Below are 72,089 nucleotides of genomic sequence, written 5' to 3' on the forward strand. Positions count from 1 at the left end.
TGGGTAAGTTGGCGAGCCGCGACCATGCAGAAAATACCGCGAACGGGCGGGAAAAAAACTTCCGCATCTTCGCGATATTTCCGCGTGTTTGCAGAAATTTTTAACATTTTCGCGATAATTTGCGAAAGTGAATTTCGCTAATTCCGCCCACCCCTAGTCATTTTCACCTGCTCAAGAATGGTGTGAACATAAAAATTGTGGGTACTGTGAAACTGATGCGGCCGTGAAGCTTTGCTGCTCAAACCTGTATCCAGCCGGTCTCTTACTCTTTGGTCATAGTATAATGCAGAAGAATTTGAGAAAATAAGAAACAAGGATTGTATAAAGGCTTACAATCTCGCAGGGCTCAGAGTGGAGGCTGAGAACAGTGCCTGAGACACTGAGCAATGCCTTGGAAGACAACAGCAAGAATATCCCTCAGCACATATGTAATTCAAGCCTCTCTGCCTTGAAAGATGCAGGTCTGTGGCAGCAACATCCCTGATGTGATCAATAACTTAAGGCTAGGTCTGCTGGTATACATAGATCGATATTGTGGTATTCTCATAGATTGAAGTAATTGCTGTGCTTCCTCACAGCATGCCATGTAGCTATAATGTGGCAGTCTGCATGCACTGATTAAGAAGTCTCCTGGCAGCGTGCAAAGCATTGTGCAGATAGAAGATCATTCAGTCCTGGGTTTAATATTGTAGTGTGATCTGGAAATTGGAATAATTCATGCTTCACTTCAATTCAACTGCTCACACTTAATTCATTGATTGCGATTATTTCTAAAGGAAAGCCAAGAAGTGACAATATCAGTGGCATGAAAGTATCAGGGGAGCTTACTTGACAACCACCTAGATTGTCCGTTCATTACTGCCACTTCTGTGGACGTGGAGCGCCATTATTTCATCCAAGTAGGTATGCAGCAAGGAAGAACTGGAGATTTTGTGCAGCGACTGAGGGAGAGATGTGAAGTAAAGTTATACATGTGTGCAGGAGGGTGTAGGTGGAGCTTCATGTATGTGTTGCTATGTATTGTGTCCCAGATTTACTAAGCTTTTACATTGTCCTTACATCGCGCAATGTAATGAAAAGCAAAGCAAAGGCTTGATTTACAAAACCACATAAGGGGAGATTTACACCATTTTGTGTGACTTTGTAAAGAAATGAAACAAAACGCAGCTGCTTGAGCTGCGTTGTATTAGCAAAGCCTGGAACACCCTCCTGCATCGCCTCCGCCCCACCCCCTCGCTGACCCACTTCAAGAAGGGACTCAAAACCCGGCTCTGCAACTGATCTTCGACAGACACCCGCAGCAAGCACCTGGAGACACTCCCGGGTGATAAACTGCGCTATACAAGAGCCAGTTGATTGATTGATTGCATTACATTTCATACTGGTAGGCATTACATGGGGAGACATGGGGATTCCTGTGCATCCACCTATGGAATTTGATGCAATTCCAGATTCATTGAAACTAGTAAACCTGGGATTCCACCAAAACGTTACACAACCCTGACCATTGCCTAATGAGGAGAAATATATATTTGTTTGTTGTGACTTTCTCATTGTAACTGTGATGCAATTTGAGTCACACATAGAAGGAGAAAATTGCCTCTTAGAATCAAAGAAGATTTCCCTTCCTGAACAAAAAGAATCCTTCCCGTGCAAGTGTGCCTGCAGTGGGGCTAAGCAGCCTCAAGTTTATCAGCGCAAGTAGAGAGGTAAAGAGCATCATATCTTAGTAGAAATGGCACTGTTCAGCTCTCCCGTCCTCGCAACGCAGCACAGCAACTTCACTTGCTGCCTTGCGTTGTGTGAACCATTTGTAAATATGCCACTGTGTGAGTTAGCCAGATATGTGCCCGAGCATTGTGAGCAGTGAGTAGGTTTGTAGTAACCTTGTGGTTGTTCGGAGGTGTAATCTTTGAAGGTTCGTTCCCCAGAGGTCAGCTCAGGTGTTTGGGAACCGCCAGGTCTTGAAAGGCTTACAAAAGGGAAAATATTTGGGATATTTTTGATTCAATATTCATAAACCACCAACACTCATGCTGACAACCACTGCATTTACAACAGGTGCTGTGTTACGGTTTATAGGAATCTTGAGCATGCTCATATGGTCAACAAGCAAGTACAGGCTCCCAACCTGCTCTAAGATCTATTGGCACTCTTTCTCAATCCTGTCACCCACTGAACTCAGAGCAAGGTGGAAAAGGGGCACAATCCTGTAAAAACAGACCTATATGTACCACCAACACTCTGGCTTATGTAGCGGTAGATTCCATACAGTCCTTCCACACTTGCACATCCAAACCTACCACAGTTAGAAAGAGTGTCTTGCAATCTGTGTGAAGTTCGTTGTAAATGAAAAGTGAGCCACACCAGGAATATTAAGTAAAGATTTATTGACTGAAGGTTAACCATCTGGGCGGTATAATGACAAACCAGCAACTATCACAGAAACTTCCCACCCACCATCCTCTAATAGAGCATGTAAGATTTAGAGGAAAATGTTCTAAGGACTTCGAAATGAAGACAGTCACACCTTGCGCTGCAGATGCTCAGACAATCAAATGTGACAACTGCTTAGCTGTTCTTTTTAAATATTTCACTGGGGGGCATGTTTACCCCTATTGCCACAGGAATGTCACTTTTTACGACGTTCCTGTGGTAATAGTGTCTTCGCCTTACTTACAAGGCAGTGTTAAGCCACATAATGTGACTTAACGCCGCCTTGTAAATAGGGCACCCTTTCAGGCTATACTTGGCGTGAAAGGGGTAGGCAATGGTTGTTTCGGTGGGCGTACCGCTGCAACACCCATTGATTTTTTACGCTGCCTCATATTTATATTTATTGACATAATTATGGGGCAGCGCTAAAATTAAGGCAGGGTAAACCTGGTCTTAACATGTCGAAACGAGGAGAAATGCTTTTTATATCTCCTCATTTTTTCTGTTTCTGTGTGCTGCATTGAGCAGCACACATACAAACAGCATAACGCCATGAGTGATTGTTTATGTAAAGTAAAGGACACCTTCCTGCATATAAACAATCATTACAAAAATGACGATTTGCAACTTATATGTGTGCTGCACAATGCAGCACACATACAGTGCATCCCTGCGTTTTCAGAATGGCAGAGCATGGCGTTATCAAGTTTTGCTTGACGCCACACTCCGTCATTCTGAAGTACATATGCCCCTGGCAGGGTCGTAACACAAGCCCCCGCATCCTCCGCAGTGCGGGGGGCCCCCGAGCTCCAGGGGCCTCCCTCAGCATTGCACTTCAGCCGGGGAGCTCCTGATAGAGTCCGGATGGGGCCCCTCCACGTACCTTGCAGAGAGGCCCCCTCAATTATTCTTACGCCACTGGCCCCTGGTTTGTTGCTGCAACTAACCCAGGATCCAAGAGGAGACAGCAATCGCAAATCGTGCAATAGATTTCACAGTATGTATTCAGAAAGACACCAAAAATGATGGTCTCGAGCGCATCTCATGTATAAGTACAAGATTGGCCTGATCTGTAGAAGATGCGTATGTTTCTTGTCTCATCACCTAAAAGCAGTGGTCGAAGTGGGGGGAAAAAAGTAGGGGAACTGTGGACGGAGAATGAGAGGGCAGGAATAAACCGAAGATTGGAACAGTGGGCGGAGTCGGAGGTGTGGCTAGAAATAGCAAAACATCAATTTTTAGTACGTTTGGCATTTCACTGACCAGTTACAGCTTATAATGTTATTTAATTCAAACAATGGATAAACAAGTTTATTTGAGGTTTAATATATAAGTTGTTTACATTTAACACATTTACAATCTGGGACATGTTTCCAATCACAGAATGTTCCAAATACGCTTATAAGTGGAATCATAAGACATTTGTGTCCGAGCCATGCAGTTTCTTTCATCGGCACTTCTCCTACCTTTTTCTAACCATTTCTGAACATAAAATTCAGGTTTAAATTCTATGACAGGAGACCCCACGATTTTTCTGAACATTATAGAAGACAGATGATTGATTGATATTCTGTTCCGCAGTGGTGTGAGCACCTCATTCATTACACTAAAGCCTGTTCACATTCAGCAGTGGAGGTGCAAAAGGTGTCTATAATGTGCACTAATGGTTTCAGGCTTCCAGGGATGCAATTTTTATTTTGTTTGTACTCTCTGAAACCAAGGATGTACTGCCTAGTATCAAATACATGCAACCTGCTACAACGGTTTAGTAATTCTGCCTCACCGTATAAGATGTCTACTGGATCTGGCCAATAAACTGGTTGCAATTCTATGTACCAACTCTTTTTATTCCATTTCGTCATTGTTTGTGGTTGTGCATCTAGAAACATTTGATGCATTAGTCATTGTCATCATTTTTCGCAGGTTATTTGCTAAGCTCCTAAAGAACTGTGTGTAGAGATGAATCACGCTGTAATACTGGAAACTTGTGGTTTAATCATGAAGTACATCCATGCAAGAAGGGGCTCTGGAGCAACTGCCATATACAAGAACCTTCATACCAGAATGTAGAACACTTACTCCATGAGCTCACTACATTCCAAGTCAATGACTGAATAAACACACATTACCACACATCCCCCTTTTTTAAATAGAGACAACAAGCAAATTAAGATACAATAAAAGTATAGTACCTACACATTGCTAAAAACATATGTCTCCAAAATAACAGTGCATATACAACAATTAAAACATACTTTTTTAAAACACAAAGAATACATAAGTAAAAATAGAATAAATTCAAATTAAAAACAATTCAAGTAAGAATACATTAGAAACAATACAAGTAAGAATGCACCAACCATCATTCCTTCCCCTTTTTTTAAAAAAAAACAAAAATATTAGCGAGACACAAAATCATTAAATCTCGTGGGTCTTCGGTGAATACGATCACTCCTACGTGGAATAGAATTGCCTCTTGAAAAGTCTGCAACCACCTTCGGTGCCAAAACATTACGTGGAGTTAAAGCTACACAGGAGATACCCCACCAATTTCCATCAGACAGTCTCACAGCATTCTTCCTCACCTCACAAACTTGAACAGGATCCTTAAACTTAGAAAAACCTTTCCCAACCAAGATGGGATTCCTGACACGGACCCAATCCCCTACTCTTAATCTGCAAGGTTTCATCGAAGAATCCTTTTTATTTTCTAACTTCTTAAAGTTGAAATTATTAGAGTTATATTCTGTAGATTCACACCAATTACTAACATTCCCAGATTTGGGTAATGCCTTAAGAATCCAAGACGGACACAATTCAGTAGCAGCTTCTCTACCCCTCATGAGTTCGAAAGGAGACCTGCCAGTAACAGAGTGTGGAGTAGTGCGGTGAGACCAAACCAGTTCATGGATTGATTGAGCCACATCCATATTGCTCTTAATTGAAGCTTGAATGCACTCCACAAGTACCTTGTTAAAACGCTCAACTTTCCCGTTACTCTGAGGGTGATAAAGAGGTGTCCTTAAATGTTTAATTTTACAATTCTCTAAAAAGGAAGGCATCTCAGATGAAACAAATTGAACACCGTTATCAGTTAGGAGTTCTACCGGGAAACCCTCTCTAGAAAACACCTTCAAAAAGCACTCAATTACTTTTCTTGTGGTTGGTTCTGATACAGGTTCCACCTCAACCCACCTGGAAAGATGATCTACCATCACAATGAAGTATCTTAAATTGTGAGGTAAAACTTGATATGGTCCCAAGAAATCAACACCGATACGTTGCCACACTTTCTTTGGACATAAACTTACTGATTCAACTTGTCATTCAGTTATTAACACCTTATCACTGGAATTACACTTGGTACAATTCAACACAAAATCCTCAATCTGTGAATCCATACGAGGCCACCAAAACCTCTCCCTAATTTTTTTCTTTGTCAAGGTAGAGCCCAAATGCCCACTGTGAGCCAACTTTATCACCTGCTGACGAAGAGAAAAAGGTACTACTAATTTCTCTCCACGAACTAACAGATCACCTTCTAAAGACAATTCATCTGCAATCTTCCAAAAAGGTTGTAACCCATTTGTCAATTGTGATTCCTTTGGCCAAACAGACTGCAATAATGTAATAACTTCACTCAGAGTGCAATCTGAACTAACTGCAGAGGTCCATTCACTTTCTGAAAAACTTGCATCTCCTATATATGCAATAAAACATTCTTCAATCTCGGCTTCCCAATCATGGCTATCGTTTTCGTCAATGGGAAGTCGAGAAAGACAATCAGCCCGGGAATTCTTTCCCCCAGGAATGTACTCTACTGAAAATGAAAATTCTAACAATTTGGCAGCCAGTCTTGAAATTCTAGCAGTGGTACGTTTGATTTTTTTCCCTGAGAGAATATTGACTAAAGGACAATGGTCAGTTTTCAGTGTGAAATGTCTGCCCCAAACATATGCTTTAAATGTCTCTACACTCCACACACAGGCAAGCAACTCTTTTTCGATCACAGAATATTTATGTTCAGCATCTCTTAATGTGCGAGAAGCGAAACCAACAGTAAACTCACGTCCATCCTCCACTTGAGTCAGAACAGCTCCTAAGCCATATTCACACGCATCCACTGTAATAACAGTAGCCCTTTTTTCTGAGAAAGATTGAAGAGCTGGGGCATTGACAATTCTTTCTTTGATTACTTTAAAAGTTTGATCACAAGAATCAGACCAGTTGTACTCCGCATTTTTCTTAAGCAAAGGCCTAAATACTTCAGTTAAATTTGCAAAAAAATTTTTAAACTTAGCATAGAATTCGCAAAGACCTAAAAAAGAAAGTAATTGATCTCTGTTCTTTGGAGCAGGAGCGTCCAAAATACTTTTTACAAGGCAAGGTTTTGGTTTGATACCATCAGCTGAAAAAACATGACCCAGATATTCTATTTCCTTAGCTTTGAATATGCACTTGTCTTTCCTTAATGTAGCACCTCTGGATTCTAATATACTCAAAACATTTTCCACAACAGTGTAATGTTCATCTTCACCCTCTGTAAACACCAGGATATCATCTTGGAAAACTACCACTTGAGATAAGTGATTAAACATGCTAGACATTAGTCTCTGAAACACTGCTGCCGCAGAAGCAATACCAAATGGCATCCTGCAGAACTGAAAGGTTCCCTCTGGAGTAACAAAGGCAGTCAAATGGCGAGAGGATTTTTCTAGGACAACTTGGTGATAAGCTGACCTAAGGTCTAGCTTCGTAAACCAACAAGAGTGACCGATTTTGGTGATAAGGTCCTCAATCCTTGGTAAAGGAAAATTATCCACCCAAATCGCCTCATTGACACTCCTCAAGTCCACACACATCCTAAGTTCACCTTTTTTTTTCTTTGCGAGAACAATGGGAGACAACCAAAGGGTACCTTCCACTTTCTCAATGATGCCTTGTTCACATAGATTCAAAAGCATGACAGAAAGCTCTTTCCTTACACTTAGAGGTATATTACATAACTTATGTTTGACTGGAACAACCTGGTGTTTGACTTTGATTGCAAAGACAAAGTCTGAAATTCTTCCCAATTTGTCTTGAAAAACCTTCTTGAATTTATTCTCCCAGTCTAATTCTGACTTCAATTGTACCCTGTTGTCATCAGACAAATCCATAGAGCAACAAGAGCTGGAGATTAACCTTTCAATGGTGACAGGATTGCTAGAACCAGGTCTTATAACTAGTTTCAATTCAGCTTGGTGAATTAATCCTAAAACATTAATGGCTTTGCGAGCAACATAAACTTTGCCCTTGATATGTGAGTCTAGAAATTTGATACTGGCCAAAAAATACCCCAGCAAATCCACTTTGCTGCCTTCAAATGCCACAGTAGATACATCGGGAGGAAGCAACGGGAGTCTGCTCCAAAATAATGTAAATTTTTTACAATCAATGATGGTAATGCGAGCACCAGTGTCTACCAGAAGTTTGATAGACACACCTTCAATCCAAACCTCAACTTCAGGATCAGCAACTGAAGAAGAGTTAAGCTCTTTTACACATCTAACCCCCAGCATTAATTCAACATTAGTATTAGAATTTTCTCTTTCCGTCTCACTGTCCTCAGTTACTAAGGAGCGAATAGGATTATTGAATCTGCCACCCCTACACACTTTTAAAAAATGACCCATTCTATTGCACTTCTTACAATGTTGACCAAGTGCTGGACAATATCTAAAGGAAGAAACATGATTAGGTGAACCACACCTAAAACAAAATATTTTCCTTTGTGCAAAATTTTGAACACTGGGTTTAGCTGCAATTATAGGTCTTTTCTGGTCCACAGAAGTTGTTGGCTTATGAACAACAGCCCCTGAAATACAAGTTTTGTTGAGAGATTCTTCAAGAGACTTAACATCATGACCGGATCCCTCAATACTTTTTGCTATATCGATAGCCTTATCAAGAGATGGATTTTTGCAGGTGAGCAAACGTTCTTGTCTCTTTTTTGAACTGCATCTAGCCACAAGTTGATCTCTAATCAACTGAGAAGTGAACTCTTGAAATTCACATGTCGAAGCTAACACTTTCAGAGCAGTCACATAAGAATCAATACTCTCTGAAGGTTTTTGTACTCTGGTAAAGAACTTGAATCTGTGAACAACCAAGTTTTTTGACTTTGCAAAATATTTGTCGAGTTGAGCGATAGCTGCATCAAACTCATCAATATCTTCATCTAAACCATCATAATCTGGAAGATGGTCAAATACATTTTGCCCCTCAACGCCAAGATGATAATACATAAGACCTTTTTTCCTGTCAGGTTTGAACTTAGTCGCATCAATGGCTACCAAGTATGCTTTAAACGAACGAAGCCAAAGTTTCCACTCTAGGGGAGGATCACCAGGATCTTGCAGAAAAGGAGCTGGCGCAGCAATATTTTGCATGTCTTTCGTTAAAAGGAAAGAAGAGAGCAAAAAAAAAATAATAAAACAAATAAAAATAAAAAATACCTAATATAATATGAGTATGAAATTCGTGTAATGCACCAATATCACTTGCACCAAATACTGAGCGTGCAAATCGCTGAAGTAGCCAACAACAGTTCAACATGGAACAAGCATTGCTAAAGAAGAATGAAAACACAACAAAAAACAGTATTTAAAATTGTTTGCAGAAAGAAGATACAAGAGGTTGAGAATGACAACTCTCTTTTCACAAAATCAATGTGTGCAGGTCACAGACGTAACAGGCCTGCAGTTTTCAAATATACCACTGGGAGTGCTGTAACCAGGAAGTGCTGTTTGTAGTTGACGTGCTGCTTTAAACTCTATGACCCTTTTAATCTTGTCGAGAAAACAACAGGAAAGAAGCCAAGGTAAGAACCTTCTCATTCCCTTCTTTTCTTTTACTTAAAACGCTGTTGAGAATTGTAAGTATGATGCTGCTTGCCAAACGCTGCTTGTCTCGTCTTACACGCGAGCTGCTTGTCTGCGCGTGAGCTGCTGTTTGTGAGATACAGACGCGAGCATGTAGATATTCTACGCGTCGTCTCTAGCACAGCGCTCCTTTTCCACAATGCGAGTACTGTTGTCTTACACAGCGCTCCTTTTCCTCAATACGAGTACTGGTGGCTTTATACTTTAAAAAAAAAAAATCGACAATTGACGTAGTGCCACAATACATTAACTGCGCAGCCCTACGTTTCACGAAATCGCCACCGCTTGTCACCAAATCACATAAACAGTCTCGCCGCGCACCATGGCAACGGATTAACTCTTCTTGTTAAAAAAACACTTCACACACTGCCCAAAACGCCGAGTTGCTGCTCCACGAAGCGGGACAGTACAACTAAGGTTGAGCAAAGCCTCTCACCTCGCTCATCGTGTATGACAATAAAGGTTCCAAATACCCGTTTCAATACTTCACTGGCTCTGGGTATTTCGCCGCTTAATCCTCTGGCCCCTTCTTGCTCGTTTGAATAACAAACAATCCAATAATCCCGGTCATCGCCAATCTTGTAGAGATGAATCACGCTGTAATACTGGAAACTTGTGGTTTTATCATGAAGTACATCCATGCAAGAAGGGGCTCTGGAGCAACTGCCATATACAAGAACCTTCATACCAGAATGTAGAACACTTGCTCCATGAGCTCACTACATTCCAAGTCAATGACTGAATAAACACACATTACCACACTGTGCCCTTTTGATGCTAAGACAGTCTTTGTTCTGTTGCAGTCCTACACCAGAAAACTGCATCCGTTCAGCAGCATTTAATGCGGTTGTAGCAAAGGGCTCAGGTGAACCAGCCATTGATTCAAGCACTAAAATCTGCATCTGTATTGAACGATCCACCTCATACAATGGTCATATCACGCCGCAGCAACCTTCTGGATAGGTCAGCCAGCTGGAACTTTGCATTGTGCATGTACCATGTTGCAAAGCGCAAGCATGATGCAAGGCCCTTGTAAACATTCCTCTTAGTCTGGTGTGCATGCAAATCCTGCATTGCCAATCCCTGGTGAGTTGCATTAGTACTGCCGGAACAAGGCAAATGGAAGCACCAATGGGTGAGGCGGACTGGCCTCAAGGGTCCTGTGAGCCCAGTGGCAAAGTCACTGCTGCTCTAGGGTGTGCTGCTTTGTAGGCCTGCCCGCAAGACTGGAGGTGACCTTCAGTATGGATTGTGGTGGACAGGGCTTCAAGGTTAACCAACACTGGCCACCGGTAAGGTCCACCTGCTGGTGCTAAGAGACCAGGGCTTCTAAGTTCTTGTAGGGCCTTCTAAGGTCTAGTAGGGGAATGTGCTTCCTCAGGAGAGTGGTCTGATGGACTAGTCATGAAGGCTGAATCAGTTTTCCCAGTTCCAAATTCTGTAGCTCTGGCCATAGTGCCACATCCTATCCCCCCGAACACCCTTCTGCCCCACTGAGTGAAACTTGCACTGTCTTCAGCTGCAACCCAATTCTGACCCATTATAAACACCTGGATGTGACTCAGATGTGAAAATGCAAACACTCATAGGGAATGCAGGATTATGTGAAGCATGCGAAATATAATCAGATCGACATATTACCTTAACACTTTTACTCTCATTGTTCAGAAATCAATGAGTATTTTTTTTGTCTCAAACATTGAGGACATGAATACAGGGCTCCTCCTGTACACATGTGTCAAGCAGGGCTCAGAAGAGAAAGGGCCTCTTCAAGAGAATCTGATCTGACTCACGGAAATCCACAAGAGCTCCTTTATATTCATGTCAGCTAGCTAGCTGCTCAAACATAGTATAGTACATATGTATTCAAGTGTCCTGCAAAGGATACCTTTAGAATTGTCCTGCTTGGCCAACTCTTCTACTCACAAAAACAAGAGCGATATTGGCGTTGCAGTGCAAAGCGCTGTCGATGGGCGTGAGATTTTGTAGGGGGGACTTGAAGCCCCGCCCCTCATTTTAATTGGCTGGCGTCACCGTTTATGCTGAACTGTGGCCTGCCATTGGAAATTAGGGTTTTTTGTTGACGCCCTTTAGCCTCCGATTCGGACTGGGTCGCCTGCTTTGCTGCAGTCGCAAAGCACTTTCTTATCTTTATGGGGCCATGTGTTTCTAGATAGAAACACATGGCCCTATAAAGACAAGGGATCCATGCTTGTTTTCTTAACCATGGTGGTTTGGAGTAATCAGCCGGAAGGTGATGATAGGTCGTTACTTGGGAAGATGAGAGGCTGTGCGTTGTAACTAACTAGTAACACTGAACAAAACTGTTGAATATTAGAGAAATCACGAAGCAGGTTGTCGTTTTACAGCGTGTGCATTCCCACAGTTATGCAGGACGCCGACGTTGCTTTAGATGACTCGTATGCAGGGCCGGCTTTAGGGCAGTGCGACTGGTGCAGCTGCACTGGATGCTGACTGGTGGAGAGGGCGCAGACCTCTATGTTTAGCAATAGTTTAGGTGTCCCCTCACGTTTAGCAACACCCCCCTTATGACCTATGCAGACTAACACGAAACCCTAATGTATCTCTGCACAGAAACCTTCATGCACCCTGCGCATTTGTCACCCATGTACACAGCTGAACAGAGGCGCAGGCGCGTACAGTCCAACCCGAAGTGTCTCATATGAAGTGAATTCAAGTATACGTACAGTACCAGATAAAGCTCAAGGGGTATTCGAGAGATGATTTTAAGAAGGACAGAAGACTGTATGGATGAATAGATGTAGGTTTCATGTACACTTTATGCACAGGGAATAGAATTCGAAGTAGAGAACAGAGCAGAATGCTGGCACCCATACAGTCATTGGCCTCTCCTTGGTACGTCCATTCACATCTAGTAGTCAAAGGCCGTAAAGTGGAGGACATTTTTTTAGAACTGGGGGGGAAAAACAGTCACCATGAACAGCAGGTGCTAGCCTTGGGCTATCTTGTAGTTTGTGTTTCTATCACCTGGTCCTATTTGATTCTCACTCGATACTCTCTCTCATTCTTGAGGGCTTCCCACGTGATTACTGTCAAATTTGAACTTCCGTTTAAGATTACTTTGTTGGGTGTGGCGAATCAGAGTGTCCAAAGGATTACTGAGTGATGTGAACTTTAGAAAAAGAAAATAACTCAGTTGTTTTTTTAAATGTTGCCCGTGTCATCCTGTTTCAGTAATGACTCACTACCAAGCAATATGTAATCTGGGAAAGGTTGAAACTGGTCCTTGAGCAAGAGGGATGGAACCCAAAGATTGGGACAAGGAAGACTTGGAGTAATGCAGATTTTCATTCCTGCATTGGGGAGCTGGTACATTTAATACTCAACTGGGCCCATTTGCTGAGGAACTCGCATTCAAAGCGGAGAATGAGTAGAATATCAATGCCCATTCCATCCACGGCCTTCATCATCATGAAAGATAAAGTTGCAATTTTAAAGGTAGGGCTATTCCTGCAGTCCCGGGATGCTTTTTTAAAACAAAGAAGTAGGGGAACGGACTGAAATAATTTTTAAAGGTAGGGGCACGCCGTGCCCTTCCGTTCCCCCCCCCCCCCCCCACTTCTAACACTGCCTAAAAGGAGACTGTGCAAGAGTTAATTACTAAAGAAATGTCTCTCTTTACAAATGTTGAGGATACCAGGACGACCAAAGCAACCAAAATCCGAATTAACAGGCCTCCCTGTCACCACTTTTTTGAGAATGTTCTTGAAAAACTGATTTGTCAGTGAGAAAGAACATGTCCCACAACCGCTCACTGGAAAAAAATCTTCCTCCTAGCGTGGGCGGCGCACACTCCTCACAGCTCTTGACTATTAACACTGGCATTGAAACTAAGTGCTATCCAACTTTAATATACACATGCAAATAGAAGTGATTCTATACCAGCCTTTGTGTCTAGTGCCGCCAGACTGCGGAGACGCAGACCACCCCTTCAAACCCAATGTAAGCGGATGCGCTGCAGGTGAGACATTTTAGCCGCCTCGTGTCTTTTCCTTTGTCTTGACTGTAAATGGCGGCCGTGAGCTCTAAGAAAAACAGGTGACTGCAAATGGCCTCCGCCTGCACGGGAACACGGGGCCTATTGAGACGACGAAGACAATGGCAAGGCAGACAAAAGATCACTTCGCTGGGAGACCTTCCTCACCGCGCTAATGGTTACCGTGCGCTATCCATCGAACGTTACCTTTAGGTCTTTTGACTCCTTAAGTGCTATTGAACAAGAACTATCCCCTGCTCATTTGCGACACTCTTCCGGCTGTCACGCGCTCGTGTTCCCACCTGCATGGAACAATGCTGCCTCGCGCTTCGGCTTTTGTTTCCTTCCATTGAGGAGGTGCAATCAGCTCCAGCGAAAAGGTGTCGGCAAATGTTACACTTGACCTGCTATTAACTTCTAACGAGCCTTGAAAACAGAAAACAAGACAAGTTGGCCTTTTGATGTGTCGCCAGAGGCCTGTGCGCAACGAGCATCAATCATTGAAAGCAGGGATTTAAAAAAAAAATGAGATGCGGGATTCTGAATCTGGTTTTCGTCCTTCAACCCCCCTTTATGTATCTGCTCCCGAAATGCATTAAGGGACGCTGCTCTTTCTATGGCTGGCTTAATGAGAGATAGAGGCGCGCCTCGACAAGCTCTCCTCAAGTATCCTGCCTCAGAGATGCATCGCGATGAGCGCGGAGCTCATGTTTTCGGGAGCAAAGCCTGGGGAGATGTTTGTGCATTGTCCAGTGGCCTTTGCCCTTCCCTCCACTGGCCACTATGAAGGGCCTGCAAAGCCCTGAAGTTTATTTTATTCTCTGCAAAATCCTGTGGAAAAAGTTCGCAACTTCGACAAAGTTGTGAAATGCTTTGTTATATCACATGAAAATTGGGAGTTTGGTGATATTGTATGCCACATATATCTTTATAACACTAACAAAATGGTTCTCCATAAGATATGTTAGGCAGAAAACAATGGGCCTTATTTACACAAAATTGGCCCAGGGGAGTGCCGCACGTCTTTTTGCTCCGCTGCCCTACGCCAATTTGAAAGGGCAAGATAGAGTTTATTCCTGTCCTTTCGGTTAGCACTGGTGCACAATTTGGTGCCTATCACCAACGCAGGGACCCTTGCACCATGGTGGTGGTGTTGGCACAATTGTTTTTGTGCAAGAACCAGCACCTTCCTGTACATAAACAATCCTGAACAGCGTTTTCCTCGTTCTAAGCGTGCAGAAGAATGCAGCACACATGGAAAGAGGAAAAAATCTGGAGAAATGAAAACATTTCTCCTCGTTACGCCTGCTCTGGGGAAGCATAAGGTTTTGGTGCTGCCTCTGGTTTACATGATTTTGTAAATCTGGGGCAGCGTCAGAATCCATGGGTGTTGCGTTGGGACTCCGATCGCAGTGCCCATGGAACACCTCCTTGATGCAGGGTGGCTTTGTATCGTCTCATAGATATGATGGGGAGGCCTGATCCACCAGAACGTCAAAAAAGTGACGCTCCAGCAGAGCAGGCCACCTGTAAATAAGCCCCAATGTTCATTTTCTGTGACTTACCTTTGAGCATGGAAAAGAGCAGCAAAAAAAAACTTGTGAAGGAAAAGTTTGCATATGCTTCCTAGATTCGCAGGGTTTGATTGAAGTGAAAATTACCTCGTAATAAAACTTTTCCAACTAAGGAAAGGACCCCTGCACACAGGTGTGGGCAAAGGTAAACTTGGAAACGCTTCACCATCGCCAAAGGGTGAAAAAGTAATAGTAATAGTAAAGTAGGCGTGCTTATTCTTAGAGACCTCTATTCACAAAAACCAGAGACGTCTGGAGTGGGTGGGCACAAACTCCGCCACAGCTGAGTAGGCGAGATATCCTATTTATTGGCTGTTGGTTAATCAAGCTTGAAGGACATTTTTCCCCAAATTGTGCAAAACACCTAATCTTAATTTCCTTGGACAGTTATTCCATGTTTTTAACACAATGACTACCAAAAACGGAGAATTAGACCCCCTGACACAAGTACATCAGTCAGAGGAGGAAGATCCCAATGCAATACATATTGCAGCTGGTGTAAGACACACACTCACCCTTAAACTCATAAAACATGGGTTACGAGTCAGAGGAGATATAGTAATATTCATGATAGAGGCACACGAAGATTTCCAAACAGAGGTGTTCTATTCATGGGTTACATTCCCAGCAGCAAATGCTATAACAAAAACTTTTAATTATAATACACATGAAGAAGTCCCAGCGGTCTACACTCTGTTTGAGGAGATTGAAATTCCGCTTACCTACCAGGAACATATTTTCTGGTTTAATGGCACCCTGCCTCACTCAAGAAGAAGAGCAAGACTCGGTCCGTTAGGAAGACCAGGAGCAACATGGCCGATATTATCGACCTATGCACCACATCCTGACATTGACACACTGCCAAATAATGAATTGCTTTTTCAACACAAAGAGTTGATAAAACTTTACAGAAACATGACACAATTCTTCATGAGGACGCTTGCGGTCCAACCAACAGTAATTACACCAAATGCAGCTCCTACACAGAGCACAGCTACTACAATTACTCCACAAACATTACACACGGTAATGGGTAAATTGCCCACAAAACGTGAACAAATTCCTTTCTGGGTAGCTCAGAAAATAACCCAGTTAGAAGCAGTATTCCCAAATACCACACCATTTGAAATGTTGACAATCTGCTTGCCCATGGGGATTACACCACAGTTAGAGGGTACAGTCTTTGCTGCCATATATACCAGAACTCATGGTATTCCTTCATTAGCAGTGATATCAGATGTATTAAGACAAATACAAAATGAGTACGGAGCAGAACCTGCTCTGAACCTAGGGATGGATTTATTAAATAACTACAACCAGGTATCAGCCATAATACTAGCTAACATTCAAGGGGAAGCAGCATCAGTGGCAATCCGCCAATGCCTAAGGGAGTTCGATCCTTTAGATCAACCACACAAACTACCCAAAATAATTGAAACTTCATATGCAGATTTAGACAGGGATAGTTTGGGGGGGGGAAGCTTTAAAACCTCAACTAATGTGCAGTCTCGAAAAGGACACTTCTAAGCAGACACTACTTCTTCTAAACAGAAGTGGGACAATAAAAAAGAACAAAAGTTTAAAGACAACAGATCTCAGTCCCGAGGTAGGTCTCCTCTACAGGAGCCCTCTGAAAAGAGGTACAACCTTAGGAATAGGGATAATATTAGGAAGAGCTGACAGGTATCAGGATACTGATACACGTTTCTCTCGTTCCTTTCAGGGCTCGAATAAAAACTCAGAGAGAGAAGGACGGTCAGAACACAGAGAGGAGCGCACACAGTCCAGGGACAAGCAGCGCGCTCAAGACTTTACTTCCAAAAAAGAAGATAAGCCACAATCAAAACCTCAATTTAAGAAAAAGAAAGTTGCTGGTCTGAAAATCAGACATGCCCAGAATTCTGAGGACACAACTTCTGAACGGGGAATGGGCTCTGACGATGCTAGACAGTGCGGCAGAAGTAACAATAGCTCGCCAGAACCTAAAGGAATTTCTGGTGACAGCAGACTTGAATGATTACATCAAGGTGGAAACACCAGATAAACACCAGATAAAAGGGTGAGCGTCCCACATAAGTTACATAAAATAACACTCCGGATGGAGGGGGACAAGCCCAGGAAAGTAAAAGGTCTCTTTTGAAAGAACTCATCATCTGGTTATGACATCCTGTTAGCCGAACAAGATTGGCCACCAGCATTCGTAATGGAGTGCTACAAAAATCACGCTGGGTGGGATGAGGACTCAACCTACCACTTGATCCTGTTAAAAGTTTCACCGAATGCTCAGAGGCAATACCCAATAAAGCAATAAGCTAAAAAACTGGTCAGGGAGATCTTAGATCAACGTGAATCCTTGGGGGTCATTGAAAAATGTAGCTCTCCAATGAACAATCCTTTGTTTCCCGTCTCTAAACCTGACAATACATATCGTCTGGTTTTAGATTACAGACATTTAAACTCATGCACAAATACATTTGCTGTACAAAATGCACATAGTGCCGCATTAATGAATAACATTGTGCGGAAAAAATACAAAACAACACTTGATATCGCAAATGGATTTGTTTGCCAACATATAGCGCCTGAAAGCAGATATCTGACTGCATTCTCAGCGTTAGGGTCCCAGAGACAATTTTGTCGACTCCCCCAAGGGTATAAGAATAGCCCCGGGGTATTTTCAGGAAGGGTAACAGAGTTACTTACATTTTTTTATGAAGAAGCGTTGTCCCATGTGGATGATATTTATCTAATAGACGACGACTTAGAGAGGCAATTGACCAGGGTAAGCACCATTATTATGGGATTTGCCACTGAGGGCTACAAATTTAACTTTATAAAATCAAAAATAGCCCACCTCAAAGTCCTATTCTCGGGATATGAGCTGTCAAGTGAAGGGAAAAGTCTAGCAGCAAACTTTTTAGAAAAGTGTGCACTGCACCATCCTCCAAAATCATTAAAAATTGTACAATCAATACTGAGATTCCTAAATTTCATCAGAACATGCATTTTAGATTACGCACAAAGGGTAAAACCTTTCTACAACTTAAAGAAACCTGACTTTTCAGCCAGAAATTGGACACAAGAACATACTAATATTCTTCATTCACTCCAGGAAGACCTGATAGCTTCCAAACACTTGCAAAACGAGTAAGCGTACGCCACTTGGTGATCCGTATAATTGCGGGTCAATGCGGGTACACTTACTTAACCTTCAATGAAGGAGAAACAGTACCAATCGCATACAAATCACACCTGTACATAAATGCAGAAATGCGTTTCACCTCAACAGAAACAATCCTGTCAGCTGTTCAGATAACTGTAGCAAGAGAAAGAGCACTGGCACAGGGGAAACACATAATTGTCTTAACCCCGGTACCGGCTTTAGAGGCTGTTACAAAGGCTAGCATTCCAAATGCGAAAGCCCAACATCCAAGATGGATACAATGGGCTAATTCTCTTACTGCAACGAACGTTGAATACAGATTTGATCCAAGCTTAAAAACACAAGCATTCCTGCAATACGAACAAGAATAACCTCTACCTAACAAAATATTGCCTCTCGATCAGTATGAATACATAATTAACACTGACGGATCTGCGCAACCGGCCATAGGAAGTAAGCAGCAATACAGCTCGGCCTGTGCAATCGTTAAAGGTCGCATGCGGGATGGAAAATTCTATTCAAGTTGTACAAAAATGCAATCTCTAGGAGACTGCACGGCACAGTTGGCAGAGTTAAAAGCGCTGATATTGGCACTTGTAAATACGCATCACGAATTCCCCACACTAATTGTGTGCGATCCATTTTACTGTGTTCAGTCATATAATGAATACCTATACCATTGGGAGCAAAACGGGTTTAAAGATGCGAAAGGTGGCACAATTAAGCATAAAATGATATGGGAACAGGTAACAGAGTTGAAAAATTAGCTACCAAGGACTCACGTGATCCATACACTAAGTCATCAACGTGATGGCGTTCACATTGAAGGGAATTCACTGGCTGATGAAGCCGCAAAGGGAGCTGTTCGCACGGCTTCCGTAGCTGCATAGACGGTGATATTATGGTAGCTGTCATCACTTCACGCAAAGGCAGCACAGAAGTAACTAAAACGTTTCCACTCAAATACTCCTACAAGTTAGATGCAAGTAACATTCCATATGCTCAGATTCCTGGAGAGGGGGGATAGGGTAATACCAAATATGGATCTTAGGCAAGGTTTAATACTAGCAGCACATGAGGGTTTGGGCTCTGCGCACATAGGCGTTACAGCGACTATTTCTTTACTGAAACAGCGCTATTGGTGGCCAGGGTTAACTAAGCAAACTAAAGACTATAGTGCCGATTAGGATCCTGGAGAAACCGGGTACGAACCGTCGGTCGGAGCGTATTCTCCGTCCGACTCGTACCCGGTTGCAAAACTTTACAAACATGAAAGTACGATTCGCACGGAAACACTATTTCCGTACGAATCGTACAAAACACCAACCGAGGAAAATATACACACAAATGACATCCGGAAAAGCGCCGACGTGACGTCGGGACGCATGCAGCCTGCGTTCCACGAACCAGGAAGTACGATTCGCACCGACGTCATCCCGCGCGGAGAATATTTTCCGGCAGACAAAAACTGCCGGGAAATCAGGACAACGCGCACAAGGAGCACCTGTACGCGACGGACAGACATGGACCCGAACCTACGTGTCATCCCGGCCCTCATAGCAGTCGACCTCCTCTACAGGTACCGACGCAGACGCCGCAGAAGGTCAGAACAACACCCAGGGGCAAAGGGGGGGGCATGGGCAGGACACAAAACCCCCACCCAAGTCACACAGCACACATGCCCTGGACACACCTGACCTCCAGGCCCTGGTCACTTCAAGGGGGTGGGGGCGTGTCCAGCAACGCCAGCGTCCACCACAACAGAAGTGGGCGACGACGCGAACCGGCAACACAACAATACAGGTACGTACCGTACCCATGCCTTAAGAGCGTGGGTACGAGTCGTACCACGCCCACACCCACATCACCCCAACAATGGCGGTACGGCCCGTATCCATGTGCCAAAGGCCTGGGTACGGCCCGCACAAGCACTCCACAGTGTGGGCACGGGTACGTACGGACCGTACCCCCACCCGCGTATGTATGGAGCGTACCCCCACCCCAACAGTGTATGTACGGACCGTACCCCCACCCGTGTATGAATGGACCGTACCCCCACCCGCGTATGTATGGAGCATACCCCCACCCCAACAGTGTATGTACGGACCGTACCCACACCCGCGTATGAATGGACCATACCCCCACCCGCGTATTTATGGAGCGTACCCCCACCCCAACAGTGTATGTACGGACCGTACCCCCACCCATGTATGAATGGACCGTACCCACACCCGCGTATGTATGGAGCGTACCCCCACCCCAACAGTGTATGTACGGACCGTACCCCCACCCGTGTATGAATGGACCATACCCACACCCGCGTATGAATGGACCGTACCCCCACCCGCGTATGTATGGAGCGTACCCCCACCCCAACAGTGTATGTACGGACCGTACCCCCACCCGTGTATGAATGGACCGTACCCACACCCGCGTATGTATGGAGCATACCCCCACCCCAACAGTGTATGTACGGACCGTACCCCCACCCGTGTATGAATGGACCGTACCCACACCTGCGTATGTATGGAGCGTACCCTCACCCCAACAGTGTATGTACGGACCGTACCCACACCCGTGTATGAATGGACCGTACCCACACTCGTGTATGAATGGACCGTACCCACACCCGCGTATGTATGGAGCGTACCCCCACCCCAACAGTGTATGTACGGACCGTACCCACACCCGTGTATGAATGGACCGTACCCACACCCGCGTATGAATGGACCGTACCCCCACCCACGTATGTATGGAGCGTACCCCCACCCCAACAGTGTATGTACGGACCGTACCCCCACTATGAATGGACCGTACCCACACCCGTGTATGAATGGACCGTACCCACACGCGTGTATGAATGGACCGTACCCACACCCGCGTATGAATGGACCGTACCCACACCCATGTATGAATGGACCGTACCCACACCCGCATATGTATGGAGCGTACCCCCACCCCAACAGTGTATGTATGGAGCGCACATGGCCACACGCAGGAGGGGTGGGTGCAGAGTCCTCCCAGCAGTGCCCAGATGCAGGAGGGGTGGGTGCAGAGTCCTCCCAGCAGTGCCCAGACGCAGGAGGGGTGGGTGCAGAGTCCTCCCAGCAGTGCCCAGACACAGGAGGGGTGGGTGCAGAGTCCTCCCAGCAGTGCCCAGACACAGGAGGGGTGGGTGTAGAGTCCTCCCAGCAGTGCCCATGGAACGCAAAGGGTGGAGTACCCACAGATACAATGCCCACAAATGTCAGTCAGGTGCACAAAGACCCTGCAGTACATGTACCACATGTGTGCGAGGCTGGGAGTACACACATGCATAGCGCCTAAAAGAGAACATGTCCACATGAAGTCTTCTCAACAGTCTACACACACAAGTACAGTGACCACCAAGGATGCCACAAATGATGCAGGTGGATACATCGCACAGCATGCATGTGCAAAGTTGAAGGAGTCCGTCACACCCCCAGCTGATGTAGACACAGCTCAGCACCACATAGTGCATGGGTACTCACAAACTTTCTCTCAGGGGCCAAATTTACAGTGTGGTTTCTGGCCGAGGGCCGCACTGGTGGGGCGGGGTCATTGGGGGCGGGGTCAGTAGGGGCGGGGTCAGTGGGGCGGGGCTATGGGGGGGAAATATCACTGCCGTTTCAAAACATTACTAGACAATGCTGTATTTCCAAAGCAGATGTAACAATATGGAGCACATGTTTATAATGTTTTTTTATTAGCAGACAAAGCAATCTTAAGTGGGATTGCATGGCAATTTGCAGTAACCAGATATTCAGCACATGCCCAGTGCAGCACAGGCTTCAGAGTCCCAAAAATAGATATGTTAAAGGCAAACACTACAAACTTATTTTACATTTCATGTCACCGATTAGTTTTCTTCCACCCATCCACCCTTTCAGTCATCCATCCATCCTCCCTTTCTCTCTCTATCTACCCTTTCACTTAGCCATCCTTCCTTCCACCCACCCATCTACTCATCCACTCATGAATCCATCCATTGACCCTATCACTCATCCATCCTTTCTCTCATCCATTTATCTTTTCACTCCTTCACTCATCTATTCATCCTTTTGTCCACCTACCCTTTCACTCACTCATCCATCCTTACATCCACCCTTTCACTCATCCGTCCATCCATTCACCCTTGCACTTATCAATTCATCAATCCATCCATCATTTCACTCATCCACCCACTCACTCATCCACCTTTTCACTCATCCATCCTTTCACTCATCCATCCACCCTTTTACCCATCCAGCTACCCTTCCACCCATTCATCCAGCTATTTACCTTTCCTCTCATCCATCCTTCCACTCACTCATCAATCCATCCATCCTCTCATTATCCATCTAGTCAATCGTTCATTCATCCATTCACCCGTTCACTAATTCATCCAGCCATCCACCCATCCCTTCACTTACTCACTCGCTCAACTTTTCATATTAATTTTGAGCTGAGCCTTTTGAGAAGAGGCCCATCAAGAACTTCACCCTCGATGCAGGAGCCATTCCAGGACTGGGACAGAAGCCACCCAGGGCGGAGACAGGATCCACAAAAGGGGGGACAGGAGCCATCACAGGCGGGGGTGGGGTTACAGGAGCCACCACATGGGGGGCGGGGCAGGAGCCATCACTGGGGGGGCGGAAGGGCAGGAGCCATCACAGGAGGGGGAACAGGATCCACCAGGGTGGGCATGCAGTATTCTAGTATCTTGGTCTCTTCCAGGGTGGGGTAGGGCTCCTCACCCACTCCTGGACAAAACAACGAGAAGACAGGCTCTCTTTCTAAAATGTTAGTTTTGCCATCCCCCACTGTGATGTACAGTACTTAAAGGAGATACTTCAAGAGAACTGATTTAACTGATTGTCCACCATACTTTGTTAATCAGTGTGGGTGTGATTGTGCCATTTGTTTTTTTAAATTGCATTATAGACTGCATGTTTGAAGAACCGAGGTTTGCTTACAATTTATTGACAGTAATTAAGCTCTGTGAAGATAAACATGTGCTGCCTCGGGGTAATCCGGGCCTGCTCACGGATGTTTGGGGCCCTGGGCAGAAAAGGAATGCGTGAGGCCCCTCTAAATTGCAGACACATTACGCATTCAGGGCTGAATAGATGTCCTTGCTCCTGAAGCGTCAGCCCCTCCCGCTCAGTCACCTTCAAGCACCTCTTAACAGCTCATCAAGGGCGGAAGGTGTGAGGGCTGCCATCCCGCTGTGCCTCTCCAATGCTGCTGGGGATCTGAGCTTTGGCACTGCATGGAGTCTGTTACACCCGACCTCAACAGCATCGGAGTCAAGCAGGGAGGTGGGTGGAAGCTGTGCCGGCGCGATCGGTGCCCGGTTAAAATTACGGACAAATGGCGTCTGGTAAAGAATCCTTCAAGGACAACGGACCGCGGGCCGCCAACGAAGGCCGGCGGGCCGCCAGCGGCCCGCGGGCCGTACTATGAGTACCCGTGACATAGTGGAAACACCCTGCAGGGAAGATGTCAGGTTACACAGAGGAAGGAACACACCTTGGGACGATGTCACCATGCAGTAACTGCTTACATGAACAAAGTAATTTAGCCAACAGCTTGTGATGGCTCACAGATACCAGGGTCCACCCTTTGACCAGCACAAGACTACATTTCCCACACACCCAACACATTATCACCACCCAAAATCATGGAGCTGGTCCACCAACAGCAACACCAGATAAACAATAGTGTTCAAAGGAAAAACAAATAGCTTTATTCAGCATGATGTAAGTAAAAAGCAACATAAATGTCAATATATACAAGGCCCATAGGGCAGTCCATGACTCCAATCCGGATGGGGGACACAGTGGTACTTGTGTCCCCTAGCTTGCCTGCACAGTCAGACTCCTTTGTCTTCCACAGGGGGGGCATCATGTTGGGGGGAAGGACCAGGCACCGCAGGGACAGGAGGGGCAAGGGGAGGTGTTGTGGGTGCAGGGACGGACGACTCCAACACAGGGGGTGGGGCAGCGCCAAAGGTGGATTCAAGCACGGCGCTGCACACTACTGCCAGGTCGCTCAGCGTCTCCCCTGCACCCAAAGGAACCACAGGCCCCAAGGAGGGGGGGGTCACAGGGATGGGCCGCAGCACTACTGGGGGGGGTGTGGTCAGGGGGGGACTCAACTCCCCTGCCGGTGTCCTGCCTCCACCGCTTGCGGGGTGGTGCCACACTGGGGCTGATGGACAGACTGGGCAGGACTGACCCTGTGTCCGACTCTTGGCCAGGAGAGCTGAGGGGAGTGGATTTGGAGGGTGGTGGTCGTGAGGAATGTGGACTCCCACTCTGGCTGCGTGTCTTCCGTTTCCCCCCCGACCCAGTGGGTGTGCCTACTTCACCCTGTGTGTGCGTGCCAGGAGGTGTGCGCTTTGCCTTCCCTGCTGGTGTGGTGCCTGTGTCTGGTGGGGTGTGTGCATGCTGACATCTGGGTGTACGTGGGACAGGTATGGGAGTGGGAAGTGTAGATGGGGCATGGGTAGGGGGTGGGACGAAGTGCTGCAGGAGACCCACTGCTGCAGACAGTGTCGAGTAAATAGACCGCAGCAAGTTGCGTTGGTCAGCCTGCGATGCTGAAATGCCCTCCAAGTATGCCTCCATGTTGGTGAGCACTTGGCCGTGGCCATGAAGGACATTAAGCATCGCAGCCTGACCAACCTGCAACTGCCGCAGGATGTCCACAGACTCGGCATTGGCGGCAGCAGTGGATACAGGGGCAGGGGGTGCGGTGCCTGGCAGGAAGGAGACACGTGGTGACCTAGCACGCCAGGAAGGGACACGAGCAAGTGGGAGGCCGGTGATGGCAATGGAGGGGGCGGGGTGAGATGTTGTGCTGCTGTCAGCTGTTAGAGCATCCTCCGCCCCCTCGGAGTGGTCAGCCTCGGACCCGTCAGCTTCATAATCTGTGGTGGCAGTGGACAGGTCCTCCGGCTCACTCCCCTCGGCCTCAGTTACACTCGATGTGCCAGCTAAGGTGTCACTGCTGGCACTGGTGCCCGGTCCCTCCGCACGGTCCGTGCCGGTGTCTCCATCCGTGTCCCCCGACGATGCTGTGGGCAAGGTGAATGAACAGGAATTAATCAGACACCTGTATACATATGTCACATGAGTCAAATCAACATAGGTTACAGTGCAGAGCCTGAAATGAAAGATGAGTAACATCTACAATACAAGGTACATATATAGGCCCTGCAACACACAGTTGGTTCACCCACCATGCCACTGAGAAACTATGGAGAGCATGACACATTAGCAAATGACATGATATGGAATTGGACAGAGGAGCCAGGCTCTGGGGCCAATCCAGCACTGCATCTGCACCACATAGCGTTGCCCTAACTAGGGATGAGCAGGGACCATCTCCATGAACTTGAGGCACATGCTGCAAAGGTAATACTTAAAGACATGCCCAACATGAATGGGACACTGCACCTTGAGTGTATGTCCAGACAAACAGCACACACTGGCTAGACCGAGCAATGAGATTTCAGGGGTCGACATGTAGGCCTTGCCCGCACCAACCACCCCCTACATGAGACAATGTGATGAGACACAGGAAGCACTTGCATCTCTTAGTCTGGGAGAAATACACATGGGCTGCCAGAAACCCATATTGAACCCAAAATACCCCATGTGCGCCTGTACAACGATCTCATTTACAAATGGCCATCATCAGTAATTGTAACAAGACACACAGGCACTGGCCACCGTGAGTATGAACGAGGAAAATTAGGTCAGGCTGTACAGTGGACACTTGTAGAACATGTTACGTAAATATACATGGTGCCAGGGGACAATGGCACACAGCACATCCTATGCTGTAGACACTCAGAGTGTCCACATATTGTGATGACACACATGATACCTAGCAAAGTATGCCCCAGGGGACAGTAGTGGCCACAATATTCCATGGTCCTGAATGGTAATGACTGCAACTCAGGCCACCATCCCTGCACTCTGCGTATCGCACACTCATGCACATCATGTCACAGGCCACACAGTTTCTCCCCTGAGGCGGAAGCCAGGGGTTATATTTTTTCCTGCCTTGTAAAAACCTTGTAAAACTTTAGTTAAACCTTTTTAAAATACTGTAAATATTTTAACTTGCCGTTTTTAACGTGGCACTTGTGAGTGTGAGATCCGACGCAGCGAGGCTCCTGGCGCATGACTCTATGGTCCCAGCTCAGCCAATTGAGGGCTGACGTTGTGGGGTCGAAGGGCGCTAGCCGCCATCTTAGGGGAGCGACACAGGTTGCGCTCTAGTTGTCGGACGCCTCCCGTCCTCCCTGGCTACATAAGGGGTGTGTTCTCAGTAGTGTGGTGACTTTGACAGTTTCTCCCCTGATGCCGAAGCCGGGGGTTATATTTTTTCCTGCCTTGTAAAAACCTTGTAAAACTTTAGTTAAACCTTTTTAAAATACTGTAAATATTTTAACTTGCCGTTTTTAACGTGGCACTTGTGAGTGTGAGATCCGACGCAGCGAGGCTCCTGGCGCTTGACTCTATGGTCCCAGCTCAGCCAATTGAGGGCTGACGTTGTGGGGTCGAAGGGCGCTAGCCGCCATCTTAGGGGAGCGACACAGGTTGCGCTCTAGTTGTCGGACGCCTCCCATCCTCCTCCGCACTGCTTAAATTTCCATGTTCTTTCGACGGCGCAGCGGGCGGGCGCAGCGGGCGCGCCGTCGGCGCGCCGTAGGCGCGCCAAAGGCAAGCTCATCTGCGCCCGTCCGCGCAGAGTTCGGGCCGTCGGCCAGAACCCCTGGCTCACCTACGCAGGGGGTCCTGCTTACTTATTCCTCGGACACGTTGCTACTACATAGACCAGTACATACTAATGGCTGTATCCACTATGATCCTGAGTCGGTAAGATGGGGAGATGGTCTAATCAAATGCCCAGAATGTAAGTGCGTCCCACCATTCATGAATAATATAAGATATGAAAATATGAGAAAGGAAACAAAAAACATTACTGTGGCATTAGTCAATGCGCGTTCTGTGGGAAGACACAGACAGGAAATAGCAGATCTAATTCTGGATCATAATATAGACATTTTATTCATGACAGAAACCTGGCTTAATGACTCCTCAGACCCAGATTTAATTATTGCAGTCCCACCGAACTACTCTATGCAGAGAATGGATAGGCAAGGAAGGAATGGGGGTGGTGTAGCAATAATATTGCGGTCACAGTTCCCTACTAGGACTAATCCTATTCAGTCCTCGTTCTGTGAAGCACTATACTTTAACATCTTGCTCACACCTACATTCAATCTCAAAGGTATACTTTTATACCGACCACCGGGCTCCCGTAATGATTTTATATCTAATTTTAGTTCATTGCTGGAAACCCTAGCTATTGAGGATGAATGTATGATACTAGGGGATTGGAATTTTCATTTCGATAACATTAGTGATACAGACACGCAAATGTTATTGGCAGATCTTGATGCCTTTGGCCTCTCCTCGGAAATTACCACACCCACTCATGAGGCTGGCCACACGTTGGATGCTATGTTTTCCAACATTAATGGGCTAAAGATTCTCGATATTCTGCCACTGGAGTGGACTGATCACTATGTTATATTAGCTGGGATTGTTGTTAACATTGCGTATGGTAGGAAGCATGCGCCTACAACCCAAGAGTATTTCAAGAACTGGAAAGACTTAAACTATGTAGCCTTCCAACAACACCTAGAAAGATCGCGTCCCGTGACTTCCCTTGAAGCTAATACAGCAGCCGTTCAATATACATCTTGGATTGGAAATGCGATCGACACTCTTGTGCCCATAAAATCAATATCTAGAAATAGATCTACACCATCTGCCCCATGGTTTAACGAGGATCTGAGGAAAAAAAAGCAACAATGCAGAGTGCAGGAACGTTGTTGGCGCAGATCGTATGATAGTGAGAGCAGAGAAAAATATAGAAATACTCTACATAAGTATGATTAATGAGGCAAAGAAAAAGTTCTATACACATCAAATAGAAAATGCAAAAAACTCCAGTAAACAATTGTTTGGAGTAGTACAGCAATTGGCTGGCAAAGTGGTAGACCTAGCACCCCCCGCCTCACAGAGCTTTTGTGACTCCATAGCAACATTCTTCTTTACAAAAGTTAATGATATTTATTCAGAGTTTACATCTAAAATCAATGCAGACCATAATATTGCTAATCAGGGAATGTTGCACTGCTCTCTAGATCAATTTACAGATATAGACACTGCATTTATGAGGACCATTATTCAGCAGATAAAATCAGGATCGGCCCTGGATCCCTGCCCTCCAAAGATTCTTCTCCCAGTTTTGGAAACAATTATAGAGACTATCACCACAGTTTGTAATACCACATTTAAAACTGGTATTTATCCTGATAGCCTTAAAAAAACGACAATTAAACCGTTGCTGAAGAAACCCTCTTTAGATAAAGAGGAACTTAAGAACTATAGACCTATTGCAGGCCTACCTTTCCTGGCAAAGGTACTCGAGAAAGCCATAAATTTCCAACTGGCAGAATATATAGAGCAAAATAAACTGCTTGATGACACTCAATTTGGTTTTCGGAAGCTACATGGTACAGAGACTGCCTTGATTAAAGCCGCTGATGAAATCAGAGTCATCAAAGACCGAGGGGGGACCGCAGTCTTAATACTACTGGACCTCTCGGCAGCATTCGACACGGTCAATCACTCTATTTTGATTGACCGTGTTGGAAATCTAGGCATTCAAGCAAAAGCCAAGGACCTGCTTACCTCTTTCTTATCTGGCAGAACACAGGTGGTCAATCACAAAAGGAGCTAGAGAGGGAAAAACGTGCCAGAACGCCCTCCAATCAACAATAGTTTCAACAAAAAAGTACTGGCACACTGTAGCAAAAACTTCCTTGTTATTCTGGACTAGGTAGGAGGAAGTGTACTTTATCACAGACCTCCACTACTCATTTATATTGTATGGAGACAGCCCATCCAGAATGCTACAAATTTAAACAATTAAAATAGATAAGAAGAGTAAGAAGAAAGGAGAATGTGCAGTCAGTCCACAAAAGGATACACTCTACAGAGACCCTCAATAGTAACGAGGTGGAAAAATGTGCAGAGAGAGAGAGAGTACCTCACGTGCGCACCACCAGAGGAGCTACTGGTTGGTTCTCACCAGCTTGCCCACGTTTATTTCATCATCGGTCACTCTCTCTCAAGAAAAAAGTGTGCAGTGTCCAGTGGAAAAACACAAGACAATGTAGTGTGAAAAACACAAAAACACATAAATTGTGCAGACAACAACAATAAAAAATGGTGAGGGTATATAGACTCACAAATGATTGTTTTATTCTGGTTAGGAGTCTATCACCCTGTTTAAAAACACAGCTCCAGTGTTGAGGTACCGCCTGGTTGTACAAGGGACAGGGTGCAGGCACCAACGACGGTCGTGCTTTGCCGAGCAGGAAGGCGATAGTAAAAAGTTTAGTACGCCCCTGCGACTGGTTGGTGGCTGGTATGTGGGCCCATAGCCCCAACTAGTCCTTTTAAAGGTGTGTGTCCAGAGAAGGTGATTCTTGACCCCTTCTTGCCCTGATGAATTTGCCACAAATTTTATTGGCAATGAAACATGTTGGCCGTCATTATTAAGGTATGCAACATGCTGTGCTTTTAAAACAATCATTTGTGAGTCTATATACCCTCACCATTTTTTATTGTTGTTGTCTGCACAATTTATGTGTTTTTGTGTTTTTCTCACTACACTGTCTTGTGTTTTGTGTTTTTCCACTGGACACTGCACACTTTTTTCTTGAGAGAGAGTGACCGATGATGAAATAAACGTGGGCAAGCTGGTGAGAACCAACCAGTAGCTCCTCTGGTGGTGCGCACGTGAGGTACTCTCTCTCTCTCTGCACATTTTTCCACCTCGTTACTATTGAGGGTCTCTGTAGAGTGTATCCTTTTGTGGACTGACTGCACATTATCCTTTCTTCTTACTCTTCTTATCTATTTTAATTGTTTAAATTTGTAGCATTCTGGATGGGCTGTCTCCATACAATATAAATGAGTAGTGGAGGTCTGTGATAAAGTACACTTCCTCCAACCTAGTCCAGAATAACAAGGAAGTTTTTGCTACAGTGTGCCAGTACTTTTTTGTTGAAAGAACACAGGTGGTAACAATAGGCCCTTTTAAATCTGTTAGCCTGGCGTTGCCTTGTGGGGTTCCTCAGGGCTCATCCCTAAGCCCTACACTATTTAATATCTATGTGTCTGATTTGGCTAGGGTTATTAAACAACATCGGATGAGCCTGACCTCTTACGCAGATGATACCCAGCTTGTGCTTGCCATTAAGAACGATGGGAAGGAGGTAGCAGGAAGGTTCCAGGAAGGTATGCCCGCAATCAGAGACTGGATGGCAGGAAATTGCCTTAAACTAAACTCGGAGAAAACGGAGGTGATCATTTTTGGAAAACTAGTGCCTGATTGGTCCTCCGTCTGGTAGCCTCCATCTATGGGCACACTACCGACTCCGGTATCTAAAGTTAGGAACTTGGGTATCATCTTTGATGATAAACTCAATTTTGCCTTACATGCAAATCAGACTGCTTCATCTGCTTTTCAGAAATTGAGGACTATTAAGAAGGTCATCCCGTTCCTACCTGACAATGCGGCAAAAATAGTTGTGAGCACTTTAGTACTATCTTCCCTGGATTACTGCAATGGTCTTTTTGCTAATGCTCAATCCCGGGTGATAGCAAAATTGCAATCAATTCATAATTCAGCGGCAAGACTGCTTTCCAAAACACCTAAATTTGATCGCATTAGTCAAACTATTAGGGACTTTCACTGGCTTACTGTCAGGAATAGGATCAAATTCAAGACCTTATGTCTCACGTTTAAAGCTTTAAACAAGCAAGGTCCACAAGTTTTTCAAGACCAATTGTTTCTATATCAACCCCCAAGATCCTTGAGATCAACAACAAGTTTCCAAATTTCTGTCCCGCGCACAAAAACCGTGTCTTGGGGAGATAGACGCTTTGTGGTAGCGGCCGCAAAAATGTGGAATGTGTTACCGTTACATATTAAATTAAGCCACACTCTGCTTCAGTTCAGGAAATTACTGAAAACTTGGCTTTTTAATCAATAATTATTGTTAACCCCCTGCTTTCCTTTCCATTAATGATAAAGTCCTTTTTATCTGGATTCTGTTGAAGTCTCAGCGCCAAGACGCCCAAGGGCATACGTTGCGCTTCATAAATTGCAAAAACAAATAAATAAATAAATAAACATAGGACATGCTTGCTGTAAGGCATTACACTTCAGAGACATACTCCTATGTCTGGACTCAGCATCAGTGCCAATTGACATGGACCCCACAAGTACTGTACTGGACAGGGCACAGGCAAGGTGCCAAAACCTGTTACACACCACCCCCACACATGATGCTGCAAGCATTGGTCACGTGGATTAACTGCCAGCCCAGATGACCTTGTGAAAGAGTGACTACACACAGACCAGGGAACACATGGCAAGGAGGGGAAGGGAGGAAGGACAGCACCGGTATACTGTGTGTGACAGGACCTGCACTGCAAAATTAAACACTGGCAGTGTATCCATGCAACTGCGCACTTGCAAATGCTGGTGACACACAACAAACACACATGTACCTACCCCCTTCCTGCTGCTACTTCTCCCGTAAGCGCCTGTCCATGTCTGGAAAGACCACCGCCAGCACACGCTTGTGGATGTGGGTCAGACGTCGACGCCCATGGTTCTTAGGGCCCACAGGTGAGTCCCCAGCAGGACCCGTGCGATCCTCCGCGTCCAGCACCGGATATCCTGCCAGCGTTTTCTCACCTGGTCCAGGCGCCGCTTGCGACCATCCGTCCTCCTCACGGCACTGACGGCGTCCCTCCAAATCTGCTCCTTGGCAGCGGCGCCTACCTGTGGGGTTGAAAAAGTGAGACTACATCAATACACCTGCCACATGTCACAGAGACACACATTAGATCAATTTTGCTGGTTTCAACAAGGCATAGTATGCAGCCAAAGCATTGCACCTTTGTCATAGGGACATTTTTCTCTGTGTAATGGCAAATGCACCACGTGCCATTGAAAGTACACAGGTGGCATGAGGGGTACGACACAATAAATGATCCAGACTCGCACTGTGCATCAGAAGGTACACCAGGATTATGTGCAGCACCTCAGAGCAGTCACGTGCCACAGGCCACTGACGCTACCTCAGCAGGGTACACAGACACACACAGGCACAGGACATTCACCTGCCATTGCCAAATGCAGCTACAAACCTCACTCTGCACATGTGCCACTAGACGGGGGGGGCTCACAGGTGTGGGGCTGGCTCTGCACGTCAGACACACAGCACTGCTCCCTGCTCACATCAGATGGGCAGGGTATATCCATCCCTCATCCAGCTTGGGTGCTACACTCCACATATGCACCCACCCACATGACAGGGGACTTACACACACACCGATGTCCAGGGTACGAATACATCATGTGGACACTCTCAGCACAGGTACACAGAACTAACACACATCTGTGGGTACAGTCACCTGTCACACTGGGCTGACCACATAATCACATGAGGACTGTAGAGGCAACATTCCCAGGAGGATAAGACAGGCAGAATGTGGCATGCACCATGCAGTGATTGTCACAGTAAACACAATGCAAGTGAGGACGGCAGACATGCACCACAGCATGCTCTGGCTGGGAGACATCAGGCATTCCCCCCCTGGGACCCCCCCTACAGTACATTGCATGTGTGTCACACCTGGACACAATGCCAGAAGTCACAGTCACAAAAAAGGGACACAGTCTGCTAGCAGACTTTGCACTCACCTGAAACCCTGGTCGCCCATACAGCAGGGGGTACTGTGGGAGGATCACATCCAGCAATGCCAGATTCTCCTCCAGGGTGAAAGGCTGTGCCCTCTCCACAGGCCTTGACATGGTGCCAGGGAATCACGAGCAGCAGCAGTGTCGTAGAATCCAAAGATGTGCAGGCAAGTGCTCTCTCATGGGACCTGGCTGCCTTATATCTGCCTTGCTGGCCTGTTTCATGCACAGGAGTACAGAGTGATTGGTCACTCACATTTGCATCTTATGTTTCCTCCAATCCATTTAAACCTAGCACAGTCAGTTTGCTCTTTTTTTTTCTTGAGCATGATGTAAACTCCACAACCACTTTGCAACAAAGTAGATTCATTCAAACCGACTTTTGCTGTGCACCTGCTGAAAAAAATTCATACTTTAAACTTGGTCTCCATGACAACCAGCATGCATGTAGGCCTTTATACTTGTCCCTCATGTGTCCCCTATGTAATTTGGAGATTCACACACAGGTACGGTGCGTTCCGGGGCCCTAGGGCACCCCAAATGCATAGCAACAGCCCGTACAGGTGTGTGTACGGTCCGTATCACTATGGGTACGCATACGCGAGCAAACCCATAGTGATACAGACCGTACACACGCGCGTACGCTCACTATCACTATGGGTGTGCTCGCGTATGCGTACCCATAGTGATACATACCGTACACACGCGCGTACGCTCACTATCACTATGGGTGTGCTCGCGTATGCGTACCCATAGTGATACGGACCGTACACACGCGCCTACGCTCACTATCACTATGGGTGTGCTCGCGTATGCGTACCCATAGTGATACGGACCGTACACACGCCTGTACGGCGCGTACGCTCACTATCACTATGGGTAGGCCTACGGCAGCACTCCCATAGTTATAGGGAACGTACACACGCCCTCAGAGCGAATGTACGGTGCCTTACACACATAACAGTGGTGACAGGCAGCACACAGAAAGGAATAGAGCTGACATACTTGTCCATGGATGGACATCAAGGCATTGTCTGGCCAGTACTACATGTGTGGGGCACAGGTGTGAAAGGCTGTGAGGTGGCACATTACTCCTGAGTTGTGAAGGCAATAGATATATGATGAGATGTGTACAGATGTTATGTGTGACGGTGCTATATGTGCCAGACATGCCCTTCACTCCTTTGACATGTGTGCATGTCGTACAGCACACTTGAGATGAGCGTCACTGGCATCGCACAGTCAACAACACACGCAAGTGTCCCCTGATGCCCGCTACAGGGGTTACCACACCAGACATGTGACTACCCACGGTGCACGATGTGACTATGTCATGTATGTGTGGTGTGTTCACATTAGCTTGATGTTGGTGTTCCCTCATAAGCATCTGCTGTTGCTGCAACCAACATGTGTCTGTGTGTAGATGGACATGGCACACTGTTACGCACACCAGGCCACATGTGGTATCGGATGTAAGGTGTGTATGTATGCATGGGACACGGAGTAGCGTAACAAGGACCTGTCTGCATCCTCTCAATGTATGTGTGGTCAGTCATGACATGTACACCTTCATGGCAAGGTGTGTGGGCTGTCCCAGTGTAATGTCATGTGACCTGTGGCTCTAGTTTTCCGCTACCTGTCTCTGCAATCAACATCCTACTTCTGCTGATATGTTGATGTATGTCACTCCTGTATTGCGTCTGGCTGTTCACTTACACTGGGACACAGCTAGTCCCATGCCATGGGATGTGGAGGTTCACAATCTCCGTGTGTAGCTGGGTCTTGGTAGGAGTGTCACCTGGCAGCCATACGTGTCCAGGGCATGTAGCACATACCTGACTCCCTATGTAGCATATGTGTATTGACAGATTAACATGTGCTCAGTACATATAAATTGTTGTTGTAGTGCACTCACTCTTCCTTGTCACTTCCAAATTACTGCAGAGCGCCGCCTCTTCCCCGACCAATTCCGGACTTGGCTGACATGCGGGAGAATGACTGTATACGCTGCTACCGCTTCCCCCAACCGTTGATTGAGGAGTTGACGGCAAGGCTGGCACCACACCTGCAACCGCTGCACAGGTATCCTACGGCACTGACACCCAAGCTGAAGGTAATGGCAGCCCTACATTTTCTTTCCACGGGTACCTTTCAATATACCATAGCTCATGTTGGTGGCATGTCCCAGAGCATGTTCAGCCGTGTGCTGCATGATTTTTTAGAGGCCATGTTGCTTCACCTGGATGAGTTCATTCATTTCCCAACTCCTGAACAGTTGACTGTTGTCAAGCGTGGATTCTATGCCCTGGGAGGGATGCCCCATGTCATTGGGTCCATAGATGGGACACATGTGGCTTTGGTACCACCACAGGCACAGGAGGTAGCGTACAGGAATCGCAAGCACTACCACTCCATCAATGCCCTTGTGGTGTGTCTGTCCAACATGGTGATTTCACATGTTTGTGCTCGTTTTCCAGGATCAGCACACGATGCCTACATCATGAGGCATAGCAGGGTGCCTGAAATGATGACGCATCTGCGCAACGAACGAGCATGTGTTGTTGGTGGGTACACTCTGTCTGTCCTGTATTTTGCGTAGACTTCCAGCCCGACCGCTTCTCCTGTCCTACTTATGTCCATGTGGTTTCCATGTAGGGGACGCTGGCTATCCCAACATGCCATGGCTGATCACACCTCTCCGCAACCCCAGCACACCGGCCCAGCTCCGCTACAACACCGCCCATGGCCGGACAAGGCGAGTGATAGAGAGGACATTTGGCCTCCCGAAGAGCCGATTCAGGTGCCTACACAAGACCGGCGGCGCACTCCCATATGCCCCGTTGAAGGTCTGCAAAATCTTCATGGTCTGCTGCATGCTGCACAACATGGCAGTTGAGAAAGCTGTGCCACTCATCCTGGATCAAGATGATCAGGACCATCCACCCGTGGAGGACGAAGGGCTTGGCAATGGGGCTAGTGATGTGGAGGATGTGGTTCCGCAAGAGGACATCCGGAGTCGGCTCATACGCGACTTCTTTGCTTAGTGGTGAGTACCAGTGTCTGAGTGTGCATGCATTGGTCCCCGTGTGGCATGTGTTGCGATGTGTGTGTCCATCTGCATGTATGCCACGTGAGTCAGAGGTGTGTGTGGATGTGTCACTCGAGTGATGGTGCCAGTGATGAGTGTATTTCCACAGTCATAATTGTGACCTAGCATGTTGTCATCCTTACATGTGTCGAGTACATGCACATGCAAGTGGCTGTGCTTTTTGTGGCTGACTTCTTGTGTGTCTCTCATCCCCAGGTACTTGCGCATGCCGTCTGCTGGTTGCATTGTTGTGGCACTGCTATTCCTCATGGACACGTCATCGTGTGCTGACTCAGCGTTACACGCAGAGGACAAGTTTGGAAGTCTCCTTAGGGTAAGGGATGCATCAGGGGTGTATTGGGTGTGGCAGTTGTTTACGATGTGTGCACACTGCCCCTGTCGATGTTTGGTTCCTCTGCAGACATGTCGCATTACCATGGGACACATTACATGTAGCTGGATACACCTGAATAGATGGTCAGACTTGTTGACAGTCATCTGTAATGGGATAGTGGATTGTGATGATGGCATCAATGTGTGTAACACTGCCCTCGGACACATACGGTTTGCATTGGCTTGACATGGTGTGGGACTTCCACATCAGAGGATCAATGGTGTATGGCAGCCTCTCCGTGAGCAGCAGGGGGTGTTTAGCTGTTACCCGACACTTGTGTGCCAGTTCCATGGATATCACGCATTTGTGGTGCAGAAGGGGGGTGCCACTGTTGGACCCACATGTTAATCCACATGACCTGTGTATGTGTACTCCGAGTTGCCTCTGCATTCCGGAATACATGACTAATAAAGGTGTCCCTATGCCTCCAAGGTGCCTCTTCTCAGTCAATGCTGGTTTGTTGCCACGGTGCATACGGCATGTCTGGCATGGTTTTCAGTGATAGTGGCTATGTGTCTATGTGTAGAGTAGCAAGATGCAAGCTGTTTGTGTGGGATTAGACTCTGCATTTTGCATGATGTCCATGACTGTGTGGGTATTGTGACATGTGCCATCCCCATGCATCCAACGTTGGCCAGGCCACCATTCTCTGCATCCACCTGACTCAAGCTTGCATGACATGGTTCTGCCACCTGTCTACACTTACCTGGGTGCCCCCCAGGACACTCCACATGATCCCTGACCTCTGCGCATGACTGTTGCTGTACTCAATATGTCTGTCGGCACGGTTGTGCGGCCACCCCCTCAGCTGGTTGGGCACATCACGGGTGTGTATGGTGCTCCATGTCTGTCTTGCCTAATACATTGTGACCCATGTGTGTCCTGTGCCAGACTCAGGCCCCAGGGTATGGATGGTTGAAATCACATGAGAACTCAGGCATGGTTAGACTTTACAAGACACATGTAAGGTAATAATGCAAAATGTAGGCATCATCTCTTTATCGTGTAAGTTTTTATTTGTGTTGGGGTACGTGTTGGGGGGGGGGGTATGACAAGAGGGGCTTTCCGGGTGTGTGGAATCCAAAGTTCACTGGGGGAGTTGGTGTCCTTGCCATTGGAAATCATCAGAGTCCATGCCACAGTCTTTGTCAACATTGGTCAGACAGTGACCAGCAAGTCCATGTGGCAGAGAATGTCATTTGCTGATGTGCTGCTGTTGGTCCAGTGGGCCAATGTGTCCTGGGAGATGGTGCTGTTGCGCCGCCCCTCACGGTCTTTTCCGTGGACGACCCGCCCTCCTGCGGGAACCCTCAGAAGCAGGCCGTGACGATGTTTGGGATGCTCTGTCGGATGTATCCTCCTCCTCCTGATCCCTCCCTGTGGGTGGTGATGTTCTTCGCCTGGTGGCACAGGGAGGGTTACCCATGTTGTCGGCTATCCGACGGAGTGAACGGTTAATTCCCGTGAGCACCGTCACAAGCTCAGCCTGTCTGTCCTCCATCCGCCCTTGGTGTCGCAGTTGACAGGCATGTTGCTCCGCATGTTGCTGGGCCTGCTGGGTCTTGATCTCCTCGAGGGTCTCCTTCATCTCGTTGAGGGTGGACACAACCTGGCTCATGCCCATGGTGTCCTGCCGGTATGTGTCCAGGATGTCTCTTACATGGGAATATACCGGTTCCGCAGCCAACTGGTCAGGCTCGCGCCTCCGCCGTCCTCCACTCCCACCACCCCTGCCCACTTGCACCTGGCCTGCCCTTGTGGGCACATCGGGTCTCCGGGACCCCTGAGGGGTGGCATTTGCGTTGTCGCCTGCCTCCTCCTTTGTGCCCGGTACACCATGTTCCTCCTGGTCAGCCTGGCTGCGTTGTGGTGGTGGGGCAGGGATCCTGGGTGTCTCCTGGGATGTGGCAGGAGTGAGGGTGGTGGTTGGCCCAGTTGTACCTGACGCAGGTGCTGCAGGTGGTTGGACACCAGAGGGGCCAGGTTGGTCGGGGTCGTCCACAGAGTGGTGAGAGTCGTCGCTGCCGGTGGGATCGTCATCCCGCAGAGCCGGGTCCTGTGAGTCTTCCCCCCCCAGTGTTGGGGGGTGATCCACGACGTTGACCTGTGTGTGTGAGAGACAATGTTATTTTTGTTCCATGCAACATCCATGTTTCATTAGTTTCAAAGTTGGCACATTTCCTCTGGGTATTTGGATATGTCTTACATTCCACTCACAGTGCACTTGTGCATGGGTATGTCCCTTGGCCACAGCTTTTGAGACTTTACCTATGTGTGACACAGTCTTACTTGCTGCGTCAATTGTGACTGCAGTCAGCAGTGGAGTGAGCAGGTGTGGCGAGCCATGTATTGGCGCCTTCCATGTTGCACTGTACCTGGGCACATGGAGTTGTTCCACACACTTATATAATGCAGGTAGCTGTCGTTGTGCTCGTGCACAGGTTGAGACATGGCCCAGTGTTTTGCCATGAAGAAGAGAGGGGGATTCAGGCACTGGCCACCCTTGTCTACATGCACGCAGTCCACCTGCTGACGAGCACACATTCCCACACCACCCAAGGCTGAATTGGTCTCCCTGTGTATCCCTTTCTCACTCCCTCTCTGTCCCCCTCTCCCTCCCTCCCTGTGACAGCCTCCTCCCTCTGTCCGTCTCCCTGTGTCTCCCTCCCTCTCTCTCCCCTCTCCCTCCCTCCGTGTGTCACCCTCTGTCACCTCAGCCCAGCTTCCTAGGTACACACTTTTTGCAGATCTTTGAATGGCCCTTGGCTTGTTCATGTGAGTTTGTTTCTGATCTCCAGGCACCCATTGGGTGTAGTGTCTGTGTCTGCGCTGCTGCTGTGGTGGTGTGTGCTGCCACTCTTTCACAGTGTTGGCTGTTCATTGGCTGCTGTCATGTGCAAAAAGGTGCCTTCACCCCCATGTCTTCATGCAAGGCATCCGCCATTTGCAGGCAAGTCTTTCCTGTGTGGGGACACACTGTTTGTCTGGCTGTGACCTAGGCCATATGGGCAGAGGGCATTGTTGTCTGCTTCTGAGTTGCACTATGTGATTTTTGAGGCCCACACTCCCGCCATCCGCGTTACCGTGTCTTGTGTTGGTGTTTTCTGTGGCCTGTGACTTGGCATTGTCCAGCTGGGTGCATGGGGCATGGTGGCGCAAGTGGCATGTGCGTGTTTATGGAGTGTGGTTGAGTCATGCGATAGCTTGGGGTGGTTACGTGCATGATAGTGAGTTTGGTTGTGGATGACGTTCCCCCCATGTGAGGTGAGTTGTTTGTGTACTCACCAGGCTCTCGGAGTCCTTCTACTCCGTCCACTGCCACCACCGGCAGTATGGCCATCACCTTCTCCTCCCAGGGATGGTATTGTATGCGTCTGCGGGGCGGCCCTCCTCCAGTGATGTTGGCCTGGTTGTGGTCGTCGGTCATTTTGCGGCGGACCGTCCTCCGCAGATCGTACCACCTGGCTTGGCATTCATGCCTGGTCCTTCTGGTGGACGCAACAGCATTCACAGCATCGACAATCGTCTGCCACATGGCTGTTTTTTCGGAAATGCTGGTCTGTCTGACCAATGTTCCAAAGAGGTGTGGCTCGACTCTGAGGATTTCGTCGACAAGGACCTCCAACTCTTGGCTAGTGAACTTTGGATTCTTGTTAGTGGGCATGGTGAGGGGTGTGGGTGTGGATGGTTGTGGGGGGTGTGGGTGTGCATGGTTGTGGGTGTGTGGGTGTGGTTGTGCAGGTGTGTGAATGTGATGAGGGGGTGTTTGTGAAGGTGGTTGTGTGAAGGTGTGCAGGTGTAAGGTGTAGTGGAGGTTGTAGTATGGTGCAGTTGTTTCTCGGTGTGGTCTGGCAGCAGTGGGTCTGTTGCAAAGGATCATGGTTTGTGTGTGTTGGGCCTTTTTATTGGTCCATTGGTGGGTGTGGCTGTGTTTGAACTTTGGGTGGGTGTGTTATAAGGAGTGGTTGTGTTTTGGGCCTCTGTTTGGGAGTTTGGCAGTTGCAGGCCAGTGAATGTGTTGTATTTGTGCTTGTTGGACATGTGTTGTGGCTTTGTGCGATTCAAATGGAGTCTTCTTGTGTTGTTTTGCTTTGTCCTGGTTGTGTACGTGTGTTTTTAGCGTCTGTACGGTGTGTACATCGGCCATTTTGTTGTACAGTGCTGTCCTTGTCTCTGGCTTGGTACGACTCGTACATGCGCGATGTTGGGTGAGGGTGCTGGTGTTGGGGCCTGGGGTGCGCTCCGTACTTAGACTGGTGGGGTGGGGGTACGCTCCATACATACGCGGGTGAGGGTACGGGCCGTACATACACTGTTGGGGTGGGGTACGCTCCATACATACGCAGGTGTGGGTACGGGCCGTACATACACGGTTGGGGTGGGGGTACGCTCCATACATACGTGGGTGAGGGTACGGTCCGTGCATACACTATTGGGGTGGGGGTACGCTCCATACATACGCGGGTGAGCGTACGGTCCGTACATACACGGTTGGGGTGGGGGTACGCTCCATACATACGTGGGTGACGGTACGGTCCGTGCATACACTGTTGGGGTGGGGGTACGCTCCATACATACGCGGGTGAGCGTACGGTCCGTACATACACTGTTGGGGTGGGGGTACGCTCCATACATACGCGGGTGAGGGTACGGTCCGTACATACACTGTTGGGGTGGGGGTATGCTCCATACATACGCGGGTGAGGGTACGGTCCGTACATACACTGTTGGGGTGGGGGTACGCTCCATACATATGCGGGTGAGGGTACGGTCTGTACATACACTGTTGGGGTGGGGGTACGCTCCATACATACACGGGTGGGGGTTTGACTCATACGTACACGGGTGTGCATACACGGGTGGGGGTTCAACTCGTACGTACATGGGTGTACATACACGGGTGGGGGTTCGACTCGTACGTACACGGGTGTACTTACACGGGTGGGGGTTCGACTCGTACGTACACGGGTGTGCATACACGGGTGGGGGTTCGACTCGTACGTACACGGGTGTACATACACGGATGGGGGTTTGACTCGTACGTACACGGGTGTACATACACGGGTGGGGGTTCGACTCATACGTACACGGGTGTGCATACACGGGTGGGGGTTCGACTCGTACGTACACGGGTGTACATACACGGGTGGGGGTTCGACTCGTACGTACACGGGTGTGCATACACGGGTGGGGGTTCGACTCGTACGTACACGGTGTACATACACGGGTGGGGGTTCGACTCGTACGTACACGGGTGTACATACACGGGTGGGGGTTCGACTCATACGTACATGGGTGTACATACACGGGTGGGGGCTCGACTCGTACGTACACGGGTGTGCATACACGGGTGGGGGTTCGACTCGTACGTACACGGGTGTACATACACGGGTGGGGGTTCGACTCGTACATACGAGGGCTGGGGGGGTGGTTGGGCGCGTACATACGGGGGCTGGGGGGGTGTTGGGCACGTATGTGGGCACATGTCTCCATGGTTGCTATAGGAGTTCGGTGCGGACGGTGTTTTTTCCATCCGGTTGTAACATCAGACGCACGGGATGGATCGTACTTGCGCGGTCGGACTTCACTTTTCACATTTGTACGGTAAATCGTCCGGGGACGTGTCGGACACATTTTCCGACCCGAGGACGTGTGGGGAATTATTCCCAATGCGATTCGTATGGACTTTTTCCCATGCGAATCGTAGTTGGCAGTTTGTACGGCACTTGTACGATTCGTACGGTAAAAAGACCGGATACGAGTCGTACGGGGAATTTTTTTCCAGGATCGTAATCGGCACCTATGTCTTGAATTGTGACATCTGCCAGCAGATGAAAGGCTCCACGGTAGCAAAACCCGCGCAGACGTCATTTTTTAAATCATACAAACCTCTCGCATGTGTGTACTGGGACCACTGCAGCCCCTTACAAATGGACGGGGCTTACAAATATATCATGGTTGCAGTGGATTCCTGCTCGAGATTCATGTGGGTATGGCCTTAGCGCTCGGCTGATGCTCGAACTGTTATCAAAGATTGGTGAGTCTTTATCGGCACATAGGCAGTTAGCACGTTACAGTCTGACCGTGGCCCTGTATTTAGCTCTCGGGCTTACAAAGAGGCCTTGGAAGGAATGAGCGTAGCATTGCGGTACTCCTCTCCGTACCATTGAGAGGAAAAACCAGGACTTAATGTGATCTTTAACAGCAAGGGTATTAGGCAAGGGCGGTAGTTGGGTCAAACACCTTTATAGGGTACATCAGGCGTTAAAGAAACAGCCAAGAAACTCTCTTGGGGGTGTCACTCCATATGACGTCCTCTCTGGGACATGAATGTGGGTACGTGATCTTGATTGTGAATGCACAGTGGCGGATGAAAAAACATTTGATATCCATGATCGTTTGGCTGTTTTACAGGATCTACATGAATCCAGGACAAAACAAAGCAATATCCGACTAAAACAGACCACCACTGGGGAAGTCAAGGCAGACACGGCAAGACCTGTCTGGACCCCAAAAGTTGGGGATCTGGTCAGAGAGAAAATTGCGGACAAAAATGAATTTGGACCTTCATACAGAACACCTGTACTAGTCCTCGCAGTACAAGGAACAAGAACTGCACTTTTGCCGCCTCTTGCTTGGAAAAAGGAGAAAAGATTTGTCTCAATCGTCTTAATCAAACCACAATATGTGGCCAATAATAAGCAGTAGGCCTCGTGGTCTCCACAGTAGCAGACGCCCTCCTATCACTACAATCCAAGAAGTTCAAACAGAAAGACTCATTATGTTTGAAGAGTCACCTGTTAGGAATGAAGGAATAAGCAACAATGCTATGGAACTTGTTCCACTTGAACTAGACATTAAAATTCAATATGAACATCAGAATAATTCACAAGTTGCAAATTGACCTAAAACAGAAGTCTACATCAACATGCCTCGTCAAGAGCAAAATAACATCCCAACTAATCCGGATGCAATTCCTACAATTGAGCGAACTGCTTCTGGCTATTTCATGAACTTTGATACGTTTTCTCTGGATCCAAGCGAGCCGGAAACGGCGCCAGCCAAAACACCATTCAAGCAGCAAATAGAGAACTATCTTCACTTTCTAAAAAAGGCATACCTGGTATCATCTTGGATTAAACTCTGGGTAATTTCTGAAATATTGTTTTTTCTTTTCTGGCTCGGCTTAGTACTAACTTTTAGTATGCTTATTAATGGACGCTATCTTCAATGAAGTTCCACAGCCCAAAAGGTCAACATACTACTGAAGCCACATCCATCATCACTTCGTGAGCAAAGAGACTTGTCATCAGTGAACATTACAGCAGTTCCTATACCGGATGGTGTAGTAGGGGACAAGGTTGATTTTAACATATTCGGTCCGACTTTACTTTTAAAAACTAATCATATATTTAAAATTTCATTAAGTGATATCATTGTCTCAAGTACATTTTCTGATTATTGGGACACTGAAACAGTTAACATGTTGTCTGATTTAGAGAAAACTGCTGCATTTTCTAACAATGAAATGTTAGAGGGTTCTTCAGATTATGACACATTGTGCTGTTACCAACATTATGATCATCATTTCCTGCACAAATCCATTTCACCTAGGAATTTTTTTGAGTACCATCAGTGGGAACATTGCCCAACACCACAAAAAAGTAGTTCACAAACGTTTGCACAGAAATTTCCATACTTTTCAGGGTTTAACACCACAGATCCAGCCTCATATTACTATAAGGTTGCACCAACATCAGCACTGAAAATTATGTTGACAAACACTAAACAGATTTACTCTGCTTCCTTTTGGGCCCAATTGTCTGAACAGGGTTTCGACCTATTGAAAGACGAAATTGACTTAAAATCAGTCTGGGGTTCGAGGGTGTTGGACTTGGCCCTTCTGGCCAGTTCACCCCTAGAACTTTTTGCATTATCTTAGCCTTTTTCCTATGTTTTACTAGTGGTTTTAGGCCTCTAGGCGCTTTCACACTGTGTCCCAGTGGAAAGTGCGTGCGCTCTGTGTATGTTTAGTGAAGTTGGCCTGTCCTCCCATAGGAATGCATGGGGGAATGTATGTGTCCCTGGTAGTTCCTGATGCGTGGGGAGTGCAGGTGCGAGTTTGGTATGTGCGGACTCGTGTGATGAAATGCTGGGCGATGATGTGTGCGGCATCAATGTACCTAGTGTGGAAGTGCCACTTCTAGAAGATGGCATTTCTGTGTGCAGTGTGAGATGAGTGCCTTGTCTGGCGATTGGCTGGCTGAGGTCATGTGATGGGCTAGGGAGTCAGGATGAGTCCCCCAGTGGTGAATGGGGAGGTCAGCAGCCAGATGGGTGGGAGGAGCACACCTGGGACCTGAATAGGGCTGGGCTTTCCCCACACAATGCTGGCTCCACCCCCTGTGGTGCGTCTAATGTCCCTGGCCTGTCCTGTGAAAAAGGAGAGGGGCTGAGCAAAACAAAGTGCTCAAGAACCAGTTGCATCTGGTTCGCCCCTTCCCTGCACCTTGAGGCAAAGGGAAATGGTGTATAAAAGAAGGGGCTGTGACCCCAGAAAAATGTTCTGCTTTTGGATCCTGATTGCTGCCGGGCGTGCTGCTGCTGGGGCCCAGGAGGACTTGCCAGGAGAGCTGCCTCCCTGGGCCCAGCTATGCCCTGGAACCTTTTGCCTTTATTTCCATGTTTACAGACTAGTGGGACCATTTGCTACTCTCCTTGCCCCAGGACTTTGGCTCTATCTAGCGCCTGGGAGCGCTCGACATGGATTCCCCTGGGGCGCTGAAGCTGAGCTGCCCCGGGGTCACACATCGCGGCTGGGGGGAATCCCCAGCGTAGGGATTCCCCCATTGTGCCCTCAATGGCGGGTGCCTACCCCGCTTATTTAATTAGTTGTATGCGCGGGTGCCCACCCCGCGACTTTGCGTATTTTTGGTGCGCGGGTGCCCACCCCGCGACTTCAGCCTTGATTGTGGCGGGTGCCCGCCCCGCCATGTACTTTTGATTGCGAGGGAGCCTACCCCTCATTGAGCCCCAAGAAGAAATCACCGCCGCGGCCCGCGGCAAAACCAGGAAGTCAGGCCCGCGTCGCCCGACTGCGGGCGGGGCCTGGGGTGCTCCACTTCCGCTTCCCCGACCCGGGGGAAGCCGTGCCGCACCGGGAAGGACTGGAGAGGCGGGAGCCTACCCCGCCTCCCGGAGTGGCCATGCAGAGTCCCGGGTCCCAGGAGGGGGCCCGGGTGAAGGGGAAGAGCAGCCGCCGCCAGCGGGGCTCTCTAGAGTGAGAGAGAGCCCTGCCCGCTGCACTGGTAAACCCAGCCAAGGCGCCCAAGCTGAGAACGGAGTAGAAAAGCCCCGGTCCGAGAAGAGGGACCGGGTGAAGAGGAGATCGCCACCGAGCAGCAGAGTCCCCCGAGAGCAGCCTGGTGAGTGAGAAGGGCTGGGGGGCTCCGTGGGGCATTATTATTCTAGAGCCCAGAGAGGCTCCAACGTCGGGCATAATTGTTTCTAGAGCCCCAGGTGGCTCCAACGACGGGGCATAATTGTTTCTAGAGCCCCAGGTGGCTCCAACGAGGGGTACATTTGTTCCCAGAGCCTGTGTGTGGCTCCAACGGTTGGGGGCATAGGTTATTGGAAACGCCAGTGCGCCCCATAGTGCCTTGGTGCAAGTTCAGTACTGGGGGACATGTTGTTTTTAGAGCCTAGGTAGCTCCCACGTTTTTCCATATTGTTTCAAGGGCCATTGAGAGCCCATGCCTCATATGGGACTTCCACAGCTGCGCAGCACTTAGTGCCAGCTGCAGCGTTTAGGCCCTGTTCTTGTCCCCAGCTGCCCAGCAAGTAGTGGGCAGCTGCTACATTTAGGTTCTGGCGCAACCTGGACCCTAATGTGATTTAGGTGTTATTGTGATTGATATACTAATGCGTTGGGTGTTAGGAAATGTACTGTGAGTAGTATGTTTTGCGCACCCTGTGTTTTATACCTCTAGATAGGATTTCTGCGTAGGAGGTTGTTTTACCTGTTTAGGTTGATGTTAGGGAGATTATACTTCCCTGTGTGATGTACGCCCCTAGTGTAGTTATACTTAGGAGGTCAGGTCTAATGCGTTAGACTAATGAGAAATTGCATAATGTGTTTATGCCCCTGTGATGGATACAGGATAGGTTTTATACCTGATTCTCTTGTGATAATGCTGAAGTCATTATTGCGCCAGTAGTTACTGGTTGTGCTCTGCAGTTATAATTTTTGTTACAGTTGGTATATGTTCTACATTTACAATTGGTGATTTGTGCTAATTCTGACAGTGGTCCATGTGGCCCTGTCTTGTGTAAATAGTCCCCTGTAAAATTCTGCCCAGTGCCTGTTGGCACAGTGTAAATTATGTGATTATCATCTAATGTGTTTATGATAACACAAAGGCTATTTGTTTTATATAACCTTGTGTGGAGTTTCTTTTGTGGTGGGCCTAGGGTGTTGTTGCTGTGTGCGCGCGCAAACGCTTTACCCATTGCCTCCGGGATAAGCCTGACTGCTCGTGCCAAGCTACCAAGGGGGTGAGCAGGGGTTATCTTTGGCGTGTAACTCCCCAGCCCTGACTTAGAGTGGTGGTCTCTGCCTGGCTTTGGCGCAAGCCCTAGCCAACCAGAAATCCCATTTCTAACAGAGGGACTGGCAAGTCCAGAGTACAGAGGTACTATTTAGAGCATGTCTCATTCCATAGCAGATGATATTTTTAAATGATACGGTGCAACAGACATCCTGTCTTGGACTAGCCAAGAACAAGGACCTAAACACTCCTAGGTTTCAACACCAGCACAGGGGTGGCAGAATTCAACATCAAAAGAAGGGGCAACAGTGGATGACAACATAAAGTACACTAGAACAGACCCAAATTGGAAACAGCAGTAGGCTTGGTCCTTAGACACAAATAGCTGTCATAAGCGATTCCTGAACATCACCGAGGGACTCAGTATCCATAGGCCAGACCCACGTTATGTACAGAGAGAACATCCGGGGGGAGTGACATCCTATAGTGTTGGGAAGCTGTGCCTCGATTGGCCAGAAACCTCAACACTTGCAGAAGTGAAACAACACTTATCTTAACTCTCACATGACAGGGATCTTAAGGACTTTTTACTAGGACCCAGGAAAACACGTCATAAACGTTTCATATATGCAGGCATTTATGCTGCCTATAATGAAGTCTGGAAGATTTCCCAACAAGAGGCCGCAGAGAGAATACCGGAAATGGACCGTATAAACTTAGAAAAAGCTTTAGCTGTGGTAGACAATGGGTTAACAACTTTGACCTCCAGGATATATTCATTGGGCAACATTGTATCTTCTGCTATCGACATACTGGAACAGGATTTAGCCATATTACAACGCAGCCAATCTCAGTTACGTTCTATTATGTTATTAAGCTGGATGGTGCAATCTTTGAGTGGAGGCTTTATGCCTTGGCGTTTTATAAACAGTACGTCTCTGTTTTCGGAATACAATCTAACAGATACACAGATAGAAATGGCACAAAGGGAAGCTAAATATACAATGCCAAGCCATGGACTATGGTAATGTACTCTATCTGGGTTGTAGCCAGGAGGTACGCAAGAAGCTCCAGTTGGTGCAGAATTCTGCCGTCCGGCTCCTTTGCAAGGTCCCTAAGAGATCTTCCATCTCTCCTTGTTTGCGGGACTTACATTGGCTGCGTAGAGAGAGCCGTATTAAATTTAAGGCTCTCTGCTTTATGTTTAAAATCAAACAAGGCTTGGCACCTCTGTACTTGCGTTCATTGGTCTATCCCTATGCCCCTTCCCGTGCCCTTAGATCAGCCTCTCAGGGTAACTATGTGATCCCTAGATTTAGACTGGTTAGAATGGGTGGTCGCTCCTTCTCTTACCTTGCCCCTAAGCTTTGGAACTCTCTCCCTGTCTCTTTAAAATTGCAATCCGTTTTTACACAGTTCCGTAGGGACTTGAAAACTTGGCTCTTCTCTCAATAGACAGTTATCTCAGTTTGGCCTTTTCATTTATGGCGCCGGGAGACCCCATGGTGGGTAGCTGTGCGCCCTACAAATTTATTTACAATACAATACAATACAATACAATGTCGCGTATTGAAAAACTGGACAGACTACCATTCACAGTGGTGGAATCACCATCAAGAGAATGGCTAATTCACAGCCATATCACTCTCCCGGTCACAACCTTTCAGTTTCATTATTGCCTTGATCAAAGGCAGGCAGGCAGAGATGAAAAATTGGGTAAAGAATACATTAAGGATTCCTGGCAACTGCCATATAGATTTCGATACCAGAGTGGGAATCGAGAAGGGTTTCTAAGTGGTACAAATTGCAAGAACGCTTTAAGCGGTTCTCTCATGTGCCAAGATATTGTTTTGCCCGGAGCATGTACTGGTTCAATAGAGAATCTGTCTTGCCACATGAAAGGAACTCCAGCTGTCGTGGTCACACCACTTTTCTGTTACTCTCGAATGGGAGTTACTTGATGTTGAACGATCAAGGTTGCAGTGGTATTCTTCCGGGCATCGCCTATCTGGTCACCGTGAATGCCATGGTTACTTGCTGTATGCAAGTATTGTTCCCTCCAACAAATACAGTCAGGGAGGCGCTGCTATGGTCTTCGCTGGATGTTTATTTTATACAATTTGACACTTTGAGCAGAATGAAAGCCATGCTTTTAAAACAAACTGTACCCTTAACCTCCGCTCGAGAAACCTTTGAACTTCAAATCGCAAGGACCTCGACTGAGATACAGGTGCTTATACGTACAAACTGCCCCATTCATTTTGCAAAAATGGTGAGTCGTATCTTTAATATGTCAGATACGAGTGGTATTGTACACCTATTTAAGACCATAGGGTCAGGATTCCTTAGCACCTTTCAGACAATCCTCGGAGTTATTCCAAACTTTATACACTCCGTATTTGGAAGCATTTTTGGGGGTCTACCTCTGATCCTGCTCTCAATAGCTGGAATCCTGATTGTCGTTTACCTGCTATGCAATGGATGGACCAATCACCAATGAGATGGCAAAAGCTCTCCTGGAGCGGAAATACCGTGCGCGCATGGTACAACTTCTAGGCACACCTCGCCTTCAAGAACTAAGTGCTCCTTGGTTCCTTTCATTTAGACCAGTCTGGATGGACTGCATCTTACCTGCTCTTCAATGCCTGTTTTGCGGTGACAAATGCATGTTGGACCTCTGTCTGACACTGGCGACCGATATGCCTGCGAACTTAAACGGGAAGCTGGAGCCCTTGAGGTCCCATACTCGGCAATGTCCCCAGCGTATCCTATCTTGACAAATGCATTCCTCGAGAACCCGCAGGTGCCTTTTACAACTGTGTTGAGCTTCAGCTCCACCATTAGCACCGAGATATCAACTACAGCACCGGCTGCCTCTCCACCAGCTGTTGGCAGCACTGAATTTCATCTATGCTCCATTGAGGTACTCTGAGAGCTGTTACAAGGTCCATCCCCTGCGGCAGCAAGCAGCGATGATGTTGCGTCTCCCAGCCAGCACATTTAATCTGAATCTGGCTCTTCGCATGCTGGGAAAGAATTCGGATTTTCCTTTTCATTTCAGTAACTCTGCTAAATTTGGAACACTTCCTAAAATTGACACTTTCACCATGGCCTTCTAAGAATGCTTGTAGTAGTTCAACGTGTATGATTAAACTCATTTAGAACTGTGATTTGAGCAACAATTCTAAAACAGAAGTAATATTTCAGAGAACATTTTTTTCTCTCCCCGCTTTTAAACTGTTTTAAAACTATTTTTAATGTTTTTTAGGAACATTTTAAATGGCTTATTGATAAATTTATGCGCTGACACCTCGTAAAATGAGTATCTCACTTGCGTATTATTATTGTTGAGTATTAGGAGGACTGGGTGTTATGTTTCATATAGGTACCCTAATATAGGCCCAGGGAACATCATACCCTTTCACCTACATCACCTCCCCTACATTACACAGTAACAAGCCTTTTAAGGACAAAACGCCTCATAAGGATTTAACGCCTTTTATGGGCTGAACCTTTTACCTAGTTCTAGGCCTGGGTGCAGAAGGAGGGTTTTTCCCGAACAATAGTGTTCTATGATTTAATCCTTAGACTGACAGTGCATGAATGAATAATTCATGAGGCTACTTGGAAACCAGGCAGGGGCTATACACCACCTTCCCACTATCTACGCCCAAGGTTCATCTCATACGTCATCCTCATACCCAACAATGGCTAACACAAGAACAAGGAACAAAGGGACTCTATATACTTTTCTGTATAAATACAGCACCTCTTGCTATCAGTAGTTAGAGGGAACCGAGACTTCCAGGCCGACACACTGACCAGAGACGCTGAGGCTCCTGCATGCAGTCGCTCCAGCTGACAATGGTCTAATCATCCCTTGCGGCGTGTCCAACTCGAGACCAGGACAAGGTCCCACATTCTCATTATTCAGGTAATGGGGTTTGACTAAATCCTAGCAGGATTCTTGGCTCTTTCGCACCTACTCACATGTAGGTCCACTTAGGAACATCTAGACAGGCATCGTAGGAGTATGCACTTTATTTTAGAAATGCATTTTATATTCATGTATACGTTCATGGCGATTGCAAAATGGTAGAACTGTACTATTCCTTTTTATTCACTGTACTGCTGATCATATATCTCTGTTACTGTTTACCAGTTGTCGCAGTACATATATTTTAAAATTGAAGAACAACTGTGCAATAAATTCCTATTGTAAACACGCTCAACTGTTTCTTCTGTGTAACTATCTGAGACCAAATGAGCAAGCAAGAGTGACTGAGCTAAAAGTAGTACATTGTTTCCACGAGTGCAAACTATGTGGCTATAAATCTGAAACCTTTTTACATCTACTTTGCAGTTGTCCGATGCTGCTCGAGCCCCGGCGAACACTATTAAAGTCACTTTTTTTTAACCCATAGCATAAAAACATGCAACAACGCAATGAACTGGATTTTTAGTACCATGGTTCCCTTTGAATTGGCAAGAATAGGCAAATTTATCAAAGCCATGCAGGACCTTCTTAAAAACACACAACCAAGCAAAGAGATATTTGTGGACTGACACTTCCTAGTTTTTGCACCTTGGGCATTAGGCATAGTAATGTTTGACCTCTTTGCACTTGAGTTTTAATATCTGTTGTGCATACACTCTATTTTGCGGTTGATTCTAAAACAATTTTTACTTCTTGTATAAAAAATTGAAACCGGCTTTCTCATAAAAGATTTTAAATAGTCAAACACCCTAAATTTAATTAAAGTTGTCTGAATACCTGGAATGTTATGTTTGGGCACCAAATGGCAGCTATTGCACGGACCCATCGTTCTCCTTTTTTCTCAGCCTAATATGCCTTTTAAATGTTTTTTTATTGTCTTGGTTTTAAGTAATCTACACAATAAACTTCGTATTGATTGATTGATTGATACTTTCAGTGTTTCCACAAGTCTGAAGAATCAGGGTTGTCATGTTCTGAGGTTGCCAAATACGAATCTCCCTGATAACAATGAGATTCTAGTGGCACTGTGAGCTAGCTAATGCAAACAGGCTAAGATACGTGGTGGGGGTACTCAGAATCAGTCTGCCACCAGGCCCACAGTGTATGTTATCCAAAAGCGCAGGTCCTGCAGGGGTACTATAGAAACTACACTACAGAATGCACCTTATTTATGAAATATGGTGCATTCCTGTCCTTTCCCTCTCCGTTGGCACATAAATTGCTGCCTAACACCATGATTGTTTTTGTGCTTGAAGGGGCACATTCCTGCAAGAAAAAGAATACTGGGAGGGGATTTCCTCTTCCTATGTGTGCTGCACATGCAGAATGCAGCACACATAGAAAGAGGAACACACACAGAAAGAGGAAAAACGAGGAGAAATGAAAACATTTCTTCTCATTACGCATGCTGTGGGGAGGCGTAAGGTTTTGGCGTTGCCCCAGGTTTACGTGGTTTTACAACTCTGGGGCAGTGTCAAAATCCATGGGTGTTGCGTGGGAACAATCACAAAAAGAACCCACTGGTCCAGGGTAAGAGTCTGAGGCACAAGTGGACTTTGTCAACCATGTACTGGAGGAGGACCCCATTTAAGGACGGTTCCCCTCACACACCAGAGGTGTCATGCTTTATCAAAGGGGTGCCTCCTCATGTCAAGAACCTGGTCTAGACCCAGGCTACAACCCGCTCACTGCGAGGGAGGAGAAGAGGGATGTTTTATGTCAGAAAGGAGAGTTATTCTAAAACCCTATGTGAGCATGGTGTGTTGAGAGTGAAGTGCAGTGCTAGAGTGAAAAGAGGTTAAAACTGGCTACAAGGTTAGCTATATAGCTTTATTCAGCTACCTTGTGACAGGATTAAAAACAAATAGCTATTAATGCAACTACCGACATTAGAGACAACTGCATTAAAGTATGATCAACATGTTTTTGGCTTTGGACCTATTAGAGTATTGTGGCCTTCATCAGGATCGAACTTTAGCTACTGCAATAAGTGAATCAAATGCACCTATCAAAAAGGTATGAAAAATAACAACGGTGTTTTATACTGAACCAGTGGTCCTGTAGTTCAGTAGATGCACCAGTGAAACCTGTGGTAAAACAAAAAGACAAAGTAGTGTGCTATTAAGAATAACAGGAAAAGACATGTGTCACATGGTTGTACCACAATACAACAGACAGTCACTACAGTCAAAACAATGGATGTAGTGAAACCACTATATCCACATGATGCGTGATTAAAGGATGCAAGACTCACCCACAGAGGTTAAAGAATTTGCCGCATCTATCCTGGGCTATTAGCAAAAGGTACATACGCCAACCCCACCTAATAGAGAAAGGTGGTGGCATTAGAGTAAAGAAAGAGGTCAAGAGGATGATGTAAAGTGAGGTATACAAGCCCACTGAGTACCGAGCGATCATCAGCATAAGTTTGTGAATGAGCAGATGTGCAAGCTGGCCTACACTGCTAGTGTCTGCTGTGGAGAGTTGGTAAATCAGTAGGTACTGGAAGGTAAGTCAAAAAAGGCAGACAAACCATGTGTAATGGGAAGAGCATAGAGGGGGCTGAACCCTCTCATAAGTGAATCAATGGTGACGGTCCGGTGGGCTGTGTGAGTAAAAGCAGTGACCGCAAGGTCGATCTGATAACCATGTTCCTGGAACATGGTTGTCAGACCTTTTGTGACTTACCTTCCAGTACCTACTGATTTACCAACTCCCCACAGCAGACACTAGCAGTGTGGGCCAGCTTGCACATCTGCTCATTCACAAACTTATGCTGATGATCGCTCGGTCCTCAGTGGTCTTGTATACCTCACCTTACATCATCCTCTTGACCTCTTTCTTTACTCTAACGCCACCACCTTTCTCTATTAGGTGGGGTTGGCGTATGTACCTTTGGCTAATAGCCCAGGACAGATGCAGCGAATTCTCTACCCTCTGTGGGTGAATTTTGCATCCTTTAATCATGTATCATGTGGATATAGTGGTTTCACTACGTCCATTGTTTTTATTGTAGTGACTGTCTGTTGTATTGTGGTACAACCATGTGACACGTCTTTTCCTGTTATTCTTAATAGCGCACTACATTGTCGTTTTTTTTTAACCACAGGTTTCACCCGTGCATCTACTGAACTACAGGACCACTGGTTCAGTATAAAACACCGTTGTTATTTTTCACACCTTTTTGATAAGTGCATTTGATTCACTTATTGCAGTAGCTAAAGTTCGATCCTGATGAAGGCCACGATACTCTAATAGGTCCAAAGGCCAAAACATGTTGATCATACTTTAATGCAGTTGTCTCTAATGTGGGCAGTTGCATCACCAGCTATTTGTTTTTAATCCTGTCACAAGGTAGCTGAATAAAGCTTGACATATAGCTAACCTTGTAGCCAGTTTTAACCACTTTTCACTCTAGCACTGCACTTCACTCTTAACACACCATGCTCCCATGGGGTTTTAGAATAACCCTCCTTTCTAACACAAAACATCCTTGTGATCCTCCCTCGCAGTGAGGGGGTTGTAGCCCGCATCTAGACTAGGTTCTTGACGCGAGGAGGCATCCCTATGATGAAGCATGACACCTCTGGTGTGTGAGGGGAACCTTCCTTAAAAAGGAATCCCCCTCCAGTACATGGTTGACAAAGTCCACTTGTGCCTGAGACTCTTGCCCGTGGGTTCTTTTTGTGATAGTTACTACGAGTGGGGAGTTTGCCACACCAGGTCCTTAAATCTCTTCATAGCCCTCCTTGTGTGCATTAGTTGCATGGGAACACCCACTGTAATGCCTATGGAACGCCTACTTGACATAGCGTAAGGCAACGCAGAGACTTGCGCTGCTTTCTCTTAATCCATATCTATGAGGCCACGCAAAGTGACCTTGCATCACCTCATAGATATAATTGAGACGCTTGTGCCGCCACAGCTTCAAAAAAGGTGGTGCTCCGGCAGCCCAAGCCTCTCAAAAATCAGCCCCCAAATTTTTTGTTAGATTTTTAGGTCTTTCACCATCAGGTAGCAACATATAAGATAATGGGTAGCTTAAATGAAAAATACATTTACTCAATGGGAAATGCACCGTAGTACATTATATTATTTAATGCACTGCAGAGGTCTGTGTGTAACCAGATAGACTAAAAATTGAATTTGGTTGGCGCAGTGCAGAATAGTGACTTGTGTATGTTTTGTTCTATGAGGTCATATCCTGTGACAGAAAGCATGGTGAATGTGTAAGTCATTATTTTATACTTGCATTACACACATTATAATATAGACTGCTACAAACTGAGCAAATAGTTTTAGGATAAAATGGAGCTTCCAAAATGTAGATTTGAGTAATATAAGACCATAAGTAATACTTGTGTTTTGCATACCTGTCCCTTCAACTCCTCCCCAGGGGTACTAAGCACTGTGTAAATACAGTTAAGGTTAAAAGCATGCATTTCACAGCCCAGTTAACTCTTTGCACCAACATGCAAAAAAAAAAACATCTTTGCCATTACAGTGCTTTTAGTGATTCAAGCAATTAAAGACAGAACCACTCCCAAGCACCCTTTACATTTGCAGATTAACTCCTAGTGCACATTTGCATGTCATTTAGGCAAGCAGGCACCCTGGCATGTAAACTTGCTTGAAGGATTGTTTTATCAGACCTCTTCGTTTTACAGCACAAGACTCAATTACATTCAACTAAAGCATTTTAAGGAGCGGAATGAAGGGTCTGGGCCATTGTCTTTTTCTAAAAGGAAAAGCATGTTTTGTATTCCAGGCAGAAGTTAGGCCTGGAAATGTGTGACTCCCATCTCAGGACTCCAAGGCCCCCATGGGGGTCACACCCCACAGTTTGAAGACCGCTGCTTAAGGGGAGATAGCATCGTTAAGTCCATATTTAGTTAATATAGCATGCTGCTGCTCTTTTCCTTATGCTGGCACTCAAGATTGCCTGGCACCATGCACACACCTTTGCATCAGAGTGCAAAGGTGTGTGTGTTTGTGTTGTCTAGCATAGATTTTCTACTTGAAGGATACACTTCCAGTACAAAATCATATGCTTAGGCATTTTTTAACACTTTCCACATTGTATGTGTGCCTCTAGGAGGCGTTTCATTATGCATAGCCAGGGCTGGCAATATCTGTAGATTTGGTTTTGCATAAAGAACTATGGCTGGTGGGGTTGGAACTCATATGTGCCATCTATTGATTGTATATTAACAAAGTGGGAACAGTGGAAAGTTGTCCTTTTGGTAGCACAAATATTGAGTTGATCTGCTTTGCACTACATCCCATGAAGTGGCCAAGCAATAGATGGTCTAAACAATAATAAGAGAGAGAGAAGCGAGAGCTAAGACCCATTCGTCTTCCCAACCTATCAATATAATAACAAATCGGGAACAAGTCTCCTACCTTTTTAGCTAATGTTCCTAAGACCACTTTCTCATGGTTTTCTACGTATTCCGCCTTGGAACCCACAGGGCGTTTTAAAAGAACCCTCACTCACCTACCTGGTAGGTGACATGCTTCATCATTGGTGTCCCACCCTGGTCCTGAATGCATCCAGGGTCTTAGCTCTCGCTTCTCTCTCATTATTGTTTAGACTATCTATTGCTTGGCCACTTCATGGGATGTAGTGCAAAGCAGATCAACTCAATATTTGTGCTACGAAAAGGACAACTTTCTTCCAAAAAATAAGTTTCGCATTAGAAAGTGAATATCATATTAAGACTTTGTACCACTTTGTGTCACCTTGCAAGACTTTATAGTGGTGCAAAGACTTGATACATCTGCCTGTGTTTTTGCTACTTTTTGTTTGTGTGCCATGCAGTGGACTAGCTTATAAATGCACAGGGAGCTTAGTCAGATGTGGGTTGATTGTGAGACGAATAGTTGGGGAGGATCCATATCTTTACGAAAGTAGCCAAACTCCCTCTACCTACCGACTAGATGAGGTGGGATCTTTATCTACTGTTGGTTACGGATCGGATGGGTTAGAGCCTTGTTCAGGGCTCTGGTCAGAACTGCCCTGTTAGCGAACGCTTCATGCTCAAGAGTATAAGCGAAACCCCTTATTTACACTTTTCGTGGTGCCCCTGCACTTCACCAGGCACTAGCAGCACTGACTTTTGTATTCTGAAAGTATTCTTGCAATTCCTGCTTTTGTATACTGTGCATCTACAGTCACACTTACACTGTATATAACCACGCAGACAGGAAAATATATAATTCAATACAATGTTGCAATTGTTAGTTCGACCTCTACTTTGAATGCTGCAAATTATTGTTATATTTTATTTTACTGTGCCTGGAACAGAAATCATTGTAGAGAGAGATGAAACCACAGCTGCACTCTGAATACTCTTCAAGGGCACCAGTGGCTACATCAGTGACCTTCAGGTGCCACACAGCTACCACACTGCACACACCAACATAAAATAGAACTTTATCCCTCCAGACTGTGATTTCTGCAAATATGTATTTTTTCTAACAATATGCTGGCTCCTCAGATCCTTAAAATGTGCTACTTAAGAGTTATACGTAGCCTTGGCCCGTGCAGGTAAGAGCGTGAGGAAATGGGGCCAGGTGGGTGGAGGGGGGATTTTCATTTTCCCTCGTCATCTTCCGTCGAAATCCCCCCCCCCCCCCCCCCACCAGGCCCCACTGCTCTTACATGCACGGGCTACGGCGGGTTATACGACCCCTGCACTCTAAAATAAAACTTCCAGGTGTTGAGATTAATAGTTTTCCTTTTCGCTAATCTCCATTAATCCCCAGTTAAAGGTCACATGCATTACGCTGTATGTCCGGATTTTTTTGTGCTGAAACAATAAATACAATAGATAGAGCATAGCCACATGTCAGTTATCAACGCTCAGTACATGAGCCCACTTTGCTGATTTACTTTTTAACAGTGCTTTTTCTCTGTGCAAGTTAATGCACGGGTGGGATATGTATTATACAATAGCTAAAACATTGGCTGGTAAATGGTAATTTGGCAGGCGTTACTGAGAAAAGAGGAGTGAGAGCAGAGTATGATAGAAAATGAGAAGAGGTTATAGTTCCTGAGGAAGTTGGATTGACATGGACAACAAAGTGGGAGAAAATAATTCCTAATTATTAAAGGAAGTGGGCACTGGGACCGGATGTTGTTACCGGAAGTGGAGTAAATGCAGTACTAACTTAATGGAGTTTTGAAAGTATGGGACGGGCTCATTGGGAGTGCAGTAAGATTGTTACATTATAGATTATATTCTTTGGAATACTATTACTATATGGATTAAATAATACTAGCCATTAAAGCGTTTGGTTGCTTTCTGTTGTCATTTAGAGTTACACAATATTGAGAAGGGACATTACTGAAACTCGTAAGGTATGATGGCACTTTTGTTCAAATTAAATTGTTAAACATTTGGTCCACAAACTGAGGAAAGCAAGGTCACACAAAATAAATAAACGGATGTGATATCTCGAAGGTCTTTCTGTAATCATAATAGGGGTTTTATTCAACTATTAGCATGGTAATGTGCAGACTGACTAGCACCCATGACGTAATATTGCTATCTATGTGAATTCCACATTTCCAGAAAGAGCAGGAGGGGGAAGCATAAATATCACTTCCTCATCCTGCCCAAGAATTACAAGGGGCTGGCAGGTAAGTGAGGTGCACTGACAGACAGGGCCCAAGTCAAGGGTACAAGCGGGTAGATGGAGTCTAATCACTCTATTCCCTGGCTGGACACCGTCTACCATGCCAAGAGGTTGAGTCTTACTGGAATATGGTAAAGTTGTCCAGGTGTAACTTTTAGATACAGGGACACATTCTGCAGCTCCTGCATGTTGTCTGCTTTCATTCAGAGCAGCTACTTGCAAGCCGGGAAAGGGGCTTCTCTGATTCCAGCCGGGACCTTAACAAAGGCCGAAGTTATGTGGCCATCAGGGCTCCTGTTTGTCGGAGGATAATGGCTGGAAGCCATTGGGAGCCTCACACCTGAATACAATGGAGGGGAAACAAAGGAGCACAATTTATCACTTCACAGGTACTTATGAGAGACTGGCTTTTGACTTTGTTCAGTCCCTATATATAAAAGATATAGGTGCAAGGTAAGAAAGCCAGATATGATGGTTTCTCCGAGTAATTACACAAATAACAATGTAAATGTCTCTAATTTGTCTTATTTCTTTTATAGCTCTATAGAGCTACTCATCCCAATGCAGGGTGTCAGAACAGTTTAATTAACGCCTGCACATCATACATTGACAATAAATCATATGTGTGTAATTTAACGCACAGGATGTGTTACATAAGACAGTGAGGGTTACAAGGTTTAGGAGCCACATGTTCTTCATAGCTCTATTGGAAGGATTACAATTTATGAACTGCAAGTAAGAAAAGGATCTCTGTGTTAAAAGCAGTAATCCACTTACCCATTTATATAAGATAAAAATCTGTCAACTGTGTGCTACATAATGTGCTTTGCAGGAGGCATATTAAACCTCTATGCTGCTTTGATTCAAAACTGGGACTAGACAAAACCAAGATCTCTCCAGTAGTTAATTTGCAAAACAAATAATTGCAGGGACTCTCGTGAGGAGGCAGATTGCACCAGCCCATTTCTCCTGTTAGCGCCGCCTAATGCAGAACCAACTACTAACTATGAAAGTGGGTAGAGGATGTGGCATAATGTCCAGAGCTGCCGACTTCGGAGCTGGGGAACCAGGTTTGAGTCTCAGCGTCAGCCCAAATCACTTAATCTCCCTGTAAATGAATGTGTCCCTAACTGGTGCTCGTGAAAAGCACCAGTGTTGATGAATAAGTGCCAGTGCTGAGCACCAGAAACAACCAGCTCAAACTAAGCACTGGATCCCTCCAGAAAATACGTTAACCTCTAAAGTTAAATTACCATTATTATTATTCCCTGACACACAAAGAGCTCTGCAGCAGGTACCTTAACCCCATAAGATGTTTTAAAATGCAGACTGTGCAACCAAGTAAGCAGAACAGATTTCCTGCCACATTTCACCGTGTTGCCAAATTCTGTGTGGCATGGTTTTAAAAATTACATGTATAAGTTGAGGTCCAGATTTTGCATCAGTGTTGCGTCACTTTTTTGGCACAACCCAAATGCAAAAACGTATTCATTAAACATTGTAATGCACTCAAATGTACTCATGATAGACCTGCTAAATATATATGAGGTCTTAAGATCTGATGTCACTTTGTGAGAGGTCATAGGTTGTGGGTCCACTTCCTGTGATTTCACATACGATGTCACGCACCATAATGTCAGGCACTGCAATGACACGTGCTTTGATGTCACTTGCATACTGCCTGACTTTGTTAGTGCCCCCACTTCTATTTTTAAGACTAGTGCCCTGCTGACAGATCTCTCTTATGTGAGAACCCTGTACGTGCCCAGTCCATGGTATACACATTGCTTTTTTATGACCTAAACCTATTCTGCATTTGGAAAGCTCTTGCTACTCAGGAACACAGCTTCACACATGTGTACAAGAGCCCACACAGGACATGTTTGACTTCTGTTTGCTCTGCACATGTACTTGTGATTACTGTGAAGCCCAGAAATGGGAGTGAACATTTATGTCAAATCTTTAAAGACTAATGGAAGCGGATAAGGGAACAATTGGAAAAATATATTGTGCTAGGAATCCTCTGCCTTGTCACCTAAGAAACTACCTCTTGCTGGAGCAAAGAAGCCACCCATAACCCTCTGCTGGGGTGATTGTGGTTATGAGCATATCTGAACTTTTATACTCAGGACTGCCTTAGTTAGGGATTACCATATTATTTTTTTGTATACCCTTCTCTACAATGTAGAGTCTACCCTCCAAAGTTGGAGATCTAGTCACATCCATCAAGGACATAAAGCTAGGCCTTAACCCACTAATAGTTTTCTTGTCATTGTTCAGATGACCTGCTTTCTTCTTTGACAATAAACAGACATTGTAGGTGAGGGATGGGTAGAGAGTGTCTGCTGCCCACATTAATAGAATGTTGGATGGTAAATATGTGTGGCAAAAGTAGCCTGGTTGTTGATAAGAGCATGGTTTTGGGCAAAAGTAATTTAACCAGGGGTTTTACTGTGAGGTCCTCATTCCTACGGGGACTGTATGGGGTTGAACTGCTAATATTTAGAAACTGGAAGAGGAATTATTTATAATTAAGTGTGGATGTGAGGATTCAGAAAATCATAAAGTTGGCTGGACCACAGAGAATAGAAAAACAAGATTTGGTGAGATCTAGAAATGTTTTTCAGGATGTTTCTACAGTAAATTCAAATGTATCTTTTCTTTTATTTCACTATAACTTTTGAATGTCGACCAGAACTCTTGAAGTCATACTGACTATACACATTTTCTTCTCAAATATTAATAGCCATCAGTGTCTTCTTAATTATCTGTGATATTTTATGTGTGTGGACTGTTGATCTGTAATTTAAGAATACATAATTTATGGTTGAGGTCTTGTTGTTAGTTTACAGCTAAGTAGCAGTGTTCTCCAAGAAGTGTTTTTTGAACCTCATTCTTTCACTTCAATGGAGGGCTACATATTAGAGTCATACATATCCAGCTAAGAACAAATAGGTTAGACTTACTGGAAAATGAATTCCGCTGTTTCTGTTTCTAACCATTGGCTTCTAGATCTCATTTGGCTCAGACTAAATTCAAAGCTCTATGCTGGATAGAGATTTGGTTGTTATCCAGGTACTTGCTAGTACTTTAGAATCACAGGGACATGGTCTCTAAAGAGTATGAGAGCAAAACTGTCCCCCAAACTTTAGACACCCCAAAATGTACTTAATGTGGCTCTTCTACAGTTTACTGAATTGGACATGGCATTAAACCTCAATATCATGAGGCAAGGTGTCCCCACGTTAAGGCACCACCCGAACATCAAATTAACAGCTCATTGAATAATGGACCCCACTTAATAACTGAGTGCTAGATTAATAAATGTTAAAAGATATTATTTGAAAAATTCAAAATAAGTGATACAGAGCAAATGCCATGAAGGTACTCAGATGCAATGTTAAACAGCGTATGTAAATCAGGAAATATTTAAAGTTCTAGTGAGCACCAAAATCAGAAAGAAATTGGGCTGCATCCCTGTTAGAATAGGAAGGTCTTTTAGCTCACCCCCAAAATGAACGGGTTCTTACAATTCTTGCATAGGAAATTAGCAATACTGAAAACTCATCGTGGTGTTAGCGAAAGTATAATTTCTTTTGCAAATCAGGACAGAAGAATAGTAAAAGTCTACCACATAAGCACCTTCCCATTTCTTTGAATAATTATTCAACACCCACTATGCTAATGGCACTCGGAGATGATCAAACAAATAAGAAATATTTAACAATAAGACTTTCTCTGAATGAATAGAACCTGTGAAGGAAGGGAAAATATAGGTATTTGTTGTAATCTTATATCCAAACCATAGACTATTGAACACTAACTAGACAACTGCTATAGTGGAAATAAACTATAATGACTTCAGCTTGACTGTGCTTGCGAAGCGTGTGCGAAGAGGACATACGCAAGGGAGGAAGCAGTAGTGAATGACAGGGACGGCATCAATCTTCTCCAGATGACATTTTACACCGAAATGTGGCCTGCTTCAAACACATTAATAAAAACACTTCTATACATCTTAGAAATTTGTTTCCCTTGCAATTATGTTAATTCAGTCTGCATATGTAAAATCATCTGCAAACGTTCATAGTACTCACCATTATTTAATGAACTAAATACAAACCTGAAAAATGTTTCCCCAAATCCCCCTCTGATTACTTTGTAATCACAAAAACAATAAAACATTTTAATCAGGAATTTATTCTCTCTGCATCACTTTTTGCTTCTTTCTGGAATCCTCCTCCACCATCTTTAGTTGGTTGTAGACACAATCTTTGAATGTCTCTATATCATATACTTCAGCCAATTTCATTGTAATGTCTCTTCTTATTTTTATACCCAGAATTATTAATCAGACACCCAGAGAATTTTAGCAAGAGAAACAGATTGCACAAATAATTATAATTTTCACAGGAGTTAGTATAACAAGTAAATTTCCCCCATCCAAACTATTGATCCATTCACCAACCTTCTAAAACCACTAACCCAGGAACCCATATGGTTCCTGCTATTTACTTTTAAAGATAGAAGTTCACAAGAGACATTGGTCATGTTTGTGATATAACAGTCACCAGGAATGAAAATGCAGCATCTTCTAACTTTCAGTACCTTGCAAGCACCCCCTTCGTTTGCAAGAACGAAATTGAGCTCTAAGCAGTTCAGCTTCACCACAGATCTAATTGCAATTAGTTCCTTATTAGTTTGAGTTAATGCTCCAGCTGAGCTCATGGCAAGTCTATCCACTAATGTAAATGATCGCCATATTATCACATAATTCATTGCTACTCCTACAGGGGGAATAATAGCACCTAATATATCTAAGGGTACCTGTCCAAATCCTCGTTTTACTCTCCTTAAATTCTTCATTATCTTCACCCATATAATACCCTGGGAAATACTAAAGCAAGATAACAAGACCCAAACCAATTATGCAGCAAATTAAAATAAGCAGTTTTAGCACACACATAATAAACTCTTTCAGGATTGGCTCACCGCCAATCAAATAATCTCTACCTAACATAACTTCTTTCACACTCACTTTCTCCCACATATTCAGCCTTGCCATCTTTAAAAGGTTTGCAATGCACCATACTCATTTCATGCTCTCCTCTCTTGTTTCATTCTAAATCTAGTATGTAAACTCAACAATCTGAATTCTTCTCCTTCTTTAATCTGTTCTCTTATTGATGTTTTCATAGCTTTCCTTTCATTGCATTCCTTAATAACTTCATGTTCCACTTCACATAAACCACACACATGCCACCAGTTTATAGATTTAGTTTCATGCTTAATTTCTGCAATAATTTCCAGAAATTTACCAAACTTAGTACCATTTTCAGACTCTTTATTCTCCAATATAGGCATGTTCTTCAGTGACACATTGAAATCCCAAAAATAAGAAGACAAACAAAATCATAATTATTTAATATACTAACAAATACTTTACATGAGAGACCATAGGAGAGAGGAAGCTGAATGTCTGTGGACCCCTCACATGCAGAAGAGGGAAGAAAGGTTGGATATAAAACTGTTTTAAACTTTCATCATGTCGGAATATTCTTGTATCATTGTAGTAAAAATGTTATCTTGAAATCCACTAACTAAACCTTCCCTCTTTATCAATGTGTTATATTTAATTTCATTATGTGCTGTAGTTAATTCAACTCTTATGGATATGTATCCCTACACAGATAGTAAGCACAATAGGCCAAACAATACTAGCTTTTTTCTTTTCTTATTTCTTTAAAAAAAAAAAACATTTTCAAAAGTAATCTTTTTCTCTTTCTCAAGGTTCTTTCCAATTCATGCTCTCAGAAAATGTTTATTTCCTCATTTATTTCGGTTGGAAATTTCATTTTAAATTTTTTACAAAACTTTTCAAGGTGGTTCTTCTTCCACCTTTGATTCACTTTCAGGTTCACTTTCAAAGGTGTTTTGGCAAAGATTTATTGAACCATAGATCTCTGACATTGATTCTTCTTCTTCGGTTGAAATTGTAGCTAGATATATCCATTTAGGTGATGCATACTTTCTATTTGGAGTGCTCTTTCTTGCTAGTCTTTTAGCATCTATTTCACTATTTTCTGATTTTAATTCAATTAATCTGAATTTTCATTGATTATCTTCAGTCTATCTTCTTTCTCTTGTTGGCAATGCTTTCCTTTGCAGTTTCTTTTCACATACCTATTTTCTTCAGTTATCTCTTTTTCACCCATAATCACTGGTGAATCTTATCTACCTACAGAGGAACTTGAACCTAGATCACTTTCAAATGCACAATTCACTGAGAACTGTTCTTTTCCTCTAGGGGTTATTGTGGCTGAAGTCTTTCGTTGTTTGGATCAGAGACTACTTCTTCTTGCTGCCACTCATATGTTTGACTTTGAAATTGCAACAGCTCTTCACTATGATCCCCACTTTGAAACTAGATAGTAGTACCACTGGTAGAGGTGCTAAAATCTTCACCAGAACGTTCACTTTCACTGATCTGGACTTTTATGACTTCACTTGCTTCATCTGTTTAAAAATGTTCACCTCCCTCTGGATTTACTCCGTGAATTTGAACTTGACCTTTAGAATCAGTGGTTGTTTCCACCACTTCATTATCTGCCACCTTTACCCTTTTTGTGTGAGCAGCATGGATCTATTGCAGGATTCCACCACGTTTCACCACAGAGTTTGCCATCAAAATCACCTGGTTGGGTCACCTCTATTGCTCCTCCAAACAACTCTTTCTCACATGATTTTGTACCACTAGCCAGTCTCCAGGTTTCAATCTGTGACATTGTATTTCTATAGTTGCTTCTATTGCCAAGTTCACCTGATGAAAGACAGATTTCACCATATCACCCAGACCTTTGCAGTAATCTAGCACAATGACATCAGTTAAGGAAACAATCACAGCTGAGGGAGTATATGCCAATCTCATTGCTCCGCCCATGATCACCTCATGGGGCAACAGACTAGTCTTTTTCCATCTGGGGTATATCTGATGCTCAACAAAAGAAGAGAAAGAGCATCTGGCCACCTTAAACCAGTAGTAGAGACGCAGACTTTGGCCTATTTGTTCTTGAGAGTTTTATTCATCCTCTCAACCACTCCAGATGATTGAGGGGGATAACTATAATAGAACCTCTGATTAATTTGGAACGCCATGCAAACAATTAGTAACATTTCAATTTTAAAATATGACATGCAATGTGTCTCAATACAAGTTGGCAAGCCAAAACGCGGAGTTAACTCCCTCAACAAAAGTTTCCAAATCATAAGGCTACCTAATCTTCTAGTGGGATAGGCCTCAAATCATTAAGAAAACAAGCAGACAATGACCAGGACATATTCCAAGCTTTGCAAACTGGCATCTCCACAAAGTCTCCTTGAAGTCTTGTACATGGGCCTTCTGATTTGCCAATACGGTACATCACAGTAATTGTGCTCTTTCCCTGATTATATCTCTGGCACAATAAACATCTGGAACATAAATGTTCAGCAATATTTCTAAAATGTGTGATTCTCTGATATTTCCTAAATGTTCTGAGCATGGAATGAGATTGCCGATAAAAGTACCTTGTAATGGGAATTTAGATAGCATGAGGTAGTATGTATTTGTTTTAAAAAGTGACATATAAATCCTAATGATTTTTCTTGTAACCTAAATTTTCCCACAACCTTTTTCATCTTCTGTAGTTTCCTCTTGAACGTCACCCACCCCACTCAGAGAAGTTTGAATCTACCAAAAATTGGAAACAATTCAAATTTCCTGCATTTTGTATAGTATCTATTCTTGATTCATTATTCTAAGATTCCTAAACCACTGTTTCATCTTCAAGTGCGCAATACTTGGCCACTTGATCAGCATAGATATTTCCAAGAGTGACCATATTTTTTAAAACCTTATGAGCAGCACACTTGATTACAGCAATTACTTTTGGCTGTTATCTTGCTTTCAGCAGATCAAGTATATAGATACTATTCTTTATGGGAGCTCCAGAAGATGTCACAAAGCGTCTCTATGACTACAGTTGACCAAAATCATGAACCATACCAAAACCATACCAGCTGTCTGTATAATTTACCACATTTTAATGTTCTGACAGGCAAGAAGCTCCTGTCAATGCAACCAACTTTGTCACTTGTGTTGAATTTACATTTGGCAGATATGATGCTTTAAGAATTTCAGAAATGGAACATACTGCATAGGTAAGCTCCAATGATCCATATTGGTCTCTCAAACAAGAAACTTCAACAAATAAAGTAAAATCAGTCATCAGCAGAGAGGTATCTTAAATATCTGGTCTTGGTTTGGTACATAATTTGGTAACTGCTTGTTCCCTTTTGTCATCCTCATTTTCATCAGCGTCTCTGCATTCACAACCTTTATATGGAATAGAAAACAGTGTTGCTACATTAAGTGAATTATATCTCTCAATTGAGATTTTCTCTGCTGCAATTATGGCTTGCTCATATCTGGTCAATCTACTGTTTGTTATTTGCTGTGCTCTTGTACATGTTGAGTGTGGGACATATACAATTAAAGTATGGCCCATCCCTATTCCTTCACTTTGTTCAATAGCAACGCAAACATCTTTCATTGATTTCATCAACCAGGAAAACTTGAAGCTACTGGATCTATGACAGGTGAAAGGTAGGCTACTGGTCTCATAGTCCCACCTTGCTTCTGCGTAAGGATTGATATTGCACACCCACCTCTCTAATGGCAGTACAAAAACAAAAGTCAAATTATAGTCAGGCATTCCTCGGATGGGTATATTGCAAAAACGTTCTTTCAGTGCCCAGAATGCCCCTGAACACTCTTTGTCATATGGCACCATATCCTTTATGTCACTGTGTCAACCTTATTAAATATTTTACAATCAAGGAAAAGTTTGTAATCCACCAATGACAGTAGCCAAAAATACCCAGCAGCATTCCCACCTCTATCTGGCTGGTAGAAGGAGACATTTTCAGAATTGCAGAAAGACATTCTTTTCAGACTTTCCGTGCACCTTTTTCAATGTGGTGACCAAAATAAAATGCTTCCTTTTTACAGTACTTAATCTTTGTTGAGGAAACCTTGTGACCACTGTCAACTAAATGATTCAGCAAAGCAATTGTATTAAGTTCACAGTCCTCTTTTATCTTTGATGCAACCAGTAGGTCATTCACATATTGCACTATGACTGAATTAAAGGGAAACCTTGTGGAATTCTACAACAAATGAGAATTTGATTTTGAAATTGAAATGCAAATAAAAATTGACTTTCCTCATTGAGAGTGGTGCAGCGCAAAGGTTGTCCGCCCTTTATATGTCACTGACACTTAAGGAACACACAGTATGAAAGTGCACTTTGCACATGATTCATGTATGGCTGTAATGAACTAATGTAAGTGTTGCACTTGACATTATTTAAGAGTGCCTTTACTGTAGAATTAGAGAATTTACTCACATAAATATTTTGCCACAATTAAGTGTCATGAATAAAGAACTATCCTTATTTAGTAGACAATGTACTCACCATAGAGATGAAATGTGATTTTCCTAAAGTGTGTGTGCTAATTCACATGCATAACATTTAATGAGTTGAACATGTTACATACATTTGTAATGCGCACTGCTGCCCCAGCTAAGGGGCGTCCAGGCGCATGGCAGGTAAAAATGCAACACCACAGGAAACACAACAGAAAGGAGGAAAGTGAATTTATTAAAACAAAAAGGTTTTTAAGGCTTTACGAAAGACTAAAAGATCATCTAGCAGTCGCAACTCTACAGGAAGGGAGTTCCAGAGCTCGGCTGCTCTGACCCGGAAAGAACGGCCACCGACCCGACACAGCCTGTATCGGGGAATCACAGTGAGTGCATGACCCATGGATCTCAGGGGCCGAGTAGGCACATACCAAGACAAAAGGTCCGCAAGAATAGGGGGACCTACCCCCCTCAGAATCTTGAACGCCATACACAGCACTTTAAACTGAATTATGGCCCTGATAGGCAGCCAGTGCAGTGATCTCAATGTGCTGGAGGCAGAACAAGTACGGGGTAGGCCAACAATAGCTCTCGCCGCAGCGTTCTGGACACGTTGGAGGCGGGTAACCTCAGCCACATTGGACCCTACCAGAAGAGAGCTGGCATAGTCCAGGCGAGATAACACTGTAGCCTGGACTATCAGCTGCCTGGTGCGATGGTCAAAGAACTTCAAAACAGGGCGAAGCGACCGTAAGATACCAAAGCAACAGGCCGCGATTTTCTTCGTGTGGCCAACGTAGCTGAGGGAGGGATCCATCCATACTCCTAAGTTCTTTAATTCCGTGACCGGAAGGGGGGCCGGCCCCAGCTCCATAGGCCACCACCTGTCCCCCCATAGCTCCGATCTCTTGCCTACGATCATGATCTCTGTTTTCTTGGCGTTGAGCTGGAGACAGTTGTTCTTCATCCAGCTCGCCACCGCCCTAAGTCCACTCTGAAACCTGGGGGCATCCCGGTCCGCATCCCCGCTGATCGTAACCGCTAGCTGAGTGTCGTCAGCATATGAGACCATAGTCATGCCCCATTGCTTGACGACCTCAGCCAGCGGTCTCACGTAGAGATTAAACAACGTGGGGCTCAGCGAGGATCCTTGCGGCACCCCCTGTTTCAAAGGATGGAATTGGGACTGGAACGGTGGGACGACAACGCTAAAGAAACGATCGTCTAGAAAAGACCGGAACCACTGGAGGGCAGGTCCACCCAGCCCAATCTCCTCCAGGCGATGCAACAGGATAGGATGCGAAACAGTATCAAACGCGGCGCTCAAGTCCAATAAGACGAGCGCTGCTGTCTGTCCCGCATCCATCACCGTGCGAAGGTGTTCAGCCATGGAGAGGAGGGCGGTCTCCGTGCTGTGTCCAGCACAGAACCCATTCTGGGTGGGATCCAAGATGTTAGCATGGATAAGGTGAGCAGAAAGAACTTTGTTGACATGGGCCTCCAACACTTTGGTCGGCCACGGAAGTAAGGAGATGGGCCGGTAGTTTTCAGGTTTATCTGGATCCAGGGACGGCTTCTTCAAAATGGGAGAAACCACTGCCCGCTTCCAGCTAGCGGGTACCGTGCTTGATTCCAACGAGATGTTAATCAAGGAGTGAACCACGGCCCGTCCCACAAACGACTGCTCTCTAAAAAGAGTCACTGTAAGCGGATCAGCGGGGGACCCTGATTTGACCTGCAGAGCCAGGAGGTCAAACCCCTCTGATGTCAGCGGGGGCAGCACGTGCAAGGTGGAAACACCATAGATGTTGATCGGGGGCTCAACCGGAGGCCCTGTACAAGGGAACGTCCGATAGATGTTTTGGACCTTTTCCAAAAAAAAACGAGCGAGAGCCTCACAGTGAGTGGTGGAACCAGTCGTCGTGATACAGGCACGCTTTGCTAAAAGATCCTTCATCACTTTAAAGATGGTTTTAGAGGGGTTGGAGCTGTTGCCGAATTCAGTAGCGTAATAAGCTGCCCGAGCTTGGCAAACAGCCCGATGGTATACTTTGACGGAGGCGAGATAAATAGCTTTCTTCCCGCTATCGTACGCCTTCCGCCAAGCCCTCTCTGCTTGCCTACAACTACCCTTGAGAGTACGTAAGGCGCCATCGTACCACGGACTGGAGTCCCTGGAGCTGACTTTACAAGCGGTAATTGGGATAAGGGCGTCAAGCGCCTTGGAGATCCAGGAGCAGAACTTCTCGTAACCCGAGTCAACCAGCATCGGAGGTTCTAAAGGCTCCTCGGCGAGGACACGATGTAAGTCCTCCAGCCGTAATTTACTCCATTGCCGCCTTGTAACCAGCTTTGCCGGGGGAACAGTGATCATTCCCGGCAAAGGGGTACAGATGGTAACCAAAGAGTGGTCCGTCCAGCCAAGAGGTGTGACGGCGGAGACAGCAGCGTCTGCCAAATTGGTGAAAAAAGGATCTAAGGTATGGCCGCCTGTATGGGTAGGCTGTCGAACCATTTGCACCAGTTGAAGGGCCTCCAGGTCAGCAAGAATACCGCTAACCGAGGGGGAGGTAAGGTTCTCAAAATGTATCAACATGTGAATAAAACTATTCTCATATATGTACAATGTCATCCTACTAGAAGCAAGGAAAGATTTATTTAATGTGTGCATTAATATTCCATACGTTTGATTTAAATGTAGTTATCAGTCAGACTAACTGCTGACTATTTTAATGATTTACTGAATATTATATATAGTTTGAAACCGAGTGCATTGGAAACTTATGTTAATTCATGTTTGACTGTGTACACGCCTATTAAATGTGCACAATTCAAATTAACATTTAACTTGCCATGAGTAGGCCTGTATTTCACCATGCTGCATAAAGCTGATTTCACTTTTCTGCTAACTCTGCATTTCTTGCAGGTATTCACATGCATTGTTAGTTTAGAACAGTTACATGACTCTATGACAGATAGGGGAAAGAGCCTGAGAAAAGGACCTTGACGAAGGTACATGGAGAAACAGAGCGCTAACTAAATGTACTGTTTTACATATTGTTACCATTTACGCATGTCTGAGGTAGACATGTTCTTCCCATGCCCCGTGTGGGACAAACCAGCAATGTTGCAGTCTGTAACTTGAGGATTTGATACAATGGCCCCCTTAATGGTCTGATCAAGGGGATGCTATCTAATGGACTCTGCACATTGTAATATACCGTTCCCCTGAGAATTCAGATAAAATCCCTTTTTGACTCCTTGCAGATGCTTTGCAGATCCCTTCCTACTTTTTGCCCCATCAGACACATTCCTTAAGTCACTGCTATCTGGATGGATTTTGAGAGGTTGTATACCTCAATGCTTCCTTTGATTCTTGCTTAGGTGTTGCTTAGGCTAACACTTATTCCTGACCCATATAATACTCTTGACCGAGCTTCTGAGATGGTAACACTTCCTTACCTGATTACATTTTGTCTTGACCTGACTTCCTTTATGGAACTTCCCTGCTTGCTAGGGTTCCTTTTCCCAAATCATCCTCTGGACTTTGAAATTGTAGATTACTGATGTGTAGGAGTGAGATACCCTGATTATTTTCTGAGCACCAGATGTTGATGCTGTTGTTTTGCATTGCTGTGACAGAATTAGATGTTTGTTAATTACTAATTTGCCTTCATTTCTTCAGAAGTCTAGATATCCCTGTTGTTATTCTGTTTCTTTACAGCATGGTACTGCAAGTGGTGTATTTAAACTTGATTAATAATTTGTAAGAAATCTCCTTAACCCAAGCTACTGATTCCTGGTCCTTATTGTGTAGCCAAATGAGTTGCACTGTTAATTAAATTTTGATTGATGTGCTAACTTCCATTACCTCTGAGGCTGATGAAAAGGTCTATCAGAGAACCAATGGTAAGCAAGAGGGCCCAGAAAACACTGGATCAAGAGGACTGGAGAAGATTTCTAGGCATAAGTCA

The sequence above is a fragment of the Triturus cristatus genome, chromosome 1_2 (genome assembly GCF_964204655.1).
Source record: "Triturus cristatus chromosome 1_2, aTriCri1.1, whole genome shotgun sequence".
NCBI classification, from domain to species: Eukaryota; Metazoa; Chordata; class Amphibia; order Caudata; family Salamandridae; genus Triturus; species Triturus cristatus.